This window comes from Sapajus apella, unplaced genomic scaffold (assembly GCF_009761245.1).
Source record: "Sapajus apella isolate SASKATOON/1434 unplaced genomic scaffold, GSC_monkey_1.0 scaffold44, whole genome shotgun sequence".
In the NCBI taxonomy this organism is placed as follows: Eukaryota; Metazoa; Chordata; class Mammalia; order Primates; family Cebidae; genus Sapajus; species Sapajus apella.
Genome location: NW_022436984.1, coordinates 16,219,785 through 16,291,873, shown reverse-complemented (window position 1 = coordinate 16,291,873; position 72,089 = coordinate 16,219,785). Strand labels below are relative to the sequence as shown.

At 47.2% G+C, this 72,089-nt stretch overlaps 2 long non-coding RNA genes and 1 pseudogene across 2 annotated transcripts in view; 2 read left to right on the top strand and 1 right to left on the bottom strand.

Annotated features, from left to right (window-relative positions):
- Positions 1-32,561: 32,561 nt before the first annotated feature.
- LOC116524234 lies at positions 32,562-56,607 on the bottom strand. Its single transcript, XR_004257229.1, has 4 exons — positions 56,404-56,607; positions 49,805-49,935; positions 49,126-49,190; positions 32,562-32,941 (listed from the first exon to the last, which is right to left on the bottom strand). It is a non-coding gene; the product is annotated as an uncharacterized LOC116524234 (long non-coding RNA).
- Positions 56,608-57,692: 1,085 nt separating this feature from the next.
- On the top strand, positions 57,693-59,676 carry LOC116524233 (annotated as a pseudogene).
- A 2,050-nt stretch (positions 59,677-61,726) lies between these two features.
- Positions 61,727-72,089, top strand: part of LOC116524231 — a 24,484-nt gene continuing 14,121 nt past the window's right edge. The window contains exons 1-2 of the long non-coding RNA XR_004257226.1: positions 61,727-61,737; positions 62,004-62,013. This is a non-coding gene — a long non-coding RNA (uncharacterized LOC116524231). The remainder of the gene's footprint in view (positions 61,738-62,003; positions 62,014-72,089) is intronic.

Genomic DNA, 72,089 nt, shown 5'->3' with positions numbered 1-72,089 from the left:
GCAGCCTGAGGGACAGAAGGTACTGTAGCAGGAGTCAAGACCATGGATATTTGGGCCACTTTTCTTTCTTTCTTTCTTTTTTTTTTTTTTGTTTGAGACAAAGTCTCACTCTGTCACCCAGGGTGGAGTGCAATGTGGCACCATCTTGTGGAGTGCAATGTGGCACCATCTCAGCTCACTGCAACCTCCCCCTCCTGGGTTCAAGCAATTCTCTGCCTCAGCCTCTCAGGTAGCTGGGATTACAGGCACCTGCCACCACACCCAGCTAATTTTTTTGTCTTTTTAGTAGAGAGGGGATTTCATCATCTTTGCCAGGCTGGTCTTGAACTCCTGACCTCATGATTTACCTGCCTCAGCCAGGCGTGAACCACCGCATCCAGCCCCGGGCCACTTCTTCATGTAACTTACATGAAGTGGGTCCTTCAGGGCCCTCTCAGGCCTGATCACATATATATCACTTCCACTGATAATGGAGTGTTACTAAACACTCAACTTTATGGCTAGGTGGGTCAGATAACACCCAGTTCATGATGGGCAGCTCAGGTCTCGTGGTAATTTGGTGGTCAATGGTCAAGTGTTTAGTTTCTACTAAGGCCCAGTAACAGTCCAAGAGTTGTCTTTCTAAAGGAGAGTAATTATCTGAAGATGTCAGGGCCATCCTCCAAAATCCTGAAGCCCTGCCCTGTGATTCACCAATAGGGGCCTGCCAAAGGCTCCAAACAGCATCCTCTCTGCCACTGCCACTTTAAGCACCATCGGATCTGCTGTGTCACATGGCCCTAGGGGCAGGGCAGCTTGCCCAGCAACCTGGACCTATTGCAGAGCCTTCTCCTGTTCTGAACCCCACTCAAAACTAGCAGCTTTTCAGGCCTCTCAGTAAATGGGCCAGAGTAGCATACCCAAAGGTGGAATGTGCCACTTTCAAAATCCAAAGAGATCTACTAGGCATGAGCCTCTTTCTCAGTTGTAGGACAGGTCGTATGAAACAGCTCATCCTTCACCTTACAAGAGATATCTCAACATGCTCCATACAACTAGACCTCTAGAAATGTCACTGAGTTCCCTGAATTTTTGAAGGATTTATTTCCCACCCTCTGACACACAAATGTCTTATCAATAAGTCTACAGTAATTGCTATTTCTTGCTGAGTAGGCCCAATCAGCATAATGTCATCAATGAAATAAACGAATGAGGTACCTTGTACAAGCAAAGGTGATCAAGAGCTCTGCAAACTAAATTATGACTTAGGCTGGATAGCTGAGCTTTTTTCATTTCTTTTTTCCTTTTTTTTTTTTTTTTTTTTTCTTTTTCTTTTGTAGACAGGGTCTCACTCTGTCACCCAGGCTGGAGTGCAGTGGTGTAATCGTGGCTCACTGCAGCCTCAGCCCCCTGGGCTCAGGTGATCCTCCCACCTCAGCCTCCCAAGTAGGTGGGACTACAGGTGCACACCACCATGCCCAGCTAATTTTTTGTAGAGACAGGGCTTCACCACGTTCCCCAGGCTTATCTTGAACTCCTGGGCTCAAGGGATCCTCTTGCCTTGGCCTCTTAAAGTCCTGGGATTACAGGCATGAACCACAGTGCCCAGCCAGGCTAAAGAGTTCATATGCCCTTACAACAGGACAGTGAAGATATACTGCTGGTCTTGACAGCTGAAGGCAAATTGCTTTTGGTGGGCATTATGGACAGGGGTAAAGAAAAAGGCATTTGCCAGGTCAATAGTTGCATATTAGGTATGCACATGTTGATTTGTACGCAATGAGACCACATCTGGAGTCGCCACCTGGTTAAGCTTATGAAAATTCACCACCGTTTTCCAAGATTCACCTGTCTTTTGCCCAGGTCAAATAGGACGATTGAATGGGGATGTGATGGGAATCACCACCCCTGCATCTTCCAAGTCCTTGATGGTGGCGCTAATCTCTGCAATCTCTCCGGGAATGCAGTATTGCTTTTGATTTGCTATTTCCCTGGGTAGAGGCAGCTCTACTGGCTTCCATCTGGCCCTTCCCACCATAACAGCTCTTATTCTATAGGTGGCGATTCTTCTAGCTGCTAAGTATGTCAATTCCAACAACACATTCTGGAATGGGGGGAATAAGCCAGGGTGGGCTTGGGAACCCACTAAACCCATAGTGAGATGGACCTGAGCTAAAACTCCATTGATCACCTGAACTCCATAAGCCCCTGCTGTGACAAGAGGGCCACAGTGACATTCTGGTTCTCCTGGAATTAGCATCAGTTCAGCCCCAGTGTCCAGTAGTCCCTGAAAATCTGATTATTTCCTTCTCCCTAATGCACAGTTACCCTAGTGAAAAGTTGAAGGTCCCTTTGGAGAAGACTGGGAGAAAGACTAATAGCAAAAATTTTTGGTAGTATGTGGGGGTTCTTCCTTGAAGAAACCTGGCCTCCCCTCCATTCAAGGGATTCTGGATCTATAAATGGGCTCAAACTGATCGAGGAGCTGTGACCCTGTTTTGATGATTTGGGTTACACTTTTGTTCTCTTCACTTAAAAGTTTTCTGCTTAGGAAAATCAACTAAGAACTTAGTAAGCTTCTTATCTATTTCACTCCTAGGAACACCACAAACTAGCCAATCCCATACTAGCCTGCATGAGCTGGACAATTCTTCTGGTGCTTTGCCTCTGCTGTGCATGATAAGGTAACCATACCCACCTTGCCTTTGATGGCTGGGTGCCACCACTTGTCCCCTGTCACCTTGGAATGCAATGACTCCCATTGCATGTAGGTTTCTAAGTGGCTATGGTTTCCAATGTGAAGTCTGATCCATAGAAAAGAATGATCACGAAGCTCTTCAAGGATGCCGGGGCTCCCTTCACAAATCTATTCCTCAAAACACTGGTGAAGCTGTTTTTGCTAGGGGTGGGTAGGCAACTTCACTGGGGGTGGGGATGCCATTTCCATTGGGCGTGGGGATGCCATTTCCACTGGGCGTAGGCCAACCTCTTCCGTGGTAAAGAAGACTTATCAGAACTTAGAGGCTCAAGGTCTCCTGCTTCATCAAGGTCTTCCTATAGGTCACCAATCCAACTTACAAGATATCATTCTTTCCTAATCAATGCCTTCACTGTAACAGGAGAGACCACATGAAGCTGGGAAGTTGTCGTTCAGCTAATCACAGGATTTGTTTTGCATTTGATTTTCAGCAATATCGGTCCTGAAATAAGACTGTCCTTCAGGGCACAACTAGATGATGTTTTATGCACTGTTTGAGCTAGGAATTTGAATCCATGATCTCATCCCTTTCTTTTACAACTTTGTCCAATGATGTTAGGAACAAGTAACCAATGACATTATTCCCTCAGTTTTCCAAAAATATTTGAAATGTCTAAAATGAAGTCACTTAGCACCTTGCTTCTTATAAGGGGTTGATTAGGAGTATCCAATGCAGATATTTTGCATATCTCTATAAACAGCTAACACCATGAACAATCAGATTAGAAGGCTAATTTCAAAAACCTCAAAAACAGTTCAGAAAACTCAACCTTAAAATTCTGTTCTTCTAGAACCACTATTGATACCAAAATCTGCATTAGTCAGCATTCTCCTGAGAAACAGAACCAATAAGATACACACACACACACACACACACACACACACACACACATACATAGATTGATTACAAAGAATTGGCTCACGTGATTACAGAGGCTCAGAGGTCCCTCAGTCTGCCATCTGCAAGTTAGAGAACCAGGAAAGGTGGTAGTATAATTCAGTCCAAGTCCAAAGCCCAACAACTAGGAGCACTACTGTCTGAGCGCAGGAGAAGATGGATGTCTCAGCTCAAACAGAGACAGAGAACAAGTTTGTCCTTCTTCTCCCTTTTTGTTCTATTTGGGCCCCTAATAGATTGGATAATGCCCACCCACATTGGTGAGGGGAGTCTTCTTAATCTACTAATTCAAGTACAAATCTCTTCTAGAAACACTCTCACAGACACATCCCAAAATAATGGCTTATATAACTATCTGGGCATCCCTTAACCCAGTCAAGTTGACACGTAAAATTAACCATCACAGTTGTCAATTAGAAGTAAGCCTCTGACATGAGCTGTAAGACTACAGAGACTTTCCACAGATCAGCTTCTGGCTCTGTGCATTTCAATCTTGTTTCATTTCCACTTCCTACATGGTTCCTGTACTAAGTGCCATAGGACACATTCATGCTGCATCACCCCAGGTGAGTCAACACCGTGGGTGGTAGGAGTATTCCTGGAAACCAATCCTCCCCAGTAATTGTAATGATACATGGAAGTGACCAAGAGCCACATTCATGAAATATTATATACATGTATTGCATCCCATATAAATATATCCCATTTGTCCACATTAAATGCATCCCTCAACTCAAGCTTCCCTAAGCTGGATCCCAAAATGCCCACTGACAGGAGGGAAATGTGACAGAGGGGAAGTCAGGGTGAAAAGACACAGCAGCCTTACATGATTGTGGTTGATACAATATACTTTTGCAAATTTTACAAAAATGTGAAAGCATTGCCAGGGCCCCTTCCGGGGCCTTGGAAGGAGCAAGTGAGGGCCCAGCAAAGCTCTGCATAAAGGCACAGCCCTTACTGATGAAAGAGACCAAGAGAAGGGTAATTACTGAGGCGGGGGCCTCAGGGCTGCATCCTCTGGTACAATTATGTTAACAAGGTAAATTAGCCCCAGATAAACCTGTACCTAATAAACCTGGGCAGCTTGTGCCTGGAGCCCTCAGTAGGAAGGAGGACATCAAAGTCCATAGTCCAGTCTTCAGAGTTGGTGGTCTCCTGCTGTGGACTCCAGGCCTGTCCATGGGCTGCAGGCCAAGGAAGGGCCTGAATGTCCACTCTCACAAAACCCCAGGACAGCGTGGGTCACACATGAGCACCCACACTGACTCACATACACAGACACACCTTCCACCACTCCAAAGCCCATTCATAGCCAGCGCCTCGTCTTACAGAAACCACACACACACGCGCGCGCGCACACACACACACACACACACACACACACACACACACACACACCCCTAACAGCAATTCCTAAACACAGAACCAGGCTCTCCAACAGGCCTGAACATGGGAGGATTCCTCCTTGTAGGGAGACACAGGGCTAATGGAGAAAATTGTTCCCTCCTATTCCCACCAACAGGGTGGGAGTCACAATGAACAGGCACCACTGCCCTCTTTCTAGCTCATACCGGCGCTGGGCTTCAGACTCTGCAGACCCAGCTGCTCACTCGCTCTCCCTCCACTTTCACCAACATCTGTCTTCCATCCAAGATTCAGGGAAAACCCTAGACCAGACAGTGGCGAACGGTGTTGCATTCACATCCAAAGACTCTGTGCTTCAGAGCAGCTATGGATGGAGCCTAGACCGTGCCAAGCCCGCAGAATGTCGGCTAGAAAGCTGGGATAATGTCGCCCACTGCAACACCCCAGGACAATAGGAAACCACGTGGGAACAGGGGTGGGGGAGGTATAAGGACGCTCAATCTCCAGCAGTTGTAGGGTTGGACAAAGTCCTTGTTCCACAGCCCTGACTTTTCAGTTTCAAAGCGGCACAAACTCCAGGTTTCGCCAAGGATCAGCAAAGAGTGTTCAAAGAATACCAAGCTGGGAGTCAAGGTCCTGGGTTCAAGACAGTCTGGGAAGAGCGAGGGGAGATAATGGCCATGAGTGTCCTTGGAGGGCCGGGTGGGTGGGGGAGGGTCCCATCGCCCTGAGGAACAAGAGCCCTGTGCCGGCTGACCGGCAGAGCTCACTGGGCCGGGGCCAGGTCTTTGAGGCTCTTCCGCTCAGGAAAACCCTGTTCTCTTTCCTGAGCCAGAGGGAGCAGGAAAACAGGAAACACATGTTCTTTGGGGGAGGCTGAGCACCCAGCGCCCGAGAAGCCCCCGGGGAGGACCTGCTCCCTGCATGAGAGTTTCCTGCTCCACGTGGGGACCTGCCCTGACCAGCCTTGAGGGAGAAACGTGCTTATCAAGCTCATACAAAGAGCCCAGAACTGGTAGGCCAGATGTCTGTGTTCCTACTTGCAAATTCCTGTGCAACCTTAGGCAGGGAGCTCGGCCTTCCTGGGCCTCTGTCTCTTCCCCTGTCCAGTGGAGGTGACTGGTCCTGCCTTCCTCTCTGCCCTGCCTGCCTTACAGCTGTGCAACCATAATGTCCCACACACATGGAAACACTGCTGGGAATCCCAAGGAGATTCTTCCTTCCCCATCCTTCAAGACTCAGCCTCCAGGAAGCCACCTCCGATTGCCCCAAGGTGAAGGATGGACTCACTTATGAGAGCCCTCTGGCATTCACCACTTTCCCTCTTTGAGGGGTCTGACACATTCTCTGCATCAGACAGAAGTCCCTGATGTCTGGTCATCTTGTCCACAAAATCATGAGCCACTTGAGGTCCAGTGGGCCTGGTTATTGTTCGTGTCCTCCCCAGTGCCAGCAGTGTGGAAGAAGCACTGGGTAAAGGCACCGCACCTGTGTCGGGTAATCAGTGAGACCTGCCCTTGACCCCACCCACACCTCTCCCCCTTGATCCAGTCCTGGCCAGGAAGGACACAGGATTTTGTCAGTACAATAACCAGAGCACGTGGGGAAAGTGGCTCAGTAGACCAGGAGGTCTCTCTGAGATCTCTCTGAGTTGCCTGTGGCCAGAACAGGGGAGCTCTAGAAAGACATTGCTGGTCCAGTGTCCACCTGCCTGCCTCCTCCTCAGATCTACACTGCAGGCCTGGCTTGGCTCACTGAGCTCAGTGCCTCTCAAGGCCAGTGCCTGGGTGTGGTTTGAGGGCTCGGAGGTGGAGGAAGCCTTTGGAACCACGCAGGGATGCCTGAGGTGCTGAGACTATGGTGTGTGTGCTGTCTCTTTGAGTGTGTTTGTTGTTTAATTATTCCCTTAGGAGTGTTCAGAATTTTTTCCATTTCCCTTTGGGAGCCTGGCCTGGGCATGGTGACTGGCAAGTGCCTTAGGGCGCTGCTGGGGAGGGAGGCCAGGCTGCTAGTCGGCTCTCCCTACAGCGTGGGAGCTGGCGGAGATGGTCGCCAGAAATGAGTTCTCTCGATTCTATTGTGTAGACCTGGCAGTTCTCAGCCACTCTCTTGCATCTAGGCAGAGCCATGAGACTAGTTGTCACAGATTGAACATAAAGTTAATGATAGATGTTACATTCAGGCCAAGGTGGTTAGAAGAGGTTGTGTCTTCTCCACCCACTCTTTCCCAGACAGGATCTGCCTGCTAGATCCAGAGGACTCAGGCCATAAGGGAGGGCAAAGTCGTTAGGTACAAAGAGCCTGGATCCCTGAATCACCACGTGGAAGGCCTCCTACTGGCCAGGAGCAGCCACAGTGGACTGTTATGTGAGTGAGAAGTAACCTCTACTATGTTCAGCTACTGAAATTTTGGGATTTATTTGTCTCATCAACCCACATTACCCTAATGCTGTTGCCTTCCAGGGACAAGACTGCAAGGAGGAAATGGGTCCAGCACTCCAAATCTGCCTACCTAGGCCCACGGTAGGACTTGGAATGTGATTGGGTCCACTTCCTCAGCCTAGGCCATTGGTTTGGCCACAGTGAAGGGATTTTCTGAGTTCAGATGACTAAGAGCAGAACTAGCTATTTCTCACTCATTTTCTGGCTTCCCAGCATCAATCCTAGCCCCGCTCTGGACCCACCTACATCGGGCCTTCCAGCTTGACATCGTGACTGCATTCCTTTCTGAATCCTAACTTTTGACATTACCTCCTGGCTAGGATGGTCTTTCCAACCCGTTTTGGAGCCTCTCCGGGATCATGGTTCCCCCCCTTCTTTAGAGTCTGTTGAGCCCTGTGCAAGTGCAGAGGCCAGATCAGGCCCATGGCTGCCTGCAGCAGGATGGCTCCATGCTAAGGGCGTCTGACTCCACGCTAATGGTGTTCTGTGCCTCATCTCATTCAGTCCTCAAAATAACCCCATGAAGTAGGTTCCTGGGTTACCATCTTAATTCTGCCCTTGGATGTTATAATTCCTATTTTGCAGATGAGAAGACCAAGGCATGAAGAAGGTACAACACTTGTTCGAGGACATATAGCTCATTTCGTAGGGCCAGGTCTAGAATCCAAGTTTCTGGAGCCTGCACTCTGAAGTCACTATGTCATAGTCGCTTGCAAATATAGGTGTTCAATAAACAGATGTTAGATTAATTTCTTTTTTTAATTTTAAAAGGCAAGGCAGAAAAATTACCATTGGCCAAATTAAAGCCTCTAGGTTGGTAGTATTAGGTGGCCCTGGGATCTTCTGAGGGAAGTTCCTAGAGAGGGTGACACTTGGGGTCAAGTCACATGATCTCACTGTGCGTGGTTTTGTTTCCAAGATACTACTAGTCACTCAGAGGCATGTGTTTGTGTGGTGTGTGTATGTGTGTGTGTGTGTGTGTGTGTGTGTTTGTGTGTACATATAAATACAACAAGGAGAGGCTGTAAAGCAGAGCTATTCAATAGAAATAAGATGCTAGTCACAGGCCAGGCATGGTGGCTCACACCTGTAATCCCAGCACTTTGGAAGGTCAAGGTGGGCAGATCACTTGAGGTCAGGAGTTCAAGACCAGCCTGGGCAACATGGCAAAACCCCATCTCTACAAAAATACAAAAATTAGCTGAGTGTGGTGGCGCATGCCTGTAGTCCCAGCTACTCAGGAAGCTGAGGTGGGAGGATTGCTTGAGTCCAGGAGGTGGAGGTTGCAGTGAGCCATGATCGTGCCACTGGACTCTGGCCTAGGTGACACAGCCAGACCCTGTCTCAAAAAAAAAAAAAAAAAAAGCAAGCCATATATATAATTTTAAATTTTCTAGTAGCTGCATTTTAAAAAAGGAAAAAGAAACATGTAAAACTTTAGTAATACATTTTATTTAATTCATTATATGTTATTTCAACATGTAATTAATGTAAAAAATCGATGATAGCCGGGTGCAGTGGCTCATGCCTATAATCCCAACACTTTGGGAGGCCGAGGTACGTGGCTCACCTGAGGTCAGGTGTTCAAGACCAGGCTGGCCAATATGGTGAAACACTGTCTCTACTAAAAATACAAAATAATTAGCCAGGCGTGGTGGTGCACACATGTAGTCCCAGCTACTCAGGAGGTCGAGGCAGGATAATCACTTAAATCCAGGAGGCAGAGGTTGCAGTAAGCCGAGATCACACCACTGCTCTCCAGCCTGGGCAACCGAGTGAGACTTTGTCACCCCCCCCAAAAAAAAAAATTAATGAGATCCTTTACGTTTCGTTTTTTGTACTAAGTCTTCAAAGTTCAGTACGTACCCTACATGAACGCACGTCTCAACTCGGACTAGCCACATTTCAAGTGCACAAGAGGCAAAAGTGGCAAGTGGCCGCTGCATTGCATAGCCCGGCTCTGCAGCGGCTCGGCCTTGGGTCAGGCTGACCCTGGAAATGAGGCTTTAGAACTCTCCATATGGTGTGCCTCCCAGACTCTGGAGACCCCAAATGCTAAGGCGCCGCCTTGCAGAGAACTATGAAAGTCCCCGAGTAGCATGCAAGCTAATAAATGCTACATAAACACAAACTGCTATGTGTTACGATCCAGGGAGCACAGGGAGGGTTTTAATCTGCTGCAAAATCGGCATGTGTTTGTACTTTCCTATTTACAGTAGGCCTATGAGGAGGCTTGTAAAGAGCGCGAGGAGCGCCAAGTAGCCCAGCACTTGATGCAGTTGTTCTGTGTTCCCAATTACTCCAGACCCCCAGGTCACAGGCAAACTTAGATGAAACCCAGAATGTTTTCACAACCGGGAATTACTGTCTCTAAACTGTGAGGGGAGAGAAATCGAGTGAAGAGCCGCGTTGGGAAACTGCTGCCAGTTGTGGTATGTGGGAGCCAAGGATGCGGATGGGACCCCAGAAGGAAGCCCTGAGTCCTGCCCTGAATCCTCTGAGGTCTGTGTCTAGGCCTGGAGGTGCCCCATGAGAAAGAAGCTGCAGAAACTCAGGCCTGGCCAGCAGAATGCGAGTGGCCCACTGGAGGCTGGGCCAGCTTCCTGGCATGCGACCCGGGCAGTCACACAGGGCCCCACACTTAAAAGGGGCTATGCGGGCCGGGGACGGCGGCTCACGCCTATAATCCCAGCACTTTGGGAGGCTGAGGCAGGAGGATCACTTGAGGTGGGGAGTTTGAGGCCACCCTGCCCAACATGGAGAAACCCTATCTCTACTAAAAATACAAAATTAGTCAAGCATGGTGGTGCGTGCCTGTAATCCCAGCTACTTAGGAGGCTGAGGCAGGAGAATCGCTTGAACCCAGGAGGCAGAGATTGTGGTGAGCCAAGATGGCACCTGGCACTCCAGCCTGGACAAGAGTGAAATTCGATCTCAAAAAAGGGGGTGGGGGGCTACACTCAGAAGGATTCTGCACTTGGATTAATGCCCTGCTGTCGCCATCTTGAAATTCTTAGTACTCTTTGAACCACAGGCTCACGTTTTCATTTTGACTGGGCCCCACAAAGTACAGAGCTGGTCCTGAGTGGGCCACTGTAAGCAACAACAGGCCCTTCCTGCCTGAGGGCCCCGCGAGGGAAGGGCTGAGCAGCCCAAGGTTGGCCTTCCAGGCCCAGCGCAGTCCTCCGTCCCCCTCAATAGACAGCACAAGGAGAGACCATCCGCAGGAAAGGCCAGAGCCGGCCGACACGGAACTCGGGAGCGGCCCTGGAGAACAGCACCAGGATGTTGTGTGTTTTCCGAAGTTTCAATCACAATGGTCTCTTTTCAGTTAAAGGAAAATACTGCAACCATTTCCTAGCAAAGGTTAAGTCCTTACACTTATTAAAAAAAAAAAAAAAAAAAAAAAGTTTTTTATCCTGCCAAGGAATGTGCTTTTGGGAGCTGGCTTCCAGTCCTTCCTGCGGCCAAAGTTCCCTCCCTCTGCTCACACACAGGGAGAGCCCTGGGGTCCCAGCAGATTAAGGAGGGCCCAGCAGCTGCTGCTCACAAAGCAGGGCCGGGAGGAAGAGGGAGCTGGTGCCTGTGCTGTCCCCTGATTTACCCCTAATCAGGCAACCAGGACAGGGGCTCCTGATGGCAGAAATCCACAAAACACCCCCTGCAAAGCCCATTTCAGATAAGGACCTCCACCTCCTCCCCAGCGACGCCTGCTTTGCCCAAAGGCCGCAGACCTGGCTGTGATCTCCCACGTGATAGTTCCCGTCTACCTTTCAGGAAGCAGAGAATCCATTTAATCCCTGGCCTAGACTGGGAATGAGAATACGCACATGGCACCCGGTGCTCACGGGAGAAGGCCTGAGCAGCTAGAAAAGGAGGCACCTGGGTGGGCCCCCCTCTCCACGCCTCCACTGCTGTCTGCTCTGCCCCGCACCTGGGGCCCTATCCCTAAGACCTGCCCTCCACTCTTGCGCTACAGCCCAGGCCTTGATTACTCATCAGTATCACTCCATCTGTTCTGGCCTCTCCCTCTGGCATTGATTCTCCCCTCTTTATTGGATTATTCTCATCAGCACACGGTATATCCTTCCATCCTAAAAAAAAAAAAAATTGAAAAAAAATTGAAAAAAAGCATGCTCCTGATCATTCCCTGCTCTCTGCCAGCTTAGAGCACACTTTTTGGAAGGAGTTGTCTGTAGCTGATGTTTCCAGTCACCCTTCTTCTATCAGTTCTCTACTTTTTTTTCAATGTACTCTTCATGAATTTCACAAAGTGGCTGCACCGTGTGAGCAACACCCAGCTGAAGAAAATGAGCGTGAGCCGTATCAGAAGCCCTTGGATGCCCCTTACTCCTTCCCAGATGTAACCTCCGCCCTGACCTTTAACACAATATTAGTTTTGTCTGTTTTGGAACATCGTACAAATGGAATCATATAGTCTGTACTCTTTGGGTTTAGTTTCTTCTCTCAATATTGTTTGTGAGTTTTATCCGTGTTATTTGGTTGTAGCCATATTTATTAATTCTCATTGCTGAATAGAGAATTTTACCCAGCTCATTTTGCCCAGCTAATCAAGATGGAGTTGCTCTGGTATTGTCAGAGGTGTTTGAACCAGAGCAACACCATCTTGAATAGCTGGGTAAAATGAGCTGGGTAAAATAAACCCTCCAAAACTAAGATAGTCACGAGAGTGACCTCTGGTCATCTGTCCTCACTGTTGCCCTCCCACCAGTGCTATGACAGTTCACAAATGCCATGGCAACTTCAGGAAGTTACCCTATATGGCCTAAAAAGGGGAGGCATGGATCATCCACCCCTTGTTTAGCAGATAATCAAAAAATAATTATAAAAATGGGCAATCAGCAGCCTTCAGGGCTGCTCTGTCTACGGAGTAGCCTTTCTTTTATTCCTTTACTTTCCTAATAAACTTGCTTTCACTTTACTCTGTGAACTTGCCCTGAATTCTTTCTGTCATGAGATCCAAGAACCATCTCTTGGGTCTGGATTGGGACCCCTTTTGGATAACAGTATACCAATATTTGTTTATCCAGACTATCAGTGATGGACATTGGGTTGTTTCTAGTTTGAGTAACTATATAATACTCCTAAGAACATTCTCATACATGACTTTTGGTGTCGAATGAATGCATTTTAGGGGATATATACCTGGAAGTGGAATTTCTGGGTCATAGGGTATGCATGTGTTCAAATAGTTTTCAACTTACACCATCAATATATAAGGGTTCTGATAGTTACATCACATCCTTGCCAATATTTAGCATTATCAATCAGCTTTTCTCTGGGTCCCCAGTCTGCCACCCTACCCTGCAGATCTGGGATTCGCCATCCTCCACAGCCACAGGAGCCAACATACATACATACATACATATTAGTCATACACACATACATACATACTGGTCATCCATTCTCCTGGTTCTATTTATCTGGAGAACCCTAATATAATTCTCTTTATCAGATTATGGAAATTCTTTTCTATTCCCATTTTATTAAAAGTTGTTTCAAACTGTATGTTAAATTCAAAAATACACATTTTTCAAAATCTATGTTAAATTTTACCAAATAATGTTTCTACACCAGTTAGGATGCTCTTACGCTTTTTTCCTTTCTTCTATAAATGTGATGAACTAAACTGAGTGCGGTGTTTGGTTTTGAGTTGTTTACAGAACAACACAAACATAATTGAGTGGTTGAGGCCAAACCAAACTTGCATTTATGTAATAAACCCAGTTTGGTCATGATTTAATATTTTTTTTTTGTATAGCTCTGGATTTGGTTTGCTAATACTTTATTCATCCAAGAAATAGTAGAGAAATCGGCGTATAATTTGTTTTTCATTGTCATGTCCTTGTCAGGTATCAAGGCTTCTTCAGCCTGATAAGGCATATTGAGAAGTGCTTCCTCTTTTCCTATTCTCTGGAAAAGATTGTGTAATCGTGCTGGTACTACTTCCTGCAATGTTTGGTGAAATTCACAATTGCAGACATCTGGGCCTGCAGTGCTCTTTGTAGGAAGAATATTAAGAAAGAATTCTATTTCTTTAAAAGTTATGAGCACAGTTGGCCTTCCACATCTATGGGTTCCATGTGAGTTCCAGATTCAACCAATTGTGTATCAAAAATATTCAGGGAAAAAAGCCACAAGAAATAATGCCACTATAAAAAATAATACAAATTTTAAAATACAATATAACAATGATTTATATAGCATTTACATTATGTTGGGTATTAGAGGTAACCTAGAGATGATTAAAGTATGCGGGAGGGTATGGACAGGTTATATGCAAAGACTTCACCATTTTATATCAGGAACTTCAGCAATGATAAATTTCGGTGTGGGGGAGTGGTTCTGGAACGGATCCCCCCACAGATACTGAGGGACAACTGCACTCAGATTTGCTACTTGTGTCCAGTTTAAGTTGTGGTTCTTCAAGGAATTTTTCCGTTTCATCTAAGTTTTCAAACATATTGCCATACAACTTGTCCATAATATTCTTTTATTATCTTTTTAACGTTTGTAGAATCTGTATGAAGTCCCCCTTTTCATTGCTGATATTGATTATGTCTACTTTCCCTTTCTCTCTCTCTCTGCTTTTTCCCGGTTACTTTCACCAAGTCCTGTTAATTTTACTCTTTTCATAGGACCAGCTTTGTGGACCTTTTCTACTGTTTTCTGTTTCATTAATTTATGCTCACAGCTTCATTATATCTATCATCATCCATCATTCTACTTTCATTTGTCATTATTTTTCTAACTCCTTGAGTTGTATATATATATTTTTTTTCTTTTCAGAGTCTTGCTCTGTCGCCCAGGCTGGAGTGCAACTGTGTGATCTATACTCGCTGCAACCTCCACCTCCCAGGATCAAGTGATTTTCTTGCCTCAGCCTCCCAAGTAGCTGGGATTCCAGGCATGTGCCATCAGACCCAGCTAATTTTTGTGTTTTTAGTGGAGACAGGGTTTTGCCACGTTGGCCAGGCTGGTCTCGAACTCTTGACCTCAGGTGGCCCACCTGCCTCAGCCTCACAAAATACTGGGATGATAGGCGTGAGTCACTGTGCCCGACCTAAATGATTGATTGTTAAGCCTTTTCTCATTTGTTATATAAGCATTTAAGTCCATAAATTTCCTTCTGAGTCTGGCTTTAACTGAATCCTACATGTTTTGCAACGTAGTATTTTTATTATCATTCAGCTTAAAATATTTTCTAATTTCCATTGTGAATTCTTCCTTGACTATAAGTTATTTAGAAAAATACTGCTTAATTTTCAAACATTTGGGGATTTTTAATTGTCTTTTTGTTGCTGATTTGAAGCTTAATTTCAATGTAGTTAGTGATTGCGTTATATTGGATTTCAATCCTCTGAAACATGTTGAGATTTATGGCTTCACATGTGCTAATTTTTATGATTCGTTTCCACTTGCAAAGAATGTATGTTGGAAGTTGTTCAGTATATATCCATTAATTCAAGACGGTTAGCCATGTTGTTCAAATATTTTGTATTAGGCTGGATGCAGTGGCTCATGCCTGTAATCCCAGCACTTTGGGAGGCCAAGGGGTAAAGATCACTTGAGCTCAGGAATTCGAGACAAGCCCAGTCAACTTAGTGAGACCCTATCTCTACTAAAGATTTTAAAAGCCGGCCAGGCATGGTGGGGCACACCTATAGTCCCAGTTATGCAGGAGGCTGAAGCAGGAGGAGTGTTTGGGCCCAGGAAGTCGAGGCTGCAGTGAGCCATGATCGCACCACTGCACTCCAGGCTGAACAACAGAGCAAGGCCCTGTCTCTATAAAAAAAAATTAAAAACCTATATCCTTACTGGATATATCAGTAATAATAAAAAATACCTCTATCCTTCCTTGATCTATCAGTAATTGAGAGAGGTATATAAAAATCTCCCTTATATAGGATTGTGGATTTTCCATTTCACATTTTAGTTCTGTCATTTTTGCTTTATTTGTCTGTTTATTTTTGAGACAGGGTCTCACTGTGTCACCCAGGCTGGCATAAAGTGGCATGATCTTGGCTCACTGCAACCTCTGCCTCCTGAGCCCAAGCAATCCTTGCAACGCAGGACCCCAGGTAGCTGGGACTACAGGCATGTGTCACCACGCCCAACAAACTTTTGTATTTTTTGTAGAGACAGGGTTTTGCCATGTTGCCCAGGCTTGCTTTATTTATTTTGAGGCAATATTATTAGGTTCATACAACTTTAGAATTGTTTTATGTTCCTGGCAAATTGAACCAGGTATCATTATGAAGGATCACCAGTTTTTGCCCTAACATCTATTTCACTTTTTGGAAATATAGGCATGCCAACTTTCTTCTCACAATATCTTTTACCATTTTTCTCCCAATCTTTCTGTTTACTTATATTTAAGTCATGTCTCTTGCATAGTTGGGTTTGGTTTTGTTATTTGATCTGGGAATTATGTATTTTAAGTAGAGTGATCGCCCATCCTTCCCTACCCTTTTTCCCTTTCCCTTTCCCTTTCCTTCTCTTTCTTTTTTTTTCTTTTTCTTTCTTTCTCTCTTTCTCTGTCTCTATTTCTTTCTCTTTCTTTCTCTCCTTCTTTCTTCGCAGGGCCTCACACTGTCACCCAGGCTAGAGTGCAGTGGCATGACCATGGCTTGTTGCAGCTTCAACCTCCTGGGCTCAAGCGATCCTCTCACCTCAGCCTCCTGAATAGCCAGGATTACAGGTGCATGCCACCATGCCTGGCTAATTTTTTCTATTTTTGTAGAGACAGGATGTCACTATGTTGCCCAGGCTGGTCTCAAACTCCTGAGCTCAAATAATCCTCCTGCTTTGGCCTCCCAAATTGCAGGATTCCAGGCATGAGCCACCACACTCAGCCAAGCCTTCCCTATTTACTGTAAACACTGCTTTATTGGGTTTTAGTCCACCATCTTTTTTGCTTTATTCTTGCTCTGCCTGTGTTATTATCCCTCCTTGCCCCCTTTTGGATTGATTCAATGGTTTTATAGTGCCATTTTGACTCACTTTTTTAAAGTAACATTCTGGTATTTTTACTATTTTTTTTAGTGGTTGCAACATATGTCTTTGACTTATCAAATCTGATACAAGTAAGTGGTATTTCTACCACTTCCTAGATAATACAAGGACCTTAGACTGCCTTAATTCCATTTACCACCAACCTCTCCCATATGCTACTATGTCAGACATTTTAATTCTCTACACATGTTAAACAATATGAGCTATTATCTTTGTTGTATATGCAGTGAATTGAAATTTAAATTTACACACACATGTATCCTTCTATTGCTCTTCATTTCTTTCTGGGTCTTTCAGATTACATTTGAGTTCATTTTCCTTCTGCCTGAAGCATGCCCTTTAGTATTTCCCTTGCTACAGGTCAGTTGATGATGAGATACATAAATTTTTTTTTCTAAAAGTATCTGTATTATCCTTTTATTTTTCTTTCCACAGAATTCTCTAGTTGGCAGTTATTCTTTCAGAACTTTGACGATATCATTTAATTGTCTTCCGGCTTCCATTGTGTCACTTGAGAAGTCAGTTGTCAGTCTGTGTCTCTCTCTGCCTGCTTTTAAGATTTAACCTTCGTGTTTGCTTTTCAGCATGTAGTCAGTCTTCCTTGAAGGAGTGAGGAAAAATATGGGAGGTGGGCAGGTAGGTCTCTTCCATGAACTCGAATCTAAAGGGCCGTCCTTTATCAAGGCCAGGGAAGTCCTAAGAGATGGTCACTATATACCTGGGACCCCTAGAGTGATGGCCACCAGAACTTGAGATCTTTCTTAAGAAGAGTCTTGGATCTGACTACTGAGAAACATGATAATAACCCCAGGGTTGTGTAAAGGAAAATGGAAGGAGGGAGGGAGCGAAGGGAAGATCCTACCTGAACCATTTGCAAGCAAGCACAATGATGAGGGTAGGATCTTGAAACCTAAACTAGGTTTCATAGTCAAACAAACGGAGCCACTGGAAATTAGCATAGCACTGGAAATTCAGCCTGATGAGAGCAGTAACTTTTGTCTGTTTTGATCACTGTGGTATCCCCAGCCCCTAGAAGAGTTCTTTCCAGGTAGCAAGTACTCAATAAACATGTATCTAATTAATCGAATGAATGAATCCTATATGTATCTCAATTAATTGATTGAATGAATCCTGGGTTCTGCCTCAGTGGGTTCCTCCCTATACCCAACTAAGTAATTGACGTGTTTGCCAGCCAGCCACTCTTCTTCATCTACTAATGATATGGTTTGGATATTCATTCCCTCCAAATCTGATGTTGACATGTAATCCCATGTTGGAGGCAGGTCCTGTGGATTGGATCATGGCTGTGGTCCCTCATTAGGGGTTTAGCACCATCCCCATGGTGATAAGTGAGCTCTCACTAAGTGAGTTCATGAGAGATCTGGTTGTTTAAAAGTCTGGGATGTACCTTCACATCTGGCCATGTGATATGTCAGTTTTCCCCTTCACCTTCTGCCATGATGGAAAGCTCCCTGAGGACTCACCAGAAGCCAAGCAGATGCTGGTGCCATGCTTGTACAGCCTGCAGAACCATGAGCCAATGAAACCTCTTTTCTTTACAAATTACTCAGCCTTGGATAGTTATAGCAACACAAAAACAGCCCAATACACTTAATGAATTTCCAACACTCCATGAAGATTCTCCAACTCCATGATCAGCTTTCCTGAATCCTCCCTGGTAGCCCTCCACCCAGCCCTTATAACACAGACTCAGAGAGACGTCTGCAGCCTCCAGTTTTATCCCAAACCTCGTCTTCCCATGAGCATGTTACAGTAACACACATGGGCACATATACAGGTAGTGAGTAGCCACACAGTAATTAGTTCAGAAAATGGTCTTATTGTAAAATGGACAATTCTTTGATATAATATTCATCTCAGAAGTTATGCCTTTCCTAACAAAATCCAACGCTGCCACTACCACAGTGGTGGCAGAAAGGTGGCTCTTGGCACTGCAGACTTATTTGGCAGAACATACGCTGGCTGAAAGCCCCACCCTCTGTGTTTCCAGTCTTCAGGAAAGCCTGTGGTGTAGCAAAAGGCAAAGAAATGGAGCTGTGGAAACATGTTGTGAACCCTGTATTCAAGTTTCACCTTGGGAAATTGCAACATAATAACCAAGAGTTTCTGGGCCAAGTGCCCTAAGAAGAAAGGGCACAGCTGGCACGGAACCACACAGGACCCAAATGGTTTGGAATAAGAGGAGGCTCGGAAGAAAGGCAGAACCAGGCCACTGCCAGAGACCTGGGCCAGCACATGGACTGGAGCATTGCTTCCTCATTCCCCTGGGCGGGAGGGATTGTGAACACCAGACTCATATCAGACTCTGTCTGAGATTGCTGTGGAAATGCTTGTGCCTATTTAGGAAAGGGTGTACAGTCTGGGCTCTGCCTCAGTGGGTCCCTCCCTGTACCCAACCAGGTAACTGATGTGTTTGCCAGCCAGCCTGTCTTCTCCATCTCCTAATGATATGGTTTGGATATTCATTCCCTCCAAATCTGAAGCTGAAATGTAACCTATATCTGTGATATAGGTTAGGTTTCTCTCAATGTCCCTTTTGCCACCGTTGCCAAGTTGTGAGTATAAAGAAGCCCCCCTCAGACAACTGTTGAGGTGGCACAGATGAACAGTGAGCCCCCCAACTACCTCAAGTGACAACCCTGAGTCCAGAGTGGAACCAGAACCCTTCTGCCCCCTTCCAGGGTCTCTCTGGTGTGCCACACAGCAGACACACTGGGGTTTGTTTCTCCTCTGAAACTGATCTCTCTCTGTTCCTAGACAAAGATGAACACGCCCTGAAAACTCATCTGCAGATCATCAGAAGGGAAAAAAACAGACTCACAGGATTCTGAACTCCATTTTACAAAAGGCCAGAAAAGTGTCAGTCGAAATGAATAACTATTTCTGGGGAAGAGGATAGGATGCATTTCTCTGGGCATGTCCAGAGTGCTTCCTTGATGTTCTTGTGTGGTGATGGCCTGAACTGACAGAGTGGGGCTCCTCTCCTCCCTGCCCCGCCTCTGGAGGAAGATCAGGGTCCCACGCCTCGGAGGATTACCACTGTAGCCTCTGCTCTTTGTGGCCAGCTGAACAGATGACAAACATCACCCAGGCCTCCCCTGGCGGCCCTCACAGGACAGTGAGGACTCAAGAGGCCCCACCTGAACCCAGACCTCCAGCAACATCCTCCCCTCCTGACCCCAGAGAGCAGAGAGCGCGCCAAGGGGAAGCAGAAGCAGGCTTTGGTTTTTCTGCATTAGCTTTGCCTTGTTGTTTCTCAAGAAGAAAATACTCAGCCCTGCTCCCAGGGGGAAAACAGGGAGGACAGGACTGAAGGCTATTTTTGAGACGGCTGCCTCCCCCAGAGGAAGGGTGGGAATGGTGTGAAGAGAGTCCTGCCCTCATTTCCTGGAAGAGAGCATGTGGGTCAACAGTGTGCAGTTTGCAACATTTTTCAATCACATGATCTCATTTTTGGTCCTCACAATAACCCGGTTAGGTGAGGGTAGAAAGGGGTTGTTTGTCTTAGTCAGTTCTGACTGCTATAACAGAAATGCACCATAGCCTGGGTGGCTTCAACAACAAACATCTATTTCTCGTGATGCTGGAGCGCGGAAGTCCGGGATCAGGGTGCCAGCATGATGGTTCTGCTGAGGGCTGTCTTCTCCTCTATCCTCCTGTGGTGGGGGCTCTCTTGTGTCTTTTTGTGACGGCACCGATGCCATTCACGAGGGCTCCACCCTCAGGATGTGATTACCTCCTAAGGACCACACTTCCTAATATCATCACATCGGGGGTTAGAATTTCAACCTAGGAATTTGGAACAGACACAAACTTTCTGCCCATAGGAGGATTATTATCCCGATGTCACTAATCAGGAACCTGAGGCTCAGTAGTGATAGCTGACTAGGAGAAAGGGCTCAGGGGAGTATCCTAAGGCAGGCTATCCACGTCTCCTGCTCCGTCCGCCACCTCCCAGGGCTTCTCTGGGCTTTGCCCTCTCTGCATGCCCCTCTCTGCCTAGGCTGAGTCTCCAGTCCCTGTGCCAGCTCTGCCAACAGCTGGCTGCATGGCCTTGGCCTTGACCACATCCTGTGTTCTCTCTGGGCCTCAGTTTCTTCATTTGTAAGTGATCATATTAGGTTGGTGCAAAAGTAATTGTAGTTTTTGTCCATTAAAGTAGTACAAATTACTTTTTCATCAACCTATATAGCTATATAAGTTGGTGCAAAATATATGATAGTTCTTATCTTGCCTGCCTCTATCAACTGATGGAAGGATCAAATGGCTTTGCAGATTCTGACATGCTTTCCTGATTATGGGCTGCCCAGTATTACCTTCACAATGGGAGGGAACACAAAGGCTTCCTGCCTCAGTTTATCTCCCTCTCCTTCCTGCCATTGGCAATTCAGCTTCTGGTGAGTCTTTTGTCTCCACTAAAGGGCAGATCCTACTGGGAGAGATGGCTCATGCTTGTAATCCCGGCACTTTGGGAGGTCCAGGCAGAAGGACTACTTGAGGCCAGGAATTTGAGACCAGCCTTGGCAACATAGGGAGACCCCCATCTCTGCAGGTAATTTAAAAATTAGCTGAGCATGGTGGTATGCACCTGTGATCCCAACTATCTGGGAGGCTGAGGCGGGAGGATGGCTTGAGCCTGGGAGGTCGAGGCTGTAGTGAGCCAAGATTGTGTCACTGCCCTCCAGCCTGGGCAACCGAGCAAGACCTGTCTCAAAAAAATGATAATTAATAAAGGGCGGAGCCTCCTGGGCTAGGATACATGTCTGAACATTATCAGTTATAAGCTCCTCTTAGTAAAAGAGTTTGCCAGCCACTCAGGGCTCAGGAAGGGGTGGGGGAAAGTTACAGCAGAGAGTGTCCGAGGGTCTGCCCTGATGCGTCACACAAGGCATGATCAGAAATGGTGTCTCCAGGCTCTGCGAGCTCTCCTTTCAGTTCCTCGCTCTGAGGGTTCTGAGGATGGGCAGACAGAGAAATGAAAAGAGCTGGGAATCATTGTCCCCTAGGTCTTCATGGCTTTCATGTGGGACCTTCCTGGGAGGAGCCTGGACACATCTTCAAGACTCAAAGGCATAGAGTCCTCATGGTAGCATTTTAGGGACCTTGAAAGAAGGCCAGTGTGACATCATGGGCTGAAGTGATAAGAAAAGAGGTCTTCCCAGTGCCCCTTGATGGCCACCTGCACCTGCTGTAAAATCGGGCAGTCCCATAGCCCCAGGCCCAGGGAACTCTGAGAGCACCATAGCCTATAAAGTAAGAAAATAAAACAGGGTGAGAATGCACCTCCAGGGCTGGGGGCGGGGGTAGAATGCGCTTACAGGCCTGGGGGAGACTGCACCCAGCTCCTTTAGATATGCGAATGGGGGCTGGGCACCTGGTCAGTTGGCCCCTCCTTGATGCACCTACAGAGGTCTAACCAAGCCTGACCCACCTGATTGGGGAAGAAATCAAAGGTGGCAAGTGTGAAGAAACCATTTTATAGTTCCTTAATAACTGTGTTGCTAGGTTCTGTTTATTCTTTTCAAAGTATGTTATTAAAAAAATCCTCTGCAATTAAGGAAAAAAGAAACAGGATAGTCTTTAAAAACAGGTTTGAGATTAGGAAAAAACTGATTGTATCAGCTCAGGGAAAACATCTCCTGCAGCACAAAAAGTCCAAGAACCTATGTATGCCGAGGCTGGGAACGGGGAGAGCAGCCGGGGGCGGCAAGGATGGCAGCGAGGCAGGCAGAGCCCCTCTGTGGGTCGGGGGCAGGGCAGCCCTTTATCCTGCGCCTTTGGTGCTGTGGTTGGGAACACGAGGGACTCATGCCACCCTCCAAGGTGAACAGAAGACCCGCCTGCTTTTCTCAGGGACAGTCCTCACAGCACTCTCCCCACAGTGGGACTAGGCAGGCACACGTGGCCCGATCCGGTGATTCAAGCTGTGTTTCCGGCTCTGCAGGTAAGTACTTGGTCTTTCTGCCCCTACCCCTCTTCTCAAGGTGCCTGGGGACTCAAGGAGAGCAGAGGAGCTGATGTGAGCCCACATTGGAGGAGGATAGCCTTGCCCTGCGGTAGGTTCCATTCTTATTCTTACCTACCCTCTCACCCTTCCTGAAAGGGTCATGTGTCCCCACTTTAGCCAAGGGACTTGCGATGACATCCGTGCAAGGTGCATCCTTCCCCCCTCCACTGAACTGGCCACGTGCCCAGCCTCTCCCAATGGCAGGTGAGAGCACAGGCCTTAGCCAGTCCCAGCAGATGCGCTAAAACCCAGCGTTGGCCTCCACCCATCACCTACTCTTTTCCCCGCTCTGGGATTGGCAGGACCCAGATGGGACTGCTCCTTCAGTCACGGGGAGCAGAGCGCCGCTCACTACAGCCACCAACGTGTAAGATGAGTCAGAAATAAACTGCTATGTTTTAGGACATAGCGATGCAGGGCCATTTGTGACTGCAGCCTCGCCTAGCAAAAGCTGCCTGACATGGAACCTTGTTCTCCTCCAAATCCTCCATCTCCAAAGCAGTGTCTCTTGTTCACTTGCCTGTGGTCCATGGCCAAAGAACCCCCTCCTGCTTTCTAAGTCTTGTGCAGAGGCCTCCCCGCATCTGCAGGGGCCCTGAGGTCTGGCTGTGCTTTGCATGTGATGCCCGCTGTAGGAGGTGGTCAGTCCTGGGGTACTTAGGATGGGGCCCACTACCCTGCTGCCACAGCCCGCAGGGGAAGCTTCCCAACCCGACTCTCAGCCAATTCCCAGCCTCCCTGGGGCTCACATGGACATTCCAGAGCCCATCCATATGCAGACAGCCATGGCAGCTGGAGAACGCTAATCTCAGGCCCCCGTGGGCGCAGCCCCAGTGAGCTGCTGCCTGCGCTCTGAGTTGGCCAATGACAGTGGGTGCTGGAGGGCTGACCTCAGGGTGACTTCCTCCAGGGCTCCCGTGAGATGGAACAAGTCCCCTTTGCCCTCAGTGTGCCCTCAATCAGACCACCACACCTCCTTCCCACCTGGGTTGTAGTGAACTCTGTTCTCTGAGGGACCAGGCCTGACCTTCAAGATGGTAAAGGAAGATCTTTGTGAGCAAATCCCCCACTCTTTCCACAATGCCTGAGCTTTCCTACCAGTATCTCAATAATGAGGTCCAGGAAGTCAGCTTGGAGCCCAAAGACGGCCGGCTTCCTTTCCTTTCCTGTGGCAGTCAGTCTTGTGGCTCATCCTCTGAGATGGAAGGCTGCAAGGAAACAGGATTTAAAGGGTGATATTAAAAAGAAATCCATTCAAATGGTTAAGATAAGCCAGCCGCAGTGGCTCATGCCTGTAATCCCAGCACTTTGGGAGGCTGAAGTGGGAGGATCACTTGAACCCAGGACTTCAAGACCAGCCTAGACAACATAGCGAGACCTCATCTCTACAAAAAAAACAAAAAATTAGCTGAGCATGGTGACGGATGCCTGTAGTACCAGCTACTCAGGAGGCTGAAGTGGGAGGATCACTTGAGCCTGGGAGGTGTAGGCTGCAGTGAGCCATGATCTGAGCCACTGCACTCCAGCCTGGGCGACAGAGTAAGACTGTCTCAAAAAAAAAAAGCTTAAGATGATAAGTTTTACTGGTGATAAGTATTACTATGTGTTTTTTCACCAAAAGTGTTTTTTGGGGAAGGTTTGGTGGGGGATGGGGTATGAGAAAGAGCTTGTTCAAATAATTAAATAGAATGACGAGGCCAGGCAAGGCGGGGTGGGGACATGACCCACGGAAGGCACAAGTCCCTTGGGACCCTCCTCCTCTGCCCCAATTTCAGAGGCTGTAGCCAAATGACTGCAACCAGGTCCAGTGACCACCAGCTCCTAGGGGGAGGAGTGGGTACAGATGTCTCCAGGTCCCCGGACACCGGAGAGGACTCGGGGACCTAGAGGAGTTCTTGAACCCACAACCCTACCTGCTCTGTCTGCAGACAAGCTCCATCCAGGCCTGGGGCCAATCAAGAGAAATCTAGAGGAAGACACAAAGGGCAACTAAAAAAGATGCAACAGAATAGACCAAGGCATCTCGTGAACGCTGCCAGAGAGGAGAGTTTGAGGGCACAGATGAAGACGACAGGGGCAGCACTGCAGGGACACCCCAGGAGGCCAAGGGTAGGGGGCTGGACAGGGTAGACCCTCCAAGCCCAGCTCCAGAAGGGTGTCCCCTGCCTCCCCCACCCAGGACCCCACGCACCCATCCTGGATCCTGCAAGGCCAAGGCTGGGTCCAGGTGCAGACTACCAAACATAAGTTTTTAAATATACTTTAATTTAAAACTTTTTAGATTTTAAATTTTATTTGTTTTAGTCAATTTTTTTGAAAAAAAATAGAAAATTCAAAGTCAATATAGGTTGCCAATTAATTTTCCCCTTCCATCACCTTCTACAGAAGAGCTGTGAAGCAGGGTGGGCTGGCACCTCTCAGTTCCTACAGTCTGCTTCTCCTAACGTTGCTCCTTGTAATATTTCTGTTTTCTCCTTCTTTGGGATTCTTGAAACAATTGCTGTATGTGTCCTCCTAAAATGCTTCACCACCACCCAGACTTCTGGAATGGGGTTTACGAGTTGCCCCATCCTTGTCATGTGAACTTCTGGCCCCGGATCCCAATAAAATCCTCACATTCTCCCTATGTAGGTACATAGAACTCAAGAGCCTTGATATATGCACAATTTGCTCAATTCCATTCAGGAATTGGAGTGACTACATAGAACAGAAAACCCAGATCACAGAGGCATAAACAAAATAGGGGCTCACGTTTCTGTCACGTGATGAAAAGGTCAAAGGCTGGAAATTCAAGGCAGCCCAGCATCTCCACGATGCTGTCCAGATCCTGGGCTCATCCTGGCCTTCTCCTCTGCTACTATAGGGTATGACTTTTGAGCTTATGCTCACAAGATGGTTGCTGAAGTTACCGCCATCACGTCCATTGTCCAGGCAAGAGGGAGGGCTAGTGGCCTGGTGTGTGCACTAGCTGAATGTCCACCTTTTAAAGAACTTTGCTGGAAGTTCAACGCAACCATTTCTGCTTCATCTCATTATCCAGAACTACATTCTGTGGCTGCCCTTAGTTTCAAGATGAGACTAGAAAATGAAGTGTTTTAGCTGGGCCAAGTGCCAACCCCAACGAGTAGAGATTCTATATAACATAGGAGAGGAGAATTGAGAGTTGGTCAGGAATTGGCAGTCCCATCACATATTCCTAATTCCAGAGCTGTTATTGGAAGTGCCGAGGTGGGCATCTTCCACACTGGGTCTTCAGTCGCTCATGTTGTCTGTGTCTGCCTTCTTTCCCCCACTCGGATGGCAAACCTCTTTGTAAATAGAGAAAACATGTGCATTGTTTTCATAACTCCCTCTCCCCAACCCCAGCCTTCCAGTCCTATTCTCCCAGATCAATAAATGCTTACTTTAGAAAGAAAAAACAGCAACACTCACTATTAACCTTATACACCTTGGGACAAACTTTCCATTTCTTATTTGAATCACCGTTTTGATCATGTATTGAATTGTCATTTTCCATTTCATGAACTTACGTAGCAAGTCCTCAAGTCAGCTGTAAACTCCTAACAGCCTGGAAGTGCCCAATCCAGTGATTTTCACACGGTGAATGCTTTCATGAATTGTTAAATTTATTTGGCCTGGGTTCTAGTCATCATCAGTAACCACAACAATAGTAATTTCTTATCTTCCTGACGCTTGTGAGTTTACACAACTTCCTTCATACACATTCTCTCACTTGGTCTTTTAAGTAACTCTTTTAAGTAAGGCTGCTGTAATTATCCCTTTTTCACAGATGATGAAATGGAGGCTAAGAGAAGGTATATTGCTTGCCCAGAGGCATGAGACGAGTGTTTGAACTGGAACTTAAATACAGGTCTTTGGCTTCAAATCCAGCACTTTTCCATCAAACTTTAGGCCTCAGTTCTCTCACTTTCAAAAATGAAGAAATTAAGATTATTTCAATGCAGCACCGTCAATTAGAAATAGAATATGAGACACATATAACTTAAACTTTTCTAGCAGTCATATTTAAAAAGAAAAAAGAGACAGATGAAATGAATTTTAATCATAAAATTTTATTTAGTGCAACTCAAAATATTTCAACATGCAATCTTGATATTAATAAGAGATTTTACTTTGTTTTTTATTGTTTTTGAAAGCCAATGTGTTTTTTTTTTTGAAACTTTTGTCTTTAAATCATAGGAACTTCTGAAGAATGAAGGCCAATGTGTTTATGACACTTTCAGCACATCACAATTTAGACTAACCAACCACATTTCAGGTGCTCAAAAACCACACGAGGCTAGTGGTCACCACATTGGAAAGCTCAGCTGTAATGTTTGAAAGGTAAATTTAACTTTAAAATTAAGCTCTGATATCTAATATTTTATGATCAAATTATTTCAGAAATTATCTAAAAGAGTTATTTTCTGTACATTCTGGCAATAAAGGAGAACTGCCGGTTCAACTATCCCCCAGCAGAAAACTGGCTTTACCTAGATCCATCACAAAGCACCACTGCCATCTGGTGGTAGACTCTTGAATTGCAAGCAAATTCCCCAAGAGGAAATAATCAGGCTCTGGGAATGAGTTTATCAAAGCAGATTATACTGACCCCATGTAATCCAGGGAAGCTTGTTGAAGAATGCACAATGCTGGTCCGGGCTGAATCAAAACCTCCAGGACAAATCCCAAACACCCAGATTTTCAATAAATGTCCCCAGAGATCATGCACACTGAAACTTGAGAATGGTTGATCTAAGGGACATGCCTAGATAACGCAACCATAGATAATTCAGTGACAATAAATGTCAGAAGGGGACTCATTCTTTCCTGATACTGTTCTGATAATTGTAAGACTGCTGCTTAGTTTCTACATAGAAAAAAACAAAACCCGCCCCCAATACACCCACACACACAGCTGAAAAGAATCCATAATCCCATCACTTTGTCTACATGGCCTCTACACACACCTCAAATAGCTACATATAGCTATATGTAACAGTTACATGTAGCTCAGGCCCTCACAGCCATGTCCCCACTCCCAGCCTCTGCTCTCACCCTCCTCCCTCTGCAGCCACCTTCCAGCCAAGCCAGTCCCTTCCCACCTCCCCCGTCACCTCACTCCTCTGCCTCTGAGACTTTGCAGAGCTGTCCCTCCATCTGGAACAGCAGTTGCCATCCTGCCCCCCAGCCCCCATGACTTGTCCCTCATAATGCAGCTCAGGCATCAGCTCCTCGGGAAGCCTCTTGGGGAGCCCTACAGGCTGTGCTTGGTTCTCCTCTTTCCCCCCAAAGTAGCTGTGTTGTCTGATGTCTCCACACAACTGTAAGCTCCAGACAGGCAGACCTGCATCTCTGGTCTCTGTATCTCTGCCACCTAGCAAAAACTCTGCCACAAAGCAGGCATTGTTAAGAATCTGCTGAGTGAATAGATGTTTTCTTTTCCTTTCTTTTCTTCTTTTTTGAGACGGTCTTGCTCTGTCTCCCAGGCTGGAGCAGATTCTACTGACCCCATGTAATCCAGGGGAGCTTACTGAAGAATGCACGATCACAGCTCACTGCAGCCTCGAACTCCCGGGCTCAAGCAATCCTCCCACCTCAGCCTCCTGATTCACTGGGATTATAAGCATGCATCACCACACTCAGCTATTTTTTTTATTTTATTAATTATTTTAAAAATTTATAGAAATGGGGCTCACTGTGTTACCCAGGCTGGTCTCGAATTTCTGGGCTAAAGCCACCCTCCTGCCTCCACCTCCCAAACTGCTGGGATTGCAGCTGTGAGCCACTGCACCTATCCCTAAATAAATGTTTTCAGAAGCGACGAGTAGTCTGTCTGATTTTTAAATGATTATGCTAGTGCTGATGAGCCTGGAAGACACTAACAGGGCGATCCCACAGTGTGGGCTGTCAGCAGGCATGTTCTGGAGGCTCAGTCACATCATATCCAGCTCTAAAGACAGAGCTGCAGATGTCATGATGGCTGACCAGAAGCCTTTGCTTCGGGGGACTGGCGGGGCAGTGATTTGGGCACCATGAACATAGTGAGACATGGACGGGTGCAAAAACAGGGCAGTAACAGAGAAACCCAGGAATGCGATCCCCACCTCCCAGGAAGGGAGCCATTTCCCCAGAGGACAGAGGCTTGCCACATCTCGCCTGGCTAATCTGACGGAAGCCAGCTGCAGCGCTAGGCCTGCCCCTGGGAAGGCATGCTGAGGCTGGGAACCACATGCCGCTGTCTGCCCCTGGGGGACAGGGGCACAGGGAGAGGGTAATTGACTTGTCTCCCAAGTTTATTTATTAATTCCTAGCTGCACCATTTGATGTGGTTTCCAGGAGGCACGCCGTTGAAATCTGCCCGCCTCCCCACTCCTAGCTGCAGTGGCCCCGAGGGAGGTGGGTGAAGCTCAGAGCCAGCCCGCAAGTCAGACCAGGTATAGGCAGGGGACTAGAAAGGGTACCCACCAAGCTGAGAGGCTCACCGGCCCCAGCGCAGGCAGCACGTCACAGTACACGGTGGGGTGCCAGGCCTCAGTGGACAGTGTACTGGGGAGCCTGAGGCCAAGTGCCTTGGGACAAGGGACAAGTGGCCACAGCTCTCTGCTTCAGCTTCCCCAGCTGTGAGAGTAAGAAATCCGTGGCGGCTGCCCCTTGGTAGAGCTGAGTGAGAACACCATGTGATGAGGACAGGAAGCACTGTCACAAGTCAAGAGCACCCTGCAACTGTCGAATGTTCCAGACAGGCAAGTGTCTATCTCTAAGCGCCGGGTTTAGGCCTAACTTTGTTCCCGATTCTATGCTTTCCAAATTTCCCATGTTTCCTACAATTAGCGTGAGTAAGCTGTATAACCAGGGAAATATTAGACAAGGGAGAATGGGAAGTGTGTGGCCCAGAGATGGAGCTACATCTCAGCAAGCAGGGTGGTTACAGGGTGGAGGGAGAAAGGGGGTGATCCCTCCACCCCAGGTCCCAGCCAGGAAGGACACCTCAGGGAGAGGGTGGAGCCTGAAGGGTAAAGAGGTGGGGTGATGATTTGAATGACGGGAGCCACAGTCCTCAACCAGAGGAAATGGGAGCCAGGCCCCAAGATTCTCTATCCAAGGCGGTGGCTCTCCTGGCTTTCAGCCTTTGAAGGGTCAGCACAAGTGACCTTCATTTAGCTGGTGTGCTCCCCACGGTGTGGCTCTAATCCCTTGGACTCGGTCCAGAGAGAGACTCTACCCCCTTCCAAGGATGGATGACTGAGAAGGGAGTGGCAGCCCAGAAAGAGGGTGGTGAGTGCAGGGGGCAGGGGTCCTCCATGCTCCCTCATACCCACCGTCCCTGAGCCCCACAACTGTGTCTGTGTGTGCAGACCCTGGTCCCAAGAAAGTGGCCATGGCTTCTTCCAAAAGGCACATGCCCATCCAGGACCCAGGCCAGCATCCGTGTCCCCTTACCCCTCACCCTGTGGCTCCCCTGCTCACTCCCATCGACACTCTAGAGAAGAAGCTACTAACAAAGAAAACGTTCAAAGATTTCACAGAATTAGCAGCAAACCAAAGTCCTGGGAGCCCTGAAACTGACATGGTAGAGATGCAGGGCACCTGCCCTTTGAGATTCTGGGAGAATTGGCCTCACCCAGATCACTTACGCAATTTTCTTTCATGTGTCTGCCTCTGAGCACCATTTCCTACTGCACTGGTTCGGTGGGCAGACAGCGTGCCTGCCCCACATTCACGGCCTACAATTCACTCCTTTCCTTCACTTCCCTGTCACGAGACCTCTCACACAGGGCCGGCGTGTGCCAGGCCGGAGGGCTTTGCCACAGGCCTACCCCGTGTCACCCACTGAGGAAGCCCAGGCAGCCCCTCCTGGGCCGCCAATCTGAGGGGCCCCGAGGTGTGTCCGTGTTCACATTTCTTCACTCAACAACCACAGGCCCCACTCTGTGCCACGCTCTGGGCTCACCCAGGCCAGGCTGTGTGCACACACACTGCACTCACACACCCAGGCTGAACAGGGCCCCCACTCTTTTGCACAAACCGGACAGAACTCACACTTGTGTTCACACCCAGCTAGGCCATGCTGGCATTCACTCGCTCGCCTGGACTGGCTAAGTTCCTACTCAGTGGGTTTCTGCCTCTGCCCACCAGGATGATCCCCACACCAGGACAGATGTCACTTTTTGTGCCAGGGAATAAGATACCCTGAGGCCCGCCGGAGAGGCAGGGGTCACTCTGGGCAGGGTGTGAATGGGGGCTGGGACCCAGGCTGGCGTAGGGCTTGGCCTCTGTCCCCAGGGTCCATCTAGGCCAGTTGGCCTGTGGGCAGGGAGCTGTCCTAGGCTGACACAGTGTCTTAGGTCAGGGGACTCCAAATACAGAAAGGGGGCCTCAAGAACGTCCCAAATGTGAAAGGGATTCAGTCCTGGCTGCTTGACCCCCAGGCCTCAGCCATCTCCCGACTGGAAGCCTCTCTCCCCAGCACCGCCGCCTCCAGTCTCTTCCACACCCATGGCCTCCCTCCCACCTGCCATGATCTCCCCATCATGTGGCCAGCCTCTCATCCTAAAACGCCTGCCTCATCAGGCAACTCCCCTTCGAGAATCTTCAAGAGACCTCTTGCCTAAGGATGAGCTCTGGCTGGCACGAACGCCCTCAGGATGAACCGGAGCTGACTCTCCTGCGGTAGCCGCCTTTTTTTTCCTTCCCAAGCTCTCCCTGGACCCGCGTCCACAACGTCATTCCATAGAAGCTTTGCTCTTTTCCAGCTCTGCCTCTTTAGCGAAACTTTCCTGAGCTCTTCTCTTCCTTCTCCCTACCGTCCTCTTTTCCTCCAGCTCCTCCTGCCCTGCAAGGCCCAGCTAAACCTCCACCACTTCTAAGAGGCCTTCCCTGATGACACAGCCCCGGAAACGCTCCTCACTGCCTCCACGCTGTACTCTGCGCTTTTCCTCCTGTGACACCCCATCTCCTGCTGGGGATTCTGCTCTCTGTGGCTCCAGTCGGCTCCCTGGGCTATCTCCTCTTCCCGGAGGAAGGTGCCGTGGGCCTCCCTCGCCCCTAGCCTGCTCCAGCCACACAGTTCGTGTGACTGTCTCTCCCTGGAGGCTGCGTGTCCCCAGCTGGCCCAGCTCCCACCCCCACGCCGCGGGGTGCAGAGGCAGCTGCAGCGGGGGTGCTGAGCTCCCAGTCAGGCCGGGGCCTGCTCCACGGGGCGGATCGCGCACATTCCTTCGGAATTAAACAAGGGCCCACTGGCTCCAGGCTCCGCAGGGTGAGGACCATCCGCTTTGCTTTTCTCCCTCCCCAGGCAGCAAGGCCCACTTGGTTCCAAAGGAAAGTTCTCTGCGCAATGACCTCAGCAGCCGCAGGGAAAGGTGAAGGGTCACATCTGTGGCCATTTGGAAACCCGGGTCAAGGCCTGAGACTCTGCCCTGCGCCCCTTCGTGCCTGGTGTTCATTCCGTCATCCACCTCCCGTGCCCACACCCCCATGTACAGGCGCAACACACACACACAGACACATGAACACATGGAAACACACATGCACAAATGTAAGTGTGTACCCAGACATAAATGTGTGTGTACACACAAGATACACACGTAAACACACAAAGACAAGCACACAAGTATAACTACAGATACACATGCAAAGCATGTGTATACACACATATATACATACATATATACACAAGCACACGCTTGCAAACACACACATGCACACGCACTCCCCGATGCTGCCACTGACTGACCCGAGGTGGGCTGGGTGGCCCAGCCACAGACAGTGACAGGGCTGAGTCTCTGGCAAAAAGCCCACCCTTCCTCTCCCCAGAGCGGTTCGGGAAGGGAGCAGAGCTGTGATTTGAGGCATGGCAGATCATTTTTCACAGTTCACCTTCAAATAACCTCAGCCCAAGAGACAGAGTACTTTTTACCAAAGACCAAAAAAAAAAAAAGATTTCCCGTCACACAGCCCCCAGCCCATGGCTGCGTGTAGTGAGAGAAACAGCGGACTGGAGTGGGAGGAGGGAGGAGGGAGGAGGGAGGAGGGAGGATGGAGGAGGGAGGAGGGAGGGTGCAAGGCCAGGCCGAGCTGCCACACACCCTGGGCTTCTGGAACAGGCCACAGCTGCCACGTCTGCTGGGTGGATGGCAATGTGGGCGGGCTTCAAAGTGTCTCCTCAAAAAATGTGCTCAACGCTCAGCTCCAATGGCACCCCCTACACCTCTGCTTGCTCTGCGGATCCCTCTCCCTCTGCCTCCACTTCTCCTAACCTCCCTCGCACTAGCTGGCCCATGAGTTTGCAGATCTCAGGGACCAGGTGGTCCCGTGCACAAGGCAATGAGATAGGCAGTGAGACAGCGCTTCCCAGCAGACATAGATGAGCCCTCGTAGGGGAGTCTCACGCAGTCACGCCATCTCTAAAGGTCCACAGAGCTCCCAGTTCCTGGATGGTGGGAACAGAGATGGTTTAAGATCACGCCCATATTTCCTCCAGAGACCGGGCAGGCTTTGAGAGTAGATTCTAGCAATGTCTGAGGAAACAAGAGAAGCCACAGTCCCGTGTTCCAGCCCAGTCTACGAGGTTGTTGCAGTCACCTTCCTGAGACTTGGTCCATGAAACTAAGTCACATGATCCTGCTCAGATTCAGTGAGCGTGGCAAAATGCATCACATGGCCTACTCCAGGCCAGCCCAAGTCCTGGACAGTCACGGGGCCTGGCCACTGCCAGTCCAATAATTTGGCGCAGAAAAAGATGCTGCCCTTCTAAGGTATTTTATTTCCATTGGTCAGGAAGTTATTGTAATATACTGACCATGTTAGAATAAGTACTTTACTGCCATCTGCAGAAAATATGACATAAGAAACACAGAAATTGCTTACCTTTGGAGTCAATGAAATTATATAAAAATATGAAGATTTCCAAATAATAAAGCATCCATGATCGTCCCCCTAAGAGCCATATGGTTGAAGTCCAAATCCCCAGCACATCAGAATGAAGCTGTATTTGGAAAGAGGGCCATTAAAAAGGTGTTAAGTTACAATGGGGTTGTTAGGGGCTGGGTGAGGTGACTCACACCTGTAATTCCAGCACCCTGGGAGGCCAAAGTAAGAGGATCACTTGAGCCCAGGAGTTCAAGACCTGCCTGGGCAATATAGCAAGACCCTTGTCTCTACAAAAATAAGTAAATAAATAACCAGGTGTGGTGACACACACCTGTGGTCCCAGCTACTCGGAGGCTGGGTGAATGGATCACTTGAGCCCAGGAGTTCAAGGTTGCAGTGAGCCACACTTGTACCATTGTACTCCAGCCTGGGCAACAGAATGAGGCCAACTCAAAAAAAAAAAAAAAAATGGGCTTGTTAGGGTGGACACTAATCCAGTCTGCTTGGTGTCTTTGTAAGGAAAACAGCTCGGGACACACGGAGAGACAACAGGGGCATGCCTGCATGGAGGGACAAGCTGTGAAGAGGCAGTGAGAGGGTGGCCGTCCGCAAGCCGAGGAGAGATGCCTCTGAGGAAACGACCCTGTTGGCACCTTGATCTTGGACATCCAGCCTCCAGGACTGTGAGAAAATGAACGTGTGTTGCGTAAGCCTTTCAGTCTTCGGTGTCTGCTCTGGCAGACTGAGCTGGCTAACACACCGCTTCCCCAACCAGCTACTGTACTGGTTCATGTCCCCCATCCCCTTTGCCTCCTTCAAAATAAAAATCTACATAGCCCTCACACCTGTAATCCCAGCACTGTGGGAAGCTGAGGCAGGTGGATCACTGAGATCAGGAGTTCGAGATCAGCCTGGCCAACATGGCAAAACCCCGCCTCTACTAAAAATACAAAAAAACTAGCCGGGTGTGGTGGCGTGAGCCTGTAGTCCCATCTACTCAGGAGACTAAGGCGGGAGAATCACTTAAACTCAGGAGGTGGAAGTTGCAGTGACGATCACACCACTGCACTCCAGCCTGGATGACAGAGTGAGGCGCCATAAAAACAAAACAAAACCAAAAAAAACCCTCTGTGCAATGGGGACTATTAAATGGCCTTGAAAACACAGACCAACAGTTCTTGCCCCGTACACACAGTGTCACCTCTTCAGTTCAGGCGAGCACTAGGGCAGGGTTCAGCGCCCCCAGGCCACAGTCCCCCAACACCCCTGACCCAGGTCCCTCCTGGGCAATGCTGCACCACCCACCCAACACCAAAGCCCCAGCAAGTCCCAGACCCTCACTCTTCCCTTCTCAAAGCTGCGACAACAGCCATCTTACATCCAGGTGGCAAAACTCACCCTGGAGGCCACTGGGTAAGCAAGGGGCTCAGAGCAGAGAGAAACGGGGGCCCCTCGCACCCGGATCAGTGCAGGGGCTGGGCTGGTGGCTGGAGCTGGGCAGAGTGTTCCTGCTTTGTCCTAGAAATGGGCTGGGCAGTGCCTCTTCCTTAGAGACCTGTGTCCATTCCCAGCTCACAAAGCCTTCCACCCAGGCCAGGTTCAAATTAGCCGGCCTGTCCTCAGTCAGCTGGTTGTAATTGCAGTCCCTTGTGCTAGGGTTTCACTTTCAACGTTGATTTATGGGAAACACAAGGTTGCCTGAAGTCCACTTGAATTCCTCCTCAGTGAAGCAATGGTCCTGGGAGAGCTGGAAGGGCCCTGGCATCCCAAAGGGGATGGGGGAGGCGGCTCAGGGCTCATCCACACAACTGGAGCTGTCCCCGCAGAAGGGAATGCGACCAGGGACCTGAGCCACACTCGGGTGGGCCACGTGGAGCTCTCCTTGGAGAAAGGATATGTGCATGTGGTGGAATTCTATGCAACGTTGAAAGTAAGTGAGCCAGACTCACACACGCCAACACACATGGATCTCGCCAACATGTTGAAAGAAAAAAAGCTAACTGCAGAAGAATACATACTAGAATGCCACTATTTACAGTTTCAAAGCATAGAAAACAGCCCTGTAAATACTTCAAGAAAACCTGCATATGTGGTTCAAAAAAATTAAAGAAATTCATAAGAGATATCAAATATAGGATAGCAGTTACTTGTTTGGGGTGCAGGGTGCACAGCGGAAGGTGTGCTGGGGGGTGCACCCGGGGTTCCGCCTGGATTTGTTAGTTTTGTTTCTGAAACTGGTTTGTGGTTCCACGGGTGTTCATTAGATCACTGTTTTGGTGTATCTGCTTTTGATTGATTTTTGTTTTTAATTATTTTGTTTTTGTCTTTTTTCAGTTGTTTTTGGATTTTTGTTTTGGTTGCATATTAATCAGGGGCAGAGCTGGAACTCTGAGCTCCTTCCATCCCACTGGCTTTGCCAGGAGCCCCAGTGACCCTGGGACGTATGTGACTGTCCCACCTGGGCCTGGTGATCACTGCCTGGCAGGCCTTGCAGAGCCAGACCGAGCCTTAGAACACCTTCTGGGGCACAGCTGGGGGAGTAGGCCCTGCACCCCCTGCCACCTGGAAGCTAGACCTTGGAGAGAAGCTGAAGCCACAGTCACAATGCCGAATCTCAGGCCAAAGTCTACACTCCCCCGCCACCCAACCTGGGACAATGAGGCAAAACTGGAGACTTCAAGATCACCCCCTGCCAAACCCAATGGCTTTCAAGTATCCCTGTTACCGGAAGCGGCACCCCAGCCCTCCATTTGTTCATACCAGAGCCCCTGAAGCCACCCTTGACACTCCCTTTCCCTCATCCACACGTTCAATCCCATCACCCGTCTGAGACAAGGCACCCAGACCGGGATGCCCACGGCCTCCCTTCCCTGCCTCTATCCCCAGAGGCCAGGCTCACAAGGGCCTCGACAGGCCATGCCCAGTGAAAACACTGGGGTCTGTTTCTCTCCCTGGAGAAAAAGCAGGACAGTGGAGGCTAGACATCTGATTCTCAGGAAATGAAAACATTTTTCAACGTTTCACCCTAGGATATGAGTCTTCACAGCACCTGATACAGGGAAGCCAGAAGTCAGAATGCACATCTCCAGACATCAAGAATAATAACAGCTTGGCCAGAAGTGGTAGCTCACACCTATAATCCCAACGCTTGGGAGGCCAAGCCGAGAGGATCACTTGAGCCCAGGAGTCGGAGACCAGCCTGCACAACATGGTGAAACTCTGTCGCTACAAAAAATAAAATAATTAGCCAGGTGTGGTGGTGTGCGCTTATAGTCCCAGCTACTCAGGAGGCTGAGGTGGGAGGATCGCTTGAGCCCAGGAGATTGAGCCTATAATCGCATCACTGTACTCCAAGCTGGGTGACAGAGCAGGAAGCTGTCTCAAAAAAAAAAAAAAAAAAAAGGAAAGCATGACAGCTGTACCGCCACTCCCAGCAGCAGAGGGACAAGCCAATCACAGCTAGGCAACAGACATGTTTTGCTTGGCCCACACCATGCTTGAAATTGGAATTGCTGCCAACATGTAGCATTAGGAGAATTCACATAAAAATCCCTATTTGGAAATAGACAAACTGGCTTCAGCAGCCAGCATTCTTCCACTGCACCTCCCTTCCAGCCATGAAGGCAGACCCTCCCTAGGGCCCCCTTCCCCGGGACTCAGCACCATTTGCCGTCTTTCCTCAGTCCTGCCTCCTTTATTACACTGTCACCCTGGTCCCTGCGGGCATTGAAGTTTGTAGGTCCTCATTTTATTTATTTATTTAGGGACAGAGTCTCACTCTGTCCCCCAGGCTGGAGTACAGTGGTGTGATCATAGCTCGCTGCAGCTTCCAACACCCGGGCTCCAATGATCCTCCTGCCTCAGCCTCCCAAATAGCTGAGACTATAGGCTCACACCACCATGCCCAGCTAAATTTTACTTTTGTAGAGACAGGGTCTTGCCCTGTTGCCTGGGCTGATCTTAAACTCCTAGGCTCAAGCTATCCTCCTGCCACAGTCTCCCAAGGTGCTGGGATTATAGGCATGAGCCACCGTGCCTGGCCCAAACCTCATTCTGGAACCTGAGGAACAGTTTTGCTAGTGGGAAATAGGTTCCATGCTCTGTGTGTTCAGCAGGACCCCCCTTTCCCAGTCTATGGTAGACTAGGTGGGAGGTGAGGCCCAAGAATCAGGAAAGAGGGCTTGAGCGTGGCCAAAAACCAAGGCTACAGCAGGAGGAGCAGACAGCTGTGTGCTGGGACTTTCTGTCAGGTGGGCAGGAGAGGCGGGTCAGCAGAATTACCCAAGAGAGAGCCACGCTGGTGAAGATGTGGAGTTGACAGCTGAGCCTGGTGAGGGCTGTGGATGGGATTCAACCCTCGCAGTGTGAGGGCTCAGCTTTCTCTTTAGATTCTAAAGTACGCTGCTTCTCGAAGCACATGGCCACCCCCCTCGGTCTTTCTTCCCCCACCCACAGACACTGAGCTTTCCAAACATCTGGGCCTTCCAACCCCCACCAGGGGCCTGAGCCTGCCCCAAAGATTTCCAAGACAGAAGTGGCTGCGAGGCCCACTCACCACAGGGAAGGCCACCAGCCTGGGGACAACTTCAATTGCAAGGAAGAGTTTAAAGTCCCAGGGTGCCAGGAAAGACGGAAGAAACTGGAAGAGAAGGAAGGGAGGGGCTCTGGAGGTAGGGGCCGAGGAAACACATACCCCAGGCCCTGAAGAAAGGGGCAGGGAGGCCTGTCTTATGGTCGGGGCATTCCAAGTTGATAGTTAGATCAGGAAGACAAACCCTGACTTTTCAGAGGCCTCCTGCCACTGTGCAGTTTGTTAATTTCCTTACCTGGAAACCAAAGCACAGAACTGACTGACATCCTTCAGCTTCCCCTTCCCCATCTACACATACCTGAGCCAGAAAATCAACAGGTCCCTGAGTCCAATTCACTCAGTCACAGGGAGACAGGAGGCTAACCATGAATGTCACCTGGCCAGAGGAACCATGAGCCAGAGGGACGGCTCCCCTCAGCCTCTCAGCCGCATAGCTGGGCTTTGGATGTCCAACAGAATCACTGTTGCAACAGCCCAGGTTCATGAAAAAAACCTTTCAGATGAAGCACAATTGTCCATTTCTGTATGTGTACACAAACATCCACATACTTATCATTTGGCAGGCACCAAAGATTTAATGAAATCTTACTAGAGAAAAACTCAAGATTGGGAAAGCTGAATATTTTCCTGCAAACTGGGACAAGGCAGCCATGATTTGGTCTGAGCTTTGTGAGATGACGCTGGTGTCAGTGAATACGTGCCAAGTTCCCCCAGGCATGTGGCTGCGAACCACTTCCTAAGATGCCATTACTCCTACTGGGCCATTTAGGTGTGACAAGAAAGACATCTGCCATCATGGCTGGCGCGTCCATACCAGCTGGACTCAGGCACGGGGGAGCTGTTGTTCCCACAGTGGGAGGGGTCCGTGTGGAGCCTCTGACCCTCCTGTCCAGCCCAGATTGGGTCGTGACTGACCAGGGTGACAGTGACAATCCATGGGATGAGGTGGAGGCCCTTCCCCAGCCTAAGTGGGTGGCTTCTCTTCCTTCTGGCTGATCCTAGGCACACAGCCTGACTCCTGATCCCCGCCACATTGCCGCCATCCCCCCACCCCCACCCCGCCTTGCCCCACTTGTCAGCTCCTTTCCCCTGAAACCCAGGTGTGCAGCGGGAGATGACCTCTCAGGCCGCCTCCTTTCTCAGTGCCCCAAACAAGCCACAGGCCATCCTGTGCGCAACAAAGATGTACCACCAGTACTGGAAAAGGAAAAGAGCAGGAGAAGGAGAAAATTCACCAGGCAGGGAGGGCCGGGGTGTAGACAATCTGCCTCCAGTTTTATAGTCCTCGTCCTTGGCCACCAGAGCTGATGCTCCTTTGGCCCTGAAGCCAAGCATCCTCCCTTTTCACCTTTACACCTGCCCTCCTCCTCCCTCCATCCCAGCTCCAGACAGCAACTCCCTCTCCCCACTTTGATTTATCTCAACCAGAGGGAGTGCAAAGTTAGATCTAGCCCTGTTCTCAACACCCTTTTAAAAAATGAGCCACACACATCCCTGCAGATTCATGCATTCAGAGGCAAACGCTCCGAGCCACACAGTCCAGGACAGACTGATGGACAGGCAAAGACACACATCCACGTACGCAGAGACAACAGCAGATAGGCTGCTAGACACCCCCTCAATACACGCTCTCACACTGAGGACAAAGGGACCCATGTGGGGCCAGAAGCACAGGCAGGCGCACATCCCAAAAGCTGCGCCATGAGCTGTTTGAAGCTTCTTTTGAGGAAAAACACTCTGCCCCAAAGAGAAGGCCCCTGACAGGGCCGGGGTTTTTTTTTTTTTTTCAGTGCACTGGATAAATTGCTTTTGTGCAAAAATAAACACAAGTGAACTGCATTAGCTGAGCAAGTGACACATTAGTTACAGATGCAGGGCCTGTCAGAACATTGAGGAAACAGCTTTTATTGGGGAAGGGCTGAGAGACTCATAAATAACTGGTTGGCAATCTCACATAAACATTTGTGCATTCACATAAACACCGCCTACCACAAACGCTAGCCTAGCTGCCGGCGCGGACTGGAAGGGCCCTTCCCGCCTGTCCTCAGAGAATAGCAAGGCAGGCAGGCGGGGCAGGGTCACAAGCCCCTTTTCTCCCAGAGTTCCCAACTACTTGGACTCACGCTCTGTGCTCGGTGGGGTGGAGGGAGAGATCCAAGTTCTAAATCCTAAACATCTGCCAGAGAAAGAGGGCTGATGCCAAGCCCCAGCGGACAACTGGTCCGTTTTCCTCCCACTACAGAGAAGTCACATTTACCCAGCCCAGAGAGAAAGAGGAGGAAATGGCACTGCACTGGGGGCTGGGCTGTCAAATAAAGCCAAGAAAGGAATTTGCAAAGATGGGAAATGCCTCTTTGATGCAGCTCCAGGGGTTCCCATCAGAATCATAGGACAAAGGCCATGAAAGGTGGCCGGCCCCGTCCAACCATTCAGACACAGGGAGCCTGGGCTTCCTCTTACCACCTCCTGAAGATGCCTTTGCCCTGAGTCCTGGAGTTCTCTCCTCTGAGTTGAACACTTCAGAGCCACATCCAGCTGATCCCTCAAAGAAGAGCAAAGCAGGCCAGGTGAAGTAGTTCACTCCTATAATCCCAGCACTTTCAGAGGCTGAGGTGGGAGGATAGATTGAGCCCCGGGGGTGGAGGCTACGGTGAGCCATGTTTGCACCACTGCACTCCAGCCTGGGCAACAGAGCGAGATCCTATCTCAAAAAAAAAAGTGGGGCATACCCACGATTTTGTCCTTGCTACATTTTTCCCTGTGGTACCTGCCAACCCAACAAGCACCCTGGCACCCTCACACTACACCCCTCCCAAGCAAAGCGCCCCCTTCAGAAAAGTTCTGATGCACTTGTTTGCCCTGCGGTCTGAGGAACAGAGAACGGCTACGCGTGTTTCATTCTCCTCCGTGCCCTCCTCTGTCACAAAGGCAACTGCCAAAGGACAAGGTATGACATGGTAGGATTTAAAGCAAGTGGCTAACACTCAAAAGTTTTGTGGGATTTTTAGGGAAGAGAGTGTAGAAAGGGGAATGTTCCTGGCCCCAAGTTCCCACTACCATGATTAGCTCCAAAAGCAGCTCCGTCCACTTTCAGCTCAATAAATGTCAGCTGACTCTCCCCTTTCCCCCCAAAAAAGACCCAAATCTCTAGACTGAATGGCTCTTTTACCCATCACATTCCCTGAGTCCATCCCACCCCTCCTCCAGCCTGATTTCCCTTACTGCTCCTCATGTACCTGAGGGTGCAGGAATTCCGTGAATTCCATCCTCATCCATGTGTTAGAATTTCATGCTTTCCCTTAGTCAATCCCTTCTGAGAAGACCTTTTTCTTCTGCAGGTCCAGATCCAAGCCATCCTTCCAAGTTCCATTCAAAAGTCACATTCTCCAGCAGGACTCATCTCTCCCTCTTTTAAACTTGGGGAGACCTTTTCAGCACCTAACTGATGACTTTTCTTCTTGTTCTAAGTTATCTGTACTTATTTGTTTATCTGGTCTATATCCCCTTGAGATACTAAACCCTCAGGTCTGTGGTCCCATGACTCTTTCAGGTTTCTCTTCCTGCCAAACGCTTCTTCAAGGCCTGGGCAATGGTAGGTGGAATTAAAGGAGGATGTTGGCGGTGGTATCTGGAATCCACGCCTGTGATCATGGTGGGATGTGGTGGTGTGGTTGAGTTGCAAGGGGGAAGATGGCAGTAGTGATGGAAACTGGCCAACAAGTCTTCCCCTAGACAATCTGCCTTTGGCTACGCTTTGCTGCTGAACGACTCTGCTTTGGAAAAGAAAGGAAGATGCCAGGCATGGACAGCCAACCAAGCACCACGGCTCTGTTGGATCGACCTCAGCCGTCTAGGCCCTTTCTTCCCATCCACAAATGGAATGCTTTCTGAGGAAACACAAAACACAGTACCAGATATAAATAGTGAAGGCTCTTTGGCCAGGGCGTCCCTCAGGAGAGAACACAGTGTAGCCATAATTTATTGTGTTGGCTATTTTCACTTCCAATCTTACTTTTATGGACATTATTTCATGGGCTGGAGCTTAAACACAGATGGAAAGATTCTGGCTTTGTAACAAGAGATGGTTTCTGGTGGGCCAGCCCATGGCTCTGTTTGTGTGAGCGAACGCACATGATCGTGTCCTTAGGTGGGGTTGGGAAATGCCTTTATTATGTGCTGGGACTTTGATCCAACAATTTTGCCTTCACCTTTCCCCAAGGCTGGGGCCCCGGATGCTCCCAGGGAAGGAAGTGACAAACACCATAGTGAGCGAGGGGGAGGAGGGACAGGCCAGCCTTTGAAATGTATTTCTGCCTTGGACTGGATCTGCCATCCTTGAGTCTTCAGAGGGCTTTGACTCAGGGACTTGGGCCTAGATCCCAAAGGGCAAAATTGAAAGGAAGGGGACACTATTATATGTGTGAGATACACACACACACACACATACACACACACACACACACATACACACACACACACACACACACACACACACATACACACACACACACACACACACACACATACACATACATATAATTGATGACTCTGTGTTGGATGATTTGCATTGTCTTTTTTGGGGAGCAGGGGCAGGAGCTAGGTAGAAAGCTGAGCTTGTCCTGTCTCTTAATGTCTTGTGAGCTGCCCTCCTCCCTCTATAATATATCACAGGTAGTTTCACGTCAACAAACATTCTTGAGAACATGATGGAGGCCAGGTGTAGTGGCTCACACCTATAATTCCAGCACTTTGGGAGGCCGAGGTGGGAGGATCACTTGAGGCCAGGAGTTTGAGACCCACTCCCCCCATCACTACAAAAAAATAAAAAATTAGCCAGGCGTGGTGGTGTGTGCCTGTGGTCCCAGCTACTTAGGAGATCGAGGCTGGAGGATTGCTTGAGTCCCTGAGTTCAAGGCTGCAGTGAGCTATGATCACACCACTGCACTCCAGCCTGGGTGACAGAGCAAGACCCTGTCTCAACAACAACAAAAAAAAGGAACATGATATAGACTATGGTGCTCAGAGTCTGGTGTGCCAAGGTTTGTCTAACAGACTTCATTTAGGTTGGGGAGAAAGAGAGCACAGGAGGGAGAGAAGGGGAAGAAGATACGGAGGGAAAGGGAGAGAGGGAGAGACAGAGGAGGTTGAGCCTCATAAGAAATGCTTCCAGCCCACCGGGTATATCTTGGCCGCAGGTGTGACCCGTACACATCCCTAGAATCCAAGGACACTGGGTGGAGGCCAGCCTCATGCTGATAGCCAGGCATCCAGGAGCTGCAGCCATCTGCCTTCCCAGCCCCTCCTTTCTTTCCTCCCAGGGTTGGTTTCCAACAGACTCTAAGAAGCCTTGGGAGGGTAGATCAGGAAACACAGGGGTGCAGGGGGAGACTCTGGGCTGCAAGGAGCAGTGGCCATCTTCAGCTAGGAAGGTCCACGGAAAATGAATGCAGGGAGGAGGTGCACCCAGGAGGGGACTCTGTGGGGCCTTGCAGAGGGTAATTGTCCTGCGTGCCCAGCTTCCAGGGATTCCACATGGAAGAGCTGCTGTGTGAAGTGAAATGTCTATGAGAGGCTGGCCTCAGGGGTCTCTACCATTGTGAGCCTGGCACCAGAGCTCTGTGGGAGAAAGATGACCCTCTTGCTTGCTTGGCAGAGATGGTTTCTTTGGTTTTTATTGTACAGACATTTTTATTTTGCACCACTGCAGTGGTAAGCTTCCAGGATAGCCGTCCTTGGGGGGTCCTTGGAAAGAGTTTAAATAGACCCAAGGAAATGGTCTTCTATGCCCAGAAAGCCTTCTGCCCTCACCAGGCTCTGCTGGTGAGACGTCACACCCACGCTACGGGTGCAGAGGGGTCGAGAGCTTTGAAACATGAGTGGGGGCAACCGGGATCTGCTCCGAGCTGCAGATGCTTCGGGAAGCTCATGTCTAGCACCTGAGCTGCTTGAGAAATCTGGCACAGGCACCCAGCACAAGAGACCCAAGAACTACATTTCAGAAAATGTGATAACCAGGCATGGAGGGCACACTGTTGTCTGGCTGCCCCCACTCCTTGTGGGAACCACACCACCCACCCCCCACTGCAGGAGTCCTGGTGGGGCCATCTGTCAATCCCAGGCTCTCCTGCCCTCCCCCCCCGAAACAAGTTTGAGCCCTGGATCTCTGCCCTAGGACTTCCCAGTTATGAAAGCCAATATAGTCCCTTTTTGCTCAAGCCTGTTTGAGTTGGTCTTCTGTCACTTGCAGCTGAAAACGTCCCATTGAATATACCAGGCTAATAACTAACTATGAAATCGGCTCCAAACCAAAGAACTAAGTCAGAGTGAAAATGTGTCTTCCAAGGGTCAGAATCCCATAGTTCTCTGGAAGAGAAACATACGAGACTTCTACCAGATCTGGACAGGCTGGCTAGAAGCGGTACTGCCCTTAGACATAGGCAGGAGAGACCCCTGCATACACACCACACACATACACACACACACACACACACACACACACACATATTAAATAACACATGGAAATCTCTGTCCCTGCCCCTCAGGATCCAGCGCTCAGCACTAGCACAGCGTGACCTCTAACTCCAACACATCCATTCTCATGAGCAGCACCATTCAGGCCCCAGGGAAACGCCTCACATCTTTTGTGTTATATCCTTGAATCAAAAAAAGACTGTGTCTAAATGCTGTGAAAATGTGTGGGCTATGCTGCTGTTCACACTGGAGACGACACTACGCTGGCTGTGGAGTGTGGACAGGAGCACACTAAGGTAAGAGAAAAGGCATTGATCAAATCCTTCCTCTCACATAGCAAGAATACAACAGAAGTAGCAGATCCAATGGTGGCGAGCATGCACTTTCTTGCTTCTCTTTGTGGTTGCAGAGGTACTCACAAATTAGCACAGTGTTTGCTACAGCTGCACACGGCAATTGAGGAGCATTTTGCAATATGAATAATTCATGATTCGCCTACATTTGCACATATGTAGGTAACATGCATGAGGCATGACACTAATGCTTTACATTGGCAACTAGACAGACATGGAACAATGCTACAATTGTAAATGAATTTATTTTTGTAAAAATCTTTACTAAGATTTTGTTACTTTTTTTTTTTTTTTTTGTGAGAGAGTCTCATGTTGTTGCCCAGGCTGGAGCACAGTGGCACGATCTCAGCTCACTGCAACCTCCACCCACTGCAGCTTCTGTCTCCCAGGTTCAAACAATTCTCTGTCTCAGCCTCCCGAGTACCTGAGATTACAGACGCCTGCCACCACACCTGGCTAATTTTTGTATTTTTAGTAGAGACGGGGTTTCACCATCTTGGCCAGGCTGGTCTTGAATGCCTGACCTCATGATCAAGCTGCCTGGGCCTCCCAAAGTGCTGGGATTACAGGCATGAGCCACCTCGCGCGGCCCCGACATTTTCAAGACTTAAATTTAAAAGTTCGCTTTACTTAAACATCTTATTTAAATGTTACATGTATTAGATAAAGTGGATCCATTATACTATTAGTTATATTTGCCTTCTAATTTTAATAGATAATGTTGAAGATTTTAAGCAAAAATAAATTTTTTAAAACTTACAAGAAAAGTAATTTTAAGCTTTGATCTTTTACAATTTATTTTAATTTACATTTTTATTAAAACAGGTGCACTTTTGTACTATTTTGGTTATGTTGCTGCATCACAAACCCCAAAACTTAGTGCTTTCAAATCAATTGGCCAGGCATAGTGGCTCACTCCTGTAATCCCAACAGTTTGGGAGGCCAAGGTAGGGGGATCACTTGAGGCCAGGAGTTCAAGACCAGCCTGGGCAATATAGAGAGACCCTATCTCCACACACACACACACAAAAAAAAAAAACCATTTTTAATTAAAAACAATTATTTTAATAAAATACTTTTAGCTCTCATGGTTCTGTGAGTTACCTGCGCTTAGTGGTCATTTATGGGGACAGGTCTCTCATGTGGTCACAGTCAAATGGCAGCAGGGTCTACAGCAAGCTTGTCCAACCTGCAGCTTGTGGGCTGCATGAGATCCTGAATGGCTCTGAATGCAGGTCAACACAAATTTGTAAACTTTTTTTTTTTTTGAGACAGTTTCTCTCTTGTTGCCCAGGCTGGAGTGCAATGGCACGATCTCGGCTCACTGCAACCCCTGCCTCCTGGATTCAAGTGATTCTCCTGTCTCAGCCTTCAAATAGTTGGGATTACAGGTGCACACAACCATGCTCAGCTAATTTTTGTATTTTTAGTAGAGACGGGTTTTCACCATGTTGGCCAGGTTGGTCTTGAACTCCTAGCCTCAGGTGATCTACCCACCTCGGCCTCCCACAATGCTGGGATCACAGGCATGAGCCACCACGCCTGACCCGCAAATTTTCTAAAAACATTATGAGATTTGTGTGTGTGTGTGATTTTTGTTTTTAGCTCATTAGCTATTGTTAGTGTTAGTGTATTTTATGTGTAGCCCAAGACAGTCCTTCTTCCAGTGTGGCCCAGAGAAGCCAAAAGATTGGACATTGTTGGTCTAGAGTCCAACACTGGCTCACTTGACTGCACATCCAAGATGGCAGCATCTTCTTTCACCTAGCTCGGGTCTCAGTCGGGATGGATGGAGTGAGTGGAGTCTGGCTGAATCTACTGCTTTCTCCATGTGGCCTTTCCATGGGGGTGGGTATCTTGGCTTCCTTAAAGTTTGACAGTCTCAGAGGAATCGAATTTCTAAGATGATAGCTGGCTTACCCCAGAGCAAGCTATCTAAGTGACCCAGGGAGCCAAAGGCTTCCCATGACCTGTCCTCAGAGGTCATGAAGCCTCACAGTCACTGCTTTCTGTTGGTCAAAAGCAAGTCACAGAGACAGACTGGATTTAAGAGAAGGGAAAGTTTGGGCATACTAAGGGTGTGACTCATGGGAGGGGCTATCTTGGAAGACCAGCTGCCACAATGTCTGCCCTCTGCCTCCCGTGAGTCATACACCTCCCAAGTGCGAAACACACTCCCCTTCCAAGACCCTTCATGTATCAGCCACGAAGCCTTCAGGCTCGGGCTTCAAATCTAGGACCTCAGCCTCCAACTCAGGTCCAGGTGCAAATAAGGCCCCCCAGGTATGGGTCTTTAGAGAGGGTTCCTTTTACCCTGAGGATCTGTGAGCTAAAAAGACAAGTTATCTTCCTCCATAGCCAACATGCAGCAACAAGGCAGGCAGCAGGCACAGGATAACGGCAACAGACACTCCCATTCAAAAAGGAAAAGAAACTTGCACAGTGCCATTCTGAAATCAAGCCAAGCACATGTCACCAGCGTCTTCATTAGACCTGGTCCCACTCTCGGGAAGGGGCTATCCCTAACTGTTGGCTTCACACTCAATTATCCTTCCTTTTCCATAAGAAATGACCAGGGCAATCAGGCACAGTGGCTCATGCCTGTAATCCCAGCACTTTGGGAGGCCGAGGTGGGCAGAAAGCTTGAGGTCGGGAGTTGGAGACCAGCCTGGTCAACATGGTGAAACCCCATCTCTACTAAAAATACAAAAATTAGCCAGGCATGGTTGCGTACATATGTAATCCCATCTACTGGGGAGGCTGAGGCAGGAGAATCCCTTGAACCTGGGAGTAGGAGGTTGCAGTGAGCCAAGATAGTGCCATTGCACTCCAACCTGGGAGATAGTGCAAGACTCTGTCTCAAAAAAAAAAAAAAAAAAAGAAATGACCAGGGTCTGCTGCCAAGTACCTTCCTGTTCTTGGCCTGCTTCCTGCTCATACAGAAGGTATCTTTTCATTTTGAACTGTCTCTATCCCTTTCCATCCAACCTGATACACTTCTTTCAAAAAATTGTGTTTCTTAAATACCAAATTATAATTTACTCCTTTAGACAATAGCCACACCCCTACTTCTCGCCCAAAAGGCTTTTTGCTACTTTAAGCCACTTGTGAGGTTGCTGTGGGATTCTTAGAAGTCCTGTTGTCTAGTAAAAATTCTCACACTCTGAAGATTCTTTGCCGGGCATGGTGGTGCGTGCTTGTGGTCCCAGATGCTCCAGAGGGCTCTCTGTGCCTAGGAGTTGGAGGCCAGCCTGGACAACATTGTGACACCCTGTCTCAAGGGGAAAAACAATATTCTCAGAAGCCCTACTGTCTATTTAAAGGGTCTACAAAAATAATGCCCTTAAATTTTTCTGAGGTTTTAATAAAGGGTTTTACAACCACACCCTTGATTTCACATTTACCGAAGGCCACAATTTACGGGCAGCACCCTAAATTTTATCTTTGCCCTGAGACCCTTTCTTATTTTGAAAGCCTTTCACTGGCTGGAACAACAGTCCTGGGCGCCTTGTATTTCCAAAATTCTACTCAAAACCTAAATAGTTCCTTCTTTGGTTCATCTCTATCTCTTCCTGTTTTTTTTATTTTTTTATTTTTTTGAGACGGAGTCTCGCTCTGTCGCCCCGGTTGGAGTGCAGTGGTGCGATCTCAGCTCACTGCAACCTCTGCCTCCTGGATTCAAGTGATTTTCCTGCCTCAGCCTCCTGAATAGCTGGGACTACAGGCATGCACCACCACACCCAGCTAATTTTTTATATTTTTGGTAGAGATGAGGTTTCACCATGTTGACCAGGCTGGTCTCCAACTCCCGACCTCAAGTGATCCGCCCACCTCGGCCTCCCAAAGTGCTGGGATTACAGACATGAGCCACCACACCTGGCCTCTTCCTGTTTTATCAGAGTCAGGTGGAGGAAGCTAATTATTAAATATCACTTTCAAAAGCTCCACCTGGAAATCGCCCTAGCCAGATCCCCTAGCTCATTGGGCGCCCTTTTCTATGTCCACGTCATTGCAGGTGAGGGGCTCACGTAACTCTTCTGCCAGTGCCTCGCTAGGTCTCCTCACTCCATCTCGACATTTCGGTACACCACAGGTTTTAGGTTTTTCTTACAATACACCACTTCCAGCACTGTGGTCCCGGCCTTCCAAAGAAGGCCCCAGTGAACAAGACCTGCTGGTCTTATGCCTTGTGTGGTGCTCCCACAGCGAATCTGGGCTGGCCTGTGACTCATCTAACAAATAGCAATGCAGTGGACGCAGTTGCATAACTTTTGGATGGACCTTTAGGAGTACTGGCAGCATCCTTTTCCTCCCATTTAACTTACTCACTTCTGGGAGTCCTGGGCACCAGCCATGGAGGAAGTCCAGCTACCCTCTTGGAGCGACCAGCAACTCTACGGGAGAGAGAAGGCCAGAGATTACACACAGAGGGATAAAGGAGCTGATGTCCCATCCTTCCAGCTGAGCCTCTTAATGATCCGGCCTCGTCCACCACGCAACCACAGCCGCAAGAGAATTCCCAAGCATGCGCAGCAGAAAAAGCTCAGCTAAACCCAGCCAAGCCACAGAAACACACAAAAATAAAATGTTGGTGGTTCTCAGCCCCTAAGTTTTGGGGCAGTTTGTTATGCAGCGCAAATGACTGAAACAACTCTGACACAAGCTTGTTTCCTCTTTCATCCTTTAGACCAGCACTGTCACTGGAACACAAATGATGAGTTCGCTGTTATAAAAACATGATTACTAATTTTACTGAAGTTAAGGCAAACAAATGAATTCTAGAGAGTAAATTTACGCTAATGTACAAATAAATGTCTTTATTCCTCACCCAAACATCACTGGCTTTCCACAGAATTTAAGAAAGGGGACCATACAAGGTTGGACATACTAGGGGTGACTCATTGTGCGGGCTATCTTGGAAGACCAGCTGCCACAATGTCTGCCCTCTGCCTCCCATGAGTCACACACCTCCCACGTGCGAAACACACTCCCCTTCCAAGACCCTTACGGTATCGGCCATGAAGCCTTCAGGCTCAGGCTCCAAATCCAGGGCCTCAGCCTCCAACTCAGGTCCGGGTGCAAATGAGGCCCCTCTGGTGTGGTTCTTTAGAGAGGGTTCCTTTTGCTGGCCCTGAAGATCTGTAAGTTAAAGAGACAAGTTTTCTTCCCCCATAGGCAACATACAGCAACAAGGCACCGGCAGCCACAGAATAACTGCAGCAGAAACTCCCAGTCTATTGGGAATCCCCTCAGGGGTTCGTAACTAAATTCAGTTGTCTTCAACACAGGGCAGACTTGCAGTCATATAAAAAGTATAACTTGGTCAAGTGTGGGGGCTCACGCCTGTAATCCCAACACTTTGGGAGGCCAAGGCGGGTGGATCACAAGGTCAGGAGTTTGAGACCAGCCTGACTAACATGGTGAAACCCCATCTCTACTAAAAATACAAAAATTAACCAGGTGTGGTGGCGCACGCCTGTTATCCCAGCTACTCAGGAGGCTGAGGGAGAATCGCTTGAACCCGGGAAGCAGAGGCGGTAGTGAACCGAGATTGTGCCATTGTACTCCAGCTTGGGCAACAGAGTGAGACCCCCATCTCTATTTTAAAAAAAAAAATTTAAGCCAGTTGTGGTGGTGCACATCTGTGGTTTCAGCTATTCGGGAGGCTGAGGCAGGAGGATGGCTTGAGCCCAGAAGATCCAGGCTGCAGTGAGCAGTGATCATGCCACTGTAGTCCAGCCTGGGCAACAGAGCAAGACCTTTAAAAAAAAAAAAAAAAATCCACCCACAGGCAATATCCAGCACTCACAGAGGACAAGGGGGTGGGGAAGAGACCAGGAGTCCTGAAACCCTCAGACAAGGCCAAAACTTGATTAAGCCACTATAGGTAAAGACAGGACTGGCTTCCTCCCCAAATTCCCCAAAGAGTGGGGGCTATTAACCCGACACCTGGACAGATGCAGAATCGGAGGGAAGCCCACTCACCGAGAAAAATCATTATCACATTCGACCAGTTAATCTGAATTCTGGGAGTTTCTGCAAGGCTCAGACAGAGCCTCTGACTCCGCATGCATGTGCAAGGATCCCACTTCAGTTTTGTGACCGTGGAAGTGCATCTACTTGTAGATGGGAGATTTCTTTACGCCTGGGTGAAGGTCCATGACTGAGCCTGTGTGGAAGACTGTGGGTGTCCGTGAGCAGAAGCGCCCCTGGTTCCGTGTGCAGGCTCTGAGGCCAGACTGCCTGGCCTTGAACCCCAAGTCTCCCAATTACTAGCTTTGTGACCTTGAGTAGACCTCTGTGTGACTCAATGGAGCTTTATGTGGGGGCAAATAACCACACCTACCTCATGCAGTTGTTGCAAGGATGAAATTACATAATCCTTTTTATAGTGTTAGGACAATGCCTATGATATAGTAAATTTCCAATAGGTGTTAGTTATAATTATGATGTGGGACTGTTTACATCCACATCTGCAAGTGTAGATTCAAGTATATCTGGTAAAGGTAGAGGGGTGTCTTTATATCTTTATTTATGAAGATATACACATCTGTGTGTCTGCATCTCTGTGTTTCTGTGTGTCCAGTGATAAGAACAACTGGCATTTATTGTGTGCCTACTATGTCACGTAGTAAGTTCTACAGATACTCACGTGAAAACATACACATACATGGATGTGAATGGCAACTACACATGCAGCCCTGTGGGAAGTAGAAAAGTTCTTTTTTAAAGCTTCCCTTCTTGTTAAAGAATAAGTGTGCTAATAACTGTGCTAAGCCCTATCTTATGCAGCTGTTAGATATGCCATGCTTACAGGCACGTAGTACACTCTGTCCTTGTACTTTAACCAAGTTATCTGTGCTGGATGTGCTCACAGGCATGTTCCAACTCTCCATTGCTTTTACCTGTTTAGAAAAGTTTTAAGTTTTAGCCCGTCGGGTTTTAGTTTAAATTGTTAAGATCTGGCTCCAGCCAATAAAGATCAGACACAGCAGTAAGAACGACCCCAAATGTGTAAGGGATAAATCTGTGTATTTTCCTTTGTTCATTGTACTCTTGTAGCATGATGGCTTCCCACAGTACAGAAAGTAAAAATTGCGTTGCTGAAAAATCCTTTGTCTTGCTGCTAATTTTTCTTTGTGGCACCGAGCATCTATTTCCAGCAAGCATGATTTACTATATCATAGGCATTGTACTAACACTATAAACAGGATTACGTTTAGGAGGCCACGGTGGACAGATCACTTGAGGTCAGGAGTTCAAGACCAGCCTGGCCAACATGGCAAAACCCTGTCTCTACTAAAAACACAAAAATTAGCCAGGCATGGTGGCAGGCATCTATAATCCCAGCTACTTGGGAAGCTGAGGCAGGAGAACTGCTTGAATCAGGGTGGCAGAAGTTGCAGTGAGCTGAGATTGTGCCACTGCGCTCCAGCCTGGGTGACAGCAAGACTTCATCTCAAAAAAAAAAAAAAGGATTAAGTAATTTCATCCTTGCAACAGCTACATGAGGTAGGTATGGTTATTCACACCACCCTCACATCCAGCCACATGTGCCAGTGAGTACCTGTAAGTGTGGCCATCTGCCTCAGCCCTGCCCAGTGAGACCCCCTTCCTGAGGGAACCACATGAGGGAAGGCAGTGAATGACACCCACCACCAGCCCCTTCCCCAGGCTCCCTATTGGCTTGAATTGCCCATGTCACATTTCCTCCAGTAGGAAAGAACAAATCAGGAGCCTGGATGAGAACTCACCAATCACAGACTTTGTTTCATCCTATGACTTGGTCTTGGCTTGGCCCAGGCTAAGAGCCTCCGTTTGAGAGTCTGTGAGCTCTGCAGGGGTTCCTACTGGGCCAGGCTAACTTTTCACAGGGGTGTGACTTTTGTTTTTCTTTTTTTTTTTTCACTGAGTGGCATGTACTGACTCATGGTGTATCCTCCCTGGGAGGACAGAGTCTAACATCAGCAAGACAGTGAATTCTCCTTGTGGATAAACCCCCCATGTTTTATGTGTTATGCTTCCTTTGGTTGCATTATCCAATGTTGGTAACATTTGAAGCTTAAAAGGATGATATTTGAAAATTTTGGGGCCAGGCACAATGGCTCACGCCTGTAATCCCAGCACTTTGGGAGGCTGAGGCAAGAGGATTTCTTGAGCCCAGGGGTTCAAGACTAGCCTGGGCAACACCGCAAGACCCCATCTATAAAAAAAAAATTAAAAAATTAGCCAGGTGTGGTGGCACACGCCTGTAGTCCCAGCTACTCAGAGGCTGAGATAGGAGGATCCTTTGAGTCCAGGTGTTCAAGGTTACAGTGAGCTGTGATCGCACCATGGCACTCCAGCCTAGGCAACAGAAGGAGACCCTGTCTCTTAAAAAAAAAAAAACTAAAAAAAAAATTTGTTTTATTTCTGTTGCCCAGGCTGGAGTGCAGTGCTTTTCTCTTTTGCCTTGATGGGTACATAATCGTCACCTTCACTGGCCTGAGGCATGCATCTCTGCTTAGAGAGAGACCAGGATTAATGTTTGATACAGACAGAATGCACAGAAGAAAAAAAGGTGGTAATGTTTGGCATTTGACACGCAAAACAGGATTATGCTGCAGATCAAAAGTCTTCTAAAGCAGGCTATTCTTTTGAGAGCATGTTTCCTGGATTCCCTCATCTCTCTCCTTGGGTGTGGCCCTGGAGTTTATGTAATGGATGACTGAGCAAGAAGAGGAAGAGTGTCGGTCCCCTCCTTCCTGCCTAGGGGAATTATGAAAGGGATTAGAAGGAAAGCAAACAAGTGGAGCCAAGCACTGGCCCACTCACCCCTCCCCGAGAGGGAGAAGCCCTTGTCCCTGACTCACACTGGAACTCTGGGAAGAAGTGGCATCCCAGGCAGCTGCAAACCAATCCGGCCTCTGCCTCCAGCCCAACAGGGCTCCCCAGTAAAGGAGAGGCACCACTGGAGTTCAGCTTTCAAAGTCAACTTCCATTCCTGTGAGCCAGCAGCCCTGCTGGGGCCACATGGCTCAGCTAGAAGAGCCTGTCGGGAGGAGGGACCAGGTGCAGGAGGGCTGGTCAGCAGGGGGCACCACAGGGGTTCTAGCCAGACCAGGAGGAACTGGACCATGAGGTTCATAAACTCAGCTTCTAGTATGATCAGTGGCCAGGAGGAAGAGGGGACATTGCTGTGTCCAGGGGACACCAACACCCCAGGATCCCAGCTGTTGCCTCCTGCCAGATGCCCCACAAGCTGCCCTTGTCTGTCTGCAACATCCCAACAGCACCACAGTGGGGGAAGCCAGGGAAAGCAGTCTGAGAACTAAGCATTTTATCCAAGAGAAATGAACAAAATCACTTAACAAGACCAGCTAATCACTCCAGCCCCGGGATGTTTAAATCAAGTTGAAAATTTCATTATTTTTCTCACTTATCGTCAGGCAGAGGTTGGAAGAAAGGCTAGATTCATTATAGATCCATAAATAACGAAATTACCTGTTTTCTGCACAATTAAATTACAGGATGAATTAAGTTTTCAACCCTGTTTCGCACACAAAAATAGAGGTGCCCCACTGCAATGTCCGCTGACTTTTCCAACCAAAGACAAGGACCCAAGCCTTCTGGATCCCCAGTTCCCTCCTCCAGGTGGTGGGGGACACTGTTATGGCAGTGAGGGCAAGGTCCCCGTTCAGCCCAAGGAGCGGGCTGAAGCCCCCTTATATCAGCCCCCTTGGGCTCACACACCACATCCCTCCCTCCTGGCTTATCTGTGCTTTTTTGAGGGGTGGAATGAGGTTTTCATTCTCTTTCCGGGCCCTTCCCATCCACGGTATTTCAGATCCCTCCTATCCCTGGCCTCTGCCCAGGGAGATGGGAATTTAATTGAGCGAAGAATGGTCTCCTGCCCTACACGCTGCATGACTGGGAGAGGCTGGGAGTGGAGCCGGCACATGCAAGGGCAATGCTGCCACCTGCTGGCGCCACAAAGAAACACAGCCCATGTGGGCAACCAAACCCCATTCGCCCCCCGCGGAACTGCACCTGGATGTCCTGCAGCTGAATGGTTCCTTTTTCCAGTGTGGCTTTTCACCTGTTCCTTCATTTAGTCATCCAGTGTGCTGGCTGGAACAAGAACATCATCCCATTTAATGGACAAGACAACTGACACCCACGAAAGAGCAGAATGCAGACTGAGGTCACAGGTGTGGGAACGGCTTGAAGGCAACGCTCAGTCTTCTACCTCCCAGCCAAGAGCTGTGTCCCCTCCTCAGTGCTCAGACAAGGTGCCCAAAAAGCAGGGGACCCCTATGAACGAGGTCTACAGGGCCATCCCCAGCATCCAGGGAGGCAGAGTGAGAGAGAGGGCACTAGGCAATAATGCCCACCCTGCAGTGGCCTGGTACAGGTACAGCGACTCTGTTTCCCAAGGTTGCACACCTTCCATGCAGGACATTTCAGCCACTTCGGTACCATTTTATGAAATAAAACAAGGGCAGGCTGGCTTCGAGGGAGGCCCTGACGAATGCCTGTCCCGCCTAACCGGGTTCCTCCAGATCCCAGAGGGCCCACCCCACAAGCTCACCTTGGTTCCTGTTCAGAGCTGTCAGTCTTAGGGGCTCCCTGGCTCCCCAGGATACAGGGTCTGATTTCCCCTGGCCTGGGGGACAGGAGTCCCCAAGTCTCAGGCTGAGTCACCCAGATTCCCTACACCCACCTCCATGCCCTGGGACACCTGTGCCTTGGGCCAACTGACCAGGGCAAACAGGCTGTGAGCAGAATCTCTCACCCTTGTCCTGCGTCCCCAAGGCCAATTCAGGTCCCCCAGGCCCTCTTTGCCAACAGGAAGTGTTTACTTCCCGAGGCTGGCTCCTCTCAGCCTGCTTGGCCTGCCATGAACAATTCCCAAATTGTGAGAGACAGCAGATGGCTCGGAGCCCGGGCTTTGACTGTCCTGCACAGGCACCGTCCTCAGTGCCACACCGGCCCCTGGCTCCGTCTCTTAATTACATCATAATAAAAATATCTCCAAGGTGGATGAGAGAGCAGCACGGAAAAAAAAAAAAAAAAAACAACGAAGACAAATCCATCTAACCCATTTCAGAATGGGCAGTGACTTTCCAAGCTGAGAAGAGATTACACTGGGAAAACGTAGATTGCAAAAAAGTTGACACTTCTGTACATCAAAAATATCCCAACATTAAAGTCAAGCAAGCCTCACAGGAAAAGCCTTTGCAACCTTAGGGTATATTTTTCCATGAATTGTCTGCTAATGTCCTTGCTGCTTTTCTGCTGGAAGCATTAGGTTGTCTGTTTGTTTATATATTAAACAGGAAAGGCTGCTTATTTTGAGCCCTTTGCATTTTGAACTCGTGATTGGATTGTCTATTAAATAAAAAAGAAAACCTAAATATAAGTCAAATAAAACCTTTTGGTTGATTCTGCATGAACAGTTGACAAATGAAAATTTCATACTAAAAAGTTTCCAAAGGGAAATTTCTACCACGGCCCTCAGCCCAGAGACCGGGAAAGGCAGAACTGTGGAGATGACTAAGCTGGTCAGTAGCAGCCCCCATGCTCACTGTCTCACTTCCAAGCACCCCATTCCCCAAGCCCCCGCACCTCCTTCACTCACTGTCTTGCGCCATCACGATCTGCTCTCAGAGGCGCTTTGATGAACTCCTCCATGCTAGGGAGCTGAGGATCCTCGAGGAGCTGCTCACTCTGCCTTTGAGTGCAGACACCATTCCATTCTAAGACCTAACTTCAACATTGCTGGTGTGGGCTGTGAAAACTTAAAAGTTGATTGATGGTGATGTTGCCTTGTTTTTTGTTTTTTGTTTTTTTTTGAGACAGGGTCTCACTCTGTCGCCTACGGCTGGAGTGCAGTGGCGTGAACATAGTCACCTCAGCCTTGACCTCTTGGGTGCAGGCCATCCTCCCATCCTGGCCTCCCAAATAGCTGGGACTACAGGTGTGTGCCATCATGCCCAGCTAAATTTTGTATTTTTTTTTTTTGTAGAGAAGGGGGTTTGTCCTGTTGCCCAGGCTGGTCTCGAACCCCTGGACACAAGTGTGATGTTGCTTTTCGATAAGGATCTGAAAGAGCTGAGTCCTGACCTACAGAACAGACCGTGAAAGAGCCAAGAGTCATTTTCCCTAATGGCAGCTGCAGGCAGAGTGTGTGTGTGGTGGCAGAGTTGGGGGGGGGGCGCTCACAGAGGATGTTGTGTGGTCAGCAGGTAGGTGATGGCCGGGCTGCCTTCTCACCCGCTGGGTGCTCAGCATCCCGACTCTCCTCTTTGCTCCTGGCTCTTCCAGCCCAGGCCTTCACTTGGCCAACACAGCCTGGAGGACAGAAAAAGTACCTCTTCTCTGCCCGAGCCCCCTCCCACCTACACACGCCGTGGCGGAGCAGCTCGCCCCTCTTTGGGCATGGGAGATGATGGAGCCGGTGGGAATCCCCTTCTTCCCCGGCAGTGGTCGCTGTCCCTCCTGAAAGCGGTCAGCGGTCACCCTCACTGCCAGGACTCTGCACTGTCCCAAGCCTCCTCCTCTCCAGACCTCCTTCGCACCTCTCCCCGCTCTTCTTGTCCTGGTAGGGTCCAGGAAAGGCTGAAAAGCTACGGATAGCCCCACGCTGCCCCCCAGGCTGCGGGTGACCTCGCAGTCGGAGGCTGGTCCTGTGGCCCGCCCTGCCCGGCTCCCGGGCCTCGGGGAGCCTTCTCAGGCAGAGCCGCAGCGACACCGTGTGGTAGAAGTCCGTCGGCACGGCCACACGGCTCAGAGCGGGCCCACAGACGTGCTTACAACAGCTCCCTGTCGACACCGGTGCTGGCGACACGCGAGTGCAAACACACCCTCTTGCCGTTCTCAGCGTTTGGGCCTTGCCTGTGACGGTAGGAAAAGAAATGGCCTTGCTGTGCTACAGCCGGGGCTGCAGTCAGCGCTTCGATCCTGAGACGTAACTCCGATGATGCTTGCCCACACCACCCAGGTGTTCCAGACTTTCCCGATGCATTGAAGGGCTGGTCTTGCTGTAAGAAAAGAACAACTGATTTTTCTGATTTCTTAAGCGTTGTAGGCTGTACAAAAGGTAGACATGCTAGTGAGAAGCCACCAGAACCAGTCAAACCTGAAGTCAAGACTACTGAGAAGAAAGAACTATCTGAATTGAAACCCAAATTTCAGGAAGACATCGTTCAAGCCCCACAGTCAGTAGAAGCAATAAAAAGGCCAAGCCCAGATGAGCCAATAACGAATTTGGAATTAAAACTATCTGGTTCCGCCAAACAAGCACCTGATAAACTGTCATCACGGAATGAAGAAGATAAGAAAGAAGACAATTGGGCCAGGTGCTGCGGCCCACACCTGTAATCCCACCACTTTGGGAGGCCAAGGTGGGTGGATCACAAGGTCAGGAGTTCGAGATCAGCATGACTAACATGGTGAAACCCTGTCCCTACTAAAGATACAAAAAATTAACCGGGTGTGGTGGCACACACCTGTAATCTCAACTACTCGGGAGGCTGAGGCAGGAGAATCTCTCAAACCCAGGAGGCAGAGGCTGCAGTGAGCCAAGATGGCGCCATTGCACTCCAGCCTGGGAGACAGGGTGAAACTCTGTCTCAAAAACAAAAAAAAAATGAAGAAGACAATGATGAAATTAGGATTGTGACCTCATGTAAGAATGGAGGGTGTTCAAAGACATATCAGGGTGCAAGAGTCTAGAAGAAGTCTGTGTATATCATTCTGGAATACCTATTTGCCATGAGGGAATGAAACACTGGAGCTGTTGTCGAAGAGAAACTTCTGATTTTAATACATTCTTAGCCCAAGAGGGCTGTCAACAGGGAAACACATGTGGACTGAAAAGGATGCTGGGAAAAGTTGTTCCATGTAGACCTGACTGGCATCAGACTGGAGTGAAGTTACCATTTCAGTATGTGCTTAAAATTCACTTCCAGAGCTCAGTCGAGTAGAAGCAAATAGCACATTGTTAAATGTGCACAATTGTATTTGAAGGAGAGAAAGAATTTGATCAAAATGTGAAATTATGGGGTGTGACTGATGTAAAGCAAAGTTATGTCACTATGACTGCAACGAAGATTGAGATCACTGTGAGAAAAGCTGAACCGATGCACTGGGCAAGCCTTGAACCGCTGCAGCCAAAGAGCAGAAAAACAAAGACACCCAAAGGAGGGAGCATGAGATGGGAAGAAGGCTATGATGCATTTCAGAATTCTTCATAGTGTGTGAAGTGGCGGCTTGCTGCTGTCGTCTTTTGTTTTGGTGTTGTGTTGCTGGATCTGGCATTTCAGGGTTCACATTAGGTTCTTAAAAGCCAAAGTCAGTGTGTCTTTTTGTGTCTCTCATCTTTCTTGTGTGTTATGTAAGATTGACTATTCATTTCTCCTTACTGATGGGAACCATAGTTGTGTCCTGTACTTGAAGAGGCTAGAAAATAGCCCATAACCATAAATGCAGTATTTCTTCGTATTTCTCTGTTAAGCAGAGAAATATTAAGGAACGTGATTTTTACGTCTTTCTATTATTCCATAATTAGTAAAGCAAGATGAAATGTCAGTTTTTAATCAGTTTTTTCTTGGATGTGTGTTCTTACAATACTTGAAAATATTTATGGAAGAGATCAAGTTGTTTTTTCTATGTGGGATGATTACTTTTTTAAGGAGGACTAATTCTGAGGTAGTGTAGTAAGTAAAGGGGAATGTATGAATTGTTTAACAAATTAGAATTTGTTTACAACTAATTGAATTTTTAAATTATGTCAAAACTTACATTACTTGCCAAGCAGTATGATGTAAGAGTACAGGAAACATAAGTAAGAATACAGAGGTATCAATTTGGCTACAATTCATCATTTTATAAGACTAAGTAATAATCTTAAATATCTCTTTCCTGAATATTTAAATAGGTTTGTATGGTGTTATGACTAAATTGTTACTGATTTACAGACTAAATCCTCTTAAAACCTTTAATTTGTTACATATAAAAAGAAATCATGTATATGTATCTTGCCTCCCTGATGGAAAACTATCTAAAATTGTAGACTTAAAAGGTTTGTGGAAATACATTAGGATATCAGAAAACTAAATATATGGACTTGCTTTATGACTATCTATGACATGTTAAATAAAATAGCCTAATTCTTAAAAAAAAAAAAAAATAGTTTACTGTCTAGTAGCTGCGGTCTTCCCTAGATCCCAAGAGAGTCCCATCCGCCTAGACTGAGGGACATCTGTCAAGATAAGGTCCCAGCCATATCCCTGCCCTCACCCACCGCCCCACACAGCAAAACACCGAGAAGGGAGCGGGTTTCTGAGTCAGGTGGACTCTGTCACTTCCACCTCCTCTGTTTGGCAGATGTCTGAGCTTAGGCAATTACAGAACCATATCAAGCCTCAATATCTTGTCTCTAAAATCGGAGTCATAAAAAAAAAATTAGGTAATTAAAAATGTAGAGCAGCAGACAGCAGCAGGTGTCCAAGAAACAATAGTTTCCTTCCCCTTCTGTCTGGGTTTAGAGACTGAGAAACCTAGATTGGCTGAAAGGCAAGGCCAAGAAGACGGTCAAAAACCAATGCCTAGGATGAGAAAATTTCCCCTCAGCTCCTGCAAGAAATCATTCTTCATTGTTTCATCAGCTACTTTTTGCCTCTCTGAACACCTTCCATTTGGGCTACAAACCAACCTGGTTTGCCAGGCACTAAGGAATGTTCTGGAAGATGAGGCCTTCAGGGCTAAAACTGGGCAAAGTGGTCTCCCAGTCCTGTGTTGCCTCACAGTCTAGCTCCAGGACTTCATAAGTAGAGTTGATAGAATCTCTGGGGCTTCGGGCTAGGCACGGTGGCTCACACCTATAATCCCAGCACTTTGGGAGGCCAAGGTGGGAGGTCAGGCTGAGGTTGGGAGTTCGAGACCAGCCTGACCAACATGGAGAAACCCCATCTCTACTAAAAATACAAAAATTAGCCAGGCATGGTGGTACACACCTGTAATCCCAACTACTCAGGAAGCCGAGGCAGGAGAATTGTTTGAACCTGGGAGGCAGAGGTTGCAGTGAGCTGAGATGGTGCCATTGTACTCCAGTCTGGATGACAGAGCGAAACTCTGTCAAAAAAAAAAAAAAGAATTATCATCTATGGGGCTGTACCCCAGGAATGTGCTTTGTAACAAACTCCCCAGATGATTCTTACGAACATCAATGTCTGCGAGGCACGGCTCCAACACTCTCAGGCTGTGGTTTCTAGTTGACACCTAGTGCAAGTCATTAAGCCACCTGAGGCAGGGCATGGCACGTGCTTAGGGATGAGACTTTGGAAAGACTGCAAAGAACTCTCTAAACACCAGGCTTTGGCTCTGAATCTGCAAAGCACACCAGAAGCACCTGGACACATGCCCTCTTCTCAGCTTTAGAGTTTGTGTCCATGTGCTGCTTCTCCACTTTCTGCCATTCTTTCATTAAATATTTGTTGAGTACCTACTAGCTTGGTAGTAGGAACTGATATCCTGGTGATGTAAGATAAGCAATTAACACTTGTATAAGCATAATAAATTTATATCATAATAAATATAATAAGAAACAGACAAGCAGAGTGATTTGATGGGGAGAAACTGTGTTCAAAGGCATCTCTGAGAAGGTGGTATCGGACTGAGCCCTGATGGTTGAGCAGACAGCCATCCTAAGATGTGGGGGAAGCTATTCTTAGGGAGGAATGGCCATTGCAGAAGACCCAAGGCAGAAACAAGGACTAGGAAGACAAGAGCAGCTGAAGCATAGCGAGCTGGGTCAGAGTGATGGCAGCTGAGGCTGCCAAGGTGGGCAGCAGCCAGTGCAGACATGTGGGGCCTTCTGGACCACTGCAGGCCTTTGCATTTCTTCTGCATGCAGCAGCAAGCTATAGATGGCATCAAGCAAGGAAATAACAGACTTGTGTCATTAAAGGTTAATTTGAGCTTCTGTATAGAGGAAGGATTGAAGAGGGATGAGAAGTGGAAGTTGGAAGCCAGTTAAGAGGCTCCTGCAATCGTCTAAGCGGGACATAACAGAAACTACAGAGGAGCAGAAGGGCAAGGATTCAGGAAACAGATTGGAGGAAGATACAGGACTTGCTGATGGATGAGATGTAAGAGGGGTTAGATGGGTATGACCAGAGCTCTCTCCCAAATTTTTCAGTTAGAATCAGGTGAATGAATGAAAGGGTCACTTTTGTGGAATGGGAAGGACTAGGGGAAGAGCAGGTTTGGGAGAGAAAAAATGCACAAGTTGTGTTTTGAGTATGTTAACTGTGAGCTGCCTGTGAGTCCTCCAAGCGGAGATGGAAGTGTGCTGATGGAGGGGCCAGGCTCTGTGCAAAAGCACAGGGAAGGACACCCTGACTTTATCTTCAGGCCAGTTTAACAGATTGAAAGATTACAATAATTTTTGGTTTAGGTAGAAAGGATGCTGCCTATTCCTTCTAAATAAAATTCTCATTAAGAAATTTGAAAATTACCAGAAACAAATAAAAAGCAAAAAACTAAATCATGTCACCAGAGAAAATCACTTCACTAAAAAAAGTTATGAATGAAAGAAAGAAGAGAGAAGACCACAAAATGAGAAAACAAGTAACAGAATGGCAGAGGTAGGTCCTTACTTATCAATAATAACATTGAATGTAAATTAACTAAATAGTCCAATCAAAAGACACAGACTGGCTCAATAGAAAAAAAAAAAAAAAAAAAAAAAAAACATTGATCTGTTACCTACAAAAAACACACTTCACCTGTAAAGACACACGTAGACTGAAAATAAAGGGATGGAAAAAGATATTTCATACCAATGGAAACCAAAAAAGAGCAGGAGTCAGTATACTTATCAGACAAAATAGATTTCAAGACAAAAACTGTAAAAAGAGGCAAAGAAGGTCATTATATAGTGATAAAGGGGTCAATTCAGCAAAAGGATAAAACAATTTTAAATATGTATGTACCCAACACTGGGACACCCATATATATAAAGGAAATCTTATTAGAGCTAGAGAGAGAGGCCCCAGTACAGTAACAGCTGGAGACTTCAACACCCAACTTTCAGCATTAAACAGATCTTCCAGACAAAAACTCAACAAAGAAACATCAAACTTTATCTGCACTATAGACCTAATGGCTCTAACAGATATTTACAGAACATTTTGTCCAAGAGCTGCAGAATACACATTACTTTCCTCGGCACATGGATCATTCTCAAGGAGAGACTATATGCTAAGTCACAAAACAAGTCTTAAAACATTCAAAAAATTGAAGTAACATCAAGTACCTTCTCTGACCGCAATGGAATCAAACTAGAAATTAATAACAAGAGGAATTTTGGAAACTATACAAATACATGGAAATTAAACAATATGTTCCCTGAATGACCAGTGAGTCAATGAAGAAATTAAGAAGAAAACTGAAAATTTTCTTGAAATAAATGATAATGGAAACACAGCATATCAAAACCTATGGGATACAGCAAAAGTAGTACTAGCAGGGGAGTTTATAGCTGTATGTGCCTACATCAAAAAAGAGGAAAAACTTCAAATAAATAATCTAACAATGCATCTTAAAGAACTAGGAAAGCAAACAAACCAAAAATTAATACATAGAAAGAAATATAAAGATCAGAGCAGAAATAAATCAAATTGAAATTTAAAAAACACAAAAGAGCGATGTAACAGAAAGTTTGTTTTTTGAAAAGTTAAACAAAATTGACAAACCTTTAGCCAGACTAAGTAAGAAAAAAAGAGAGAAGATCCAAATAAATGAAATCAGAAATTTAAAAGAGACATTACAATTGATACCACAAAAATTCAAAGGGTCATTTAGTGGCTACTATGAGCAACTATATGCCACTAAGTTGGAAAATCTAGAAGAAATGGACAAATTCCTAGTTACATACAACCTACCAAGATTGAACCAGGAAGAAATCCGAAACCTGAACAGATCAATAACAACTAACGAGATTGAAGCCATAATAAAAAGTCTCCCAGTTAAGAAAAGCACAGGACTTGATGACTTCACTGCTGAATTCTAACAAACATTTAAAAGACTAATACCAATCCTACTCAAACTATTCCAAAAAACAGAGGAGGGGGGAATACTTCCAAACTCATTCTATGAGGCAAGTATTACCCTGATACCAAACCCAGAAAAAGACACATCAAAAAGAGAAAACTACAGGTCAGTATCTCTGATGAATATTGATGCAAAAATCCTCAGCAAAATACTAGCAAACCGAATTCAACAACACATTAGAAAGATAATTCATCACAACCAGTGGGATTTATCACTGAGAAGCAAGGATGATTCAACATGCAGAAATCAATCCATGGGATACATCATATCAGCAGAAGGAAAGATAAAAACCACATGATTATTTAAACTGATGCTGAAAAAGCATTTGATAAAATTCAACATCGCTTCATAATCAAAACCCTCAAAAAACCGGGAATAGAAGGAACGCACCTCAACATAATAAAAGCCATATATGATAGACACATGGCTAGTATCATACTGAATGGGGAAAAACTGAAACTCTTTTCTGTAAGATCTGGAACACGGCAAGTATGTCCACTGTCACCACTATTATTCAGCACAGTACTGGAAGTCCTAGCTAGAGCAATCAGGCAAGAGAAATAAATAAAGGGCATCCAAACTGGAAAGAAAGAAGTCAAATTATCCTTGTTTGCAGATGATATGATCTTATATTTAGAAAAACCTAAAGACTCCACAAGAAAACTATTAGAACTCATAAAAAAAAATTCAGTAAATCTGCAGAATACAAAATCAACATACAAAATTCAGTAGCATTTCTGTATGCCAACAGTGAACAATGTGAAAAAGAAATTTTTAAAGTAATCCCATTTATAATAGCCACACATAAAATTAAATACCTAGGAATTAACCAAAGGAGTGAGCAATCTCTATAATGAAAACTATAAAACACTAATGCAAGAAATTGAAGAGGACACCAAAGAATGGAAAAATATTCCACGTTCATGGATTGGAAGGATCAATATTGTTAAATGTCCATACTACCCAAGGCAACCTCCCAGCCAATGCAAGACTCTCTTCTCCCATATCCCACCTTCTGCTCCACCACTTTTTTCCTGGTAGAGATAGGGTCTCACTATGTTGCCCTGGCTGGTCTGGAGCTCCTGAGCTCAAGCAATTCTCCAGCTTCAGCCTCCCAAAGTGCTAGGGCCACAGGCCTGAGCCTCAATCACTGGGTCTCAGTCACTTTTAAATCTGGGAAATGGCACTACTTCACCAGTCAACCCATCCCTTTTCACAATAGTGCTAACCACTTTAAAAATAAGTCTGTCTCCTTGTAGTCATCACCCACGGGCTCTAGTTCTAAGCTCATGTTCTTTTCTCTAGGGCAAGCCTGTCTATGACTATTTCTTCTTTTACAAATATTTGAAAGCAGCTCAGAACTCCCTCCTCAGTCTTCTCTTCTCCAGGATCCACGTTCCTTGGAGTTTCAACTGTAGTCACCATGGATGACCTATTATTAGAAGAAATGGAGGGGCATCCGTCCCCTAGATCACTAAGGTCAGAAGTCGTCATGCCAAAGACTTTGTTGGGAAAGGCCGAGAACCAAAATAAGGAAGCAAAGCTCCTCACCCCACCAGGCTTTCCCAGAGCTTAGACTCTACCCCCAGCTGCATGCTGGTACTCCCAGCGGGGCACTCAACCAGCAGGAAGAACGCAGGCAATTAAAGGTAATTCGGTTTTACAGTTCAAGTTAAAAAGAAGAAGAAAATAGATAAGATAAAAATAAATGTAGAGAAAAAAAGAAGATTAAAAGGAAATAAGTGAAAAGACTAAGGACAGAGGGCTAGGAAGAATGAGACTTTCAAAGGGAAAGAATATACTCATTAACAAAAGAGTTTCATCAATACCATGGGAAAGATAAAACTAAATCTCAAAGGAAAAAAATTGTAAAAAGAGGTTTTTGTTTTTGTTTTGAAGCAGAGTCTCATTCTGTCACCCAGGCTGGATGCAGTGGTGCAATTGCAGCTCACTGCAATCTCTACCTCCCAGGTTCGAGAGATTCTTCTGCCTCAGCTTCCAGAGTAGCTGGGACTACAGGCACATGCGCCACCACATCCGGCTAATTTTTGTATTTTTAGTAGATATGGGGTTTCGTCATGTTGACCAGGCTGGTCTCAAACTCCTGACCTCAAGTGATCTGCCTGCCTCGGCCTCCCAGAGTGCTAGGATTACAGATGTGAGCCACCATGCCCATGCACTAAATTTCTTTTCAAAAGCTTAAGAATAAAAAACCTTCGGACAATAAAATAATAGTTAAAATTAAAAAGATGATTTTCAAAAATGACCTTAAACGTTATAAAACTAAAGATAAAGCAGAAAGAGGTGAAGCTAAAGGCTGGGGGATAAAGTCCGAAGGCTAGAAGCACCAGGCAGGGCTGGGTGAGGAGTCTCGTTGGCTTTTTCCAAGCTTGACCTTTTCTTCAGGGGACTCCTGAAAGCTCAGATCTTCCACCAGCTGCGCCTTGTGTCCAAGGCTCTGGAGTCCCACTTCGTAGGTGTCTATCAGGAAAGGCATTCAACGGTGTCTCCCCTGGAATCAGACGGCAAATATTTGCATGACTGATGTAACATCAGCTAGTCCCCCAGCCCTTCAGTCATCACTCTTAGGATGTGAATTCCAGAGCCCTCACGCTCATGGATCATCGCATCAGAAACCATCTTTATGATTTGTTTTGTTTTGTTTCAGACAGGGTCTCACTCTGTCACCCAGGCTGGAGGGCAGTGTTTCGATCACAGCTCACTGCAACCTCCACATCCTGAGCTCAAGCAATCCTCCCACCTTAGTCTCCCCAAAGTGCTGGGATTACAGGCATGAGCCACCACACCTGGCAAAAACCATCTTTAAAGGTGATTTCACACACCTGGAAAATTATGCAGACATCTATAGAGATAGATGATCTAAATCTAGATAAAAATAGAGATACAGATAGATACAGATACAAATACAAACAAATACAGATCCCTTGCACCAGCAATCCTACTTCTATCCCAAAGATAGGCTAGCAAAAATTGCTAAACTATGTGTGAACAAAGTTCTTGATTGCAGCACGGTCTACAAAACCAGGAGGCTGCAAACAGTCCAGATGTTCATCAGGAGAGGACCGCTTGGATAAACGGTGGTGCAGCCAAGTACGGTACCGTGCAACTGCGATCGAGTGAGGAAGACTTTCAGTTGCAACTTTCAAATGCTCTTTAGAACTACACTGTTAGCGAAGTCAATAGGGAGCAACACAGCTTTTTAATAAGAAAAAAAGGAAGTGGAAAGTAAGTATGCGTCTATTTGCTATCTTTTTAAAAAATAATCCCAGAAAGTAATTTTAAAATAATTATCAGTGCAGAGGAGGGAAGAGATTCTGCAGGTAAGGATATAGGCTAGACTTCTTGTTTTATAGTTTTGACTTTGGAAGCATGTAAATATTTTAAATAAATAAACCAAAAAAGAAAAAAAGCAATCCCTAAGTACAGTATGTAAAAGGAACTGACTCAAATGGCATTCACTGTCTACCAAGTTGCCATTCACAGAAAAATTAGTTTGACTTCAAAACACAGTATCCTGAATACTGTAATTTGAATACATCTAAAGACAAAAATTTTCACAAAGAAGTCTTAAATTACGTTTCATAATCTTTTTTTTTTTTTTTTTTTTTTTTTTGAGACGGAGTTTCGCTCTTGTTACCCAGGCTGGAGTGCAATGGTGCGATCTCGGCTCACCGCAACCTCCGCCTCCTGGGTTCAGGCAATTCTCCTGCCTCAGCCTCCTGAGTAGCTGGGATTACAGGCACGTGCCACCATGCCCAGCTAATTTTTTGTATTTTTAGTGGAGACGGGGTTTCACCATGTTGACCAGGATGGTCTCGATCTCTTGACCTCGTGATCCACCCGCCTCGGCCTCCCAAAGTGCTGGGATTACAGGCTTGAGCCACTGCGCCCGGCACGTTTCATAATCTTATCGTAAGAAATATCGGTATTATTATTTTGAAAATATTGTGTGTGTGTGTGTGTGTGTGTGGCAGAATAAAGAAAATAGGTAGCTAAGTCATTATGTAAAAGTTGTAAAGAACTAATATGTTCTGGGCAAGAGAAAAGAGACCCATATATATAAGTAAAGGGTATGAATTTTGAAATCTTAAATTTGAATTGGAAATATCACCATAAACTCGGGCTTGATTTTCCTCTTTTTAAAAACTGTTCATTTTACATTACTGTCCACTGAAAAAGCCTTAAAAAATATGCAATATGGCAAACCTTGTCTCTACTAAAAATACAAAAATTAACTTGGTATGATGGTGTGCACCCATAGCCCCAGCTACTCCAGAGGCTGAGGCAGGAGAACCGCTTGAACCTGGGAAGCGGAGATTGCAGTGCGCTGAGATCACACCACTGCACTCCAGCCTGGGTGACAGAGAGAGACTCTTTCTCAAAAAAAATATATATATCATATATCCAACAAGGGAACTATATCTAGATTATACAGAAAATCTCTACAACTCAATAATTAAAAGAGAAACAATAAAAAGCAGACAGACACCAGACGTAGTGGCTCGCACCTACAGTCCCAGTTACTGGGGAGGCTGAGGCAGGAGGATTGCTTGAATCTAGGAGTTTGAGGCTGTGATATTACTTCACTGCACTCCAGTCTGGGGGACAGAACAAGACCCTGTCTCAAAAACAAACAAACAAAAAGGACAAATACTTCACCAAAGAGGATATATTAATGTCTAATAAGCATAGGAAAAGCTACTCAGCATTACTAATGCAGTTCACTGTACATAAACTACAATGCAAAAAAGCTTTTAAAACTAATTGGTTATCCTTAGAAATTACTAGGGAATGCCGAATGTGGTGGCTTACACCTGTAATTCCAGCACTTTGGGAGGCAGAGGCGTGCAGATCACAAGGTCAGGAGTTCGAGAACAGCCTGGCCAACATGGTGAAAACCCGTCTCTACTAAAAATACAAAAATTAGCTGGGCATAGTGGCACATGCCCATAGTCCCAGCTATTCAGGAGGCTGAGGCAGGAGAATCTCTTGAACCCAGGAGGCGTAGGTTGCAGTGAGCCAAGATCACACCATTGCACACCAGCCTGGGTGACAGAGTGAGACTCTGTCTCAAAGGAAAAAAAATTATGAGGGAATCAACTCATTATTATAAAGACTGGTGGAAAAGATAAAGAATCAAGCAATTATCCAGTCTTATGTGAATTGTGCTTCCATAGTCATAAATACAGAAGGAATAATAGAATTAGAAAAGCACCATTGGAGAATCCTCGATAAAAATAATAGGTTCAGACCAAGATAATGAATGGCGGCTAAAACATTAGGCTAGAGGCCGGTGAAGGATTCTATAATGGAAGGATTCAGCGGAGCATGCTGATGAAGGATGAGAGGCTGATGAAGGATTTTATAATGGATGGATTCGACTGACCATGCTGATATCATCAATCAAAAGTAATAGTTCTAAATGTGGGACAGCCAGACGTTATGTACTTTCTGTTGTGATGCAGTAGCACACAGTACCACCTAGAATGTATTTTGGGTGAAAAATAATCTGAATATTATAAAGCTTCTAGATCTAATTGCCATGAGGGATCGAAGATCTTGGGCATGCAATTAGCCAAACTCTGTGGGAAATTCTAAAGGTCAACAAAGAAATGTCATAAAAGAGGGTGGAAAGAGAGGGCATTAGAATAGATTAAAAGAGACTTAAAAGGTACACCAATCAAATGCCAAGTATGGCTCATGTTTGGCTCTTGATTCAAACAAAACAACTGGGAAAATACTCTTCAGCGACAAGGATAGAAACTTGAATGCAGATGAGGTATGAGATGAAGCTAAGTAATTATGATTACTCTTGTTGGGTGTGATGATGATACTATGGTTATGCTGTTTTTAAAAAGTGATTACCTGTTGGGTATATACGCTGAAGTGTTGACAGGTTAAATTAAACCGTATCTGGGATTGCCTTTAAAATATTCCAGGGGTAAGGGGTGAATGTTGTGCAAAGGATATGGATGAAACCATGTTGACAGTTCTTTAAGGTGGAAGCATGGGGGTTAACTGTACTATTCTCTCTACTTTTGTGTATGTTTGAAATTTTCCGCAATAAAGAATTGGACTTTGGTTTTGTTTTGTTGAATTTTAAATGAGCTTGTTTCTGCAAATCACACCCTCTGGCTGTGTTCTGACCTACTGAGAGTTCAACAGGATTCCTTTCCCTTTCCCATGTGGAGGCCACACACTCAATATCTGTAGGGTACGAATGACTGAAATGAGTCTGGAATAAAGAAAACAGCAAAGCACGCCAGTGTCATGGCAGCTGGTACTGAGCTGGAGATTAATGGAGAGTGACAAGGACTGTGGCAAACCGAAAGCCACATATATATCAAGATGGGCAGCCAGTCTTGCCAGGTAGGAATAAAGGTCCCAGATGGCCGGGCTTCTGACTTTTTTTTGTTTTTTTTTTTTTGAGACAAGTTCTCATTCTGTCTCTCAGGTCGGAGTACAGTGGCCTGAGCTCGGCTCACTGCAACCTCCGCCTCCAGGGTTCAAGCGATTCTCCTGCCTCAGCCCCCCAAGTAGCTGGGACTACAGGCATGCACCACCATGCCCCGCTAATTTTTGCATTTTTAGTAGAGATGGGGCTTCACCATGTTGGCCAGGCTGGTCTTGAACTCCTGACCTCAGGTGATCCACCTCTTAAAGTGCTGGAATTACAGGCATGAGCCACCATGCCCAGCCCTGACTTTTCATTAGAGACTGAAAATCTCCACATTTCTGTGAAATCTCCCAGTATGTAGGCAAATGATTTTTTTAATGTCAACACTTTGCAAATCAGTGCTGGAAGGCCAAACAAAATCTGTCTGCAGGCTAGATTTGTTCCACAGATGGCTGTTTCGTGATCCCTGACACCACACCATGTAATGCATTATACAGTCATGCATTAATAATCGGTTGACATTCTTAGCAGTTGGGTCACACTGCTGGCACAACCAAGGTTGCTCACATCTGAAATCCCCAGATCTTTCACATGCAAACAGCTGTCAGGCCAGGCATCCCCACACACGGCACTTTGAACTGAACGTAGACTTACAATTATCGCTGTGAAAATTGCATCTTGTCATTTGTCAAAAACATTTGTCTCTGGACTAGCTCCACTCTTCCTCCAAATTCGAATCTGCACTCCTTTCAGGCTGTGTCAGCCCCAGCTCTGATGAGCCTGTCTTCATCCAAGCGTTCTACAAAGCTAAGGTCAGCCTGGGTTCCATCAGGTTTCTCTCCTGCTGGGGCCTGGGGCTGTTCAGCTGTCACTTCAACCTTCCTTCCCAGTTTGGTCACCTCATACTTACCCATTTCCTCCTTGAAGTCACTACAGAGTGTCATTAGGCCTAAGCCAGTGGTCTGATGCTAATAAAAATGTCATAATACTTTGTGGTTTTTAAAACATTCTCTCTTATTCTGAGTTGATTTTTTTTTTTTTTTTAATTGAGACAGGGTCACTCAGGCTGGAGTGCAGTGGTGCAATCTCAGCTCACTACAGCCTCAACCTTTGGGCTCAGGTGATCCTCCCACCTCAGCCTCCCGAGTAGCTGAAACTACAGGTGTGCCTCGCCACGCTGAGTTAATTTTTGTTTTTTTTGTAGAGACAGGGTTTCACCATGTTGCCCAGGCTGGTCTGGAACTCCTGGGCTCAAGCAGTCCTTCTGTCTAAACCTCCCAAAGTGTTGGAATTACACGTGTGCACCATGTCCTGCCTGACTTGATTTTTATCACCCACCACAACCTTAAAAAATTCTATCAACATCACTTTAAGGCATCGGACCACAAATAGGCTCACGGTATACTTGTTTATTTATGGCTTAATCAATAATTTCTTAGCTGAAGATTTCTAAATTAAATAAGGAAAGGACAACTAGTTTAGCTTCCTTCCTACCCTACCATCTTACCAGAAAAATGGTTCACAAAGCCACTGCCATTTCAGCAGTAACCAGCAGGGACAGAAACAATATTGAAGAGTGTTCTAACCATAAGAGTTCTCGGAAAATGGAATAGGCCGCCTTAAGAAGAACTGAAATTCTGATGTTAGCAGTTTTCAAATAGGAGCTGGGGGTTTGTGGAAGGGCTTTCTCCGTGGATAGGAGGATGGCAGAACGACCTCTCATTTATTTACTGTTGTCTATTTGGGATCTTGCTTTGAGCTGAGCTCTGAGAAGTAC